Here is a 60,854-nt window from a genome sequence, read left to right as displayed (position 1 = left end):
AGAGCAATAAGACATCAAAAGGAGATCAAGGGGATCCAAATGGGAAAGGAAGAAGTAAAATTATCCCTATTTGCAGATGATATGATAGTGTATATAAGTGACCCCCAAAATTCCACCAGAGAACTCCTACAGCTGATAAACACCTTCAGCAAACTGGCAGGATACAAAATAAACTCAAAAAAGTCAGTAGCTTTCCTATATACAAATGACAAACAGGCAGAGGAAGAAATTAGAAAAATTACTCCCTTCACGATAGCCACAAGCAATATAAAATATCTAGGAATAACCCTAACCAAGCAAGTGAAGGATTTATTTGAAAAAAACTTTAAACCTCTGAAGAAAGAGATTGAAAATGACATCAGAAGATGGCGGGATCTACCTTGTTCGTGGATCGGAAGAATCAACATAGTAAAAATGGCCATCTTACCAAAAGCAATTTACAGATTCAATGCAATCCCTATCAGAATACCTACAAAATACTTTGAAGATATTGAAAGAACAATTCTCAACTTCATATGGAGAAACAAAAAGCCCAGAATAGCAAAAACAATCCTATACAATAAAAGATCCTCTGGAGGAATCTCCATACCTGATCTCAAGTTGTACTATAGAGCAATAGTAATTAAAACAGCATGGTACTGGCACAGCAATAGGTTAGTGGCTCAATGGAATCGAACTGAAGACCCAGAGATGAATCCACACACATTTGCTCACTTGATTTTCGACAAAGAAGCCAAATCCATTCAATGGAAAAGCAACAGCATCTTCAACAAATGGTGCTGGTCTAACTGGATGTCTACATGTAGAAAAATGCAATTAGACCCCTATATGTCACCATGCACAAAACTCAAGTCCAAGTGGATTAAAGACCTCAACCTAAAACCACAGACATTAACCCAGTTAGAGGAAAAAGTGGGGAAGAGTCTGGAACTCATAGGCACAGGAGACAACTTCCTGAACAGAACACCAACAGCCCAGGCCTTAACATCAACAATTAATAAATGGGACCTCATGAGGCTGAGAAGCTTCTGTAAGGCAGGTGACACTGTCAAGAGAACAAAGCGACAGCCTACAGACTGGGAAAAGATCTTCACCAACTCTTCATCTGACAAAGGTCTAATATCCAAAATATATAAAGAACTCAAGAAATTAAACACCACCAAACCAAATAACCCAATAGAGAAATGGGGCTTGGAACTAAACAGAGAATTCTCAACAGAGGAATATCAAATGGCTGAGAAACACTTAAAGAAATGCTCGACCTCCTTAGTCATCAGAGAAATGCAAATCAAAACGACACTGAGATTCCATCTTACACCCATCAGAATGGCTAAGATCAATAACTCAACTGACACCTCATGCTGGCGAGGGTGTGGAGAAAGAGGAACACTCCTGCATTGCTGGTGGGAATGCAAACTAGTGCAACCACTTTGGAAATCTATCTGGTGCTATCTCAGAAAAACGGGAATAGGGCTTCCTCAAGACCCAGCTATTCCACTCCTTGGAATATACCCAGGGGATGCACTACCACACAACAGGGACATATGCTCACCCATGTTCATAGCTGCCTTATTCATAATAGCCAGAACTTGGAAACAACCTACGTGTCCCTCAATAGAAGAATGGATAAAGAAACTGTGGTACATTTACACTATGGAATACTACTTAGCTATTAAAAACAAGGAATTTCCAAAATTTGTGGACAAATGGATTGAACTAGAAATTGTCATAATGAGTGAGTTCACACAGAAGCAAAAAGAGCTAAATGGTATATACTCACTTATATCGAGACACTAGTCCAAGGTGTACCTCCCCATGAAAAACTGTACCTACCAGGATAGTGGGTAAGAGGGGAGGACATCCTATTGAGACTTTAGGTGTGAGAAGCCTGGGAGAAAGAGGAAATAGAAGGATCCAGCGGGTCCTGGAAAACTACAGGTGAGTCTGGGCCCTGGAGTCCTCCGCAAACTATGGCACCAGCCAAGGAAAAAATAGGCAGTAAACCTCGAACCCCTACCCAGACTAGCCAATGGACATTCTCCACTGTTGAGTGGAGAAGGAGATCTAACTTTCACACAAACTCTGGTGCCCCATATTTGAACATGTCCCTTGGATGGAGATGCCTGGTGGCACTCAGAGGAAAGATAATAGGTCACCAAGGAGAGACTTGATACCCTATGAGCATATACAGGGGGAGGAGGTCCCCCTCAGACACAGACATAGGGGAGGGGAGTAGGGGGGAAATGGGAGGAAGGGAGGAATGGGAGGATACATGGGATGGGCTAACAACTGAGATGTAATATGAATAAATTAATTAAAAAAAATAAAAATTAAAAAAAAAAAGGAAAAAAAGTTCCAAATTCCAGCAGCTTCCTCCGTGCAACTGCCCTGACCATTTGTCTCTCCTCACCTATTGAGTAAGGAGACTTTCTCTGCCTCCCGGAGCCTGCTTCACTCTCCAGGGCCCCACCATGTGGGCAACTCTCTAGTTACTAACACACTTGCTCCTCTCTGTCTATCGGAATCCTCCGTTTGCTTTCCTCCTCCTCAGGGGCTGCCTGCTAAGCTCCAGAAGCTTCCTTGCTCCTTTCAAGCCTCTGTCATCGTCTTTCCTGTCTTCAGCTCTGTGCTGGGAGTCCCACAGCCTCCCCATGGCCTCCTGGGCTTGTTCGTCTCTCAGCTCCCACTTGGAGCTTATAGAAACTGCCTCCAGCAGAGTTCTTTTCCCACCCGCCCTCCCTTCCTCCACAGACTCAGGCTTTATTAAAGCTGCGCTCTGTTACCACAAACAGCTTGGCCTCAGAACAGTGCGAATGGCCAAAATTGGCATGCTTGATTTTCAATGATGGCAACGTCTGTCTCTGCACACACACACACACACACACACAAAAATGATCTAAAAGAAATTTTCTATTTTATAATTAAGGAGACATGGCACTCCAGATGGAAGATTGGGGTCACTGGTGAACTTTACTATAGCGTTTACTATAGCTTCCCACCAGACACAATTGAAACACAGAGAGTACACAGCGCACATGCCCAACCTTTAGGTACAGACTCAGTAGAAGAAGTGGTCCAAAGCTCCTCAAAGGCCCTTACACCCGAACATCAGCTCTTTTAGATGATGTTGATCCCATCTCTCGGTCACACCATCTCTTGTTTCAGACCTTAACCTCTGCACATCCGCTACTAAATAATGCTCTATCTCACCTCTCTGAAGACTGTTGGCTATGTGTGTCCCTCCAGGTGGATCTCCAAAATACACAAGGAAGAGCTCAGTGCCTGTGGCCTGTGGATCACTGACAGACAGTCCAGCATGGAACTGGGTACTACCCTTCTTAAGCCTATTTCTCTTCCTTTTCTTAATCCTACCAACCACACCCTGCCTCATAAGCTTCTTGTCTAGATTTTTTTTTTCAACAATAGATCCAAAAGATTTCTAACCAGACTTTCTAACCAGTTGCTATTTCAGGATTACCAGGCCTCAGCTACAGAGCCAGATGCCTGCAGCTCTTAATTATACCCCGACAGCAGTGATCAAACTGCTGTATTCTCTATAAAGTGGCCCCTTTCCAACCCCCGTTTCTTAACCCCCGAACGTTTATTAACAATAAACAGAAAGGGGTAACGTAGTCCCTGGAGGCGGGCCACAGGCATGGCCACTGCCTCTGCTAGGCGAGGGACTGCGGGAGGAGCTGTGACAGCTGCTGGGCAGCCTTTGCCTCTTCCCTGTGAGGCGCCACCGCGGGAGCTGTCACAGTCGTGGCTCCTTTACCGAACCGCGTTGGCAGTTTTCAGTCTTTCTGCTCCACACTGCTGTCTCCTGCTGTCAATCTTCATAATGAGGTGAGCAGTGGCGAGTGATGTTAGCCTGATTGTTACACTAGCTTGGACTTTCCTCCGCCCGGCGAATCAGCCTATTCCCTTCGCGGCCTCGCTCATATTCACAGGACCCCGCCAAGTTCTTCGCTACAGTGCAACAGGAAGGGCCTCTAGTCCAGTTCCTAATGCGGCCCTTAGTCCCCTCCTCGGGCTTGGACTATTTCTTTTGACGTCCTCTCCTGACCTCTCACAAGCCTCACTTCTGACTTCCATATCACGGCCTAGGGCTTCTTTAGCTTGTGGCTCCAGAATTTTCCCTCCACTCCTCCTTACAAACCAGTTCTAAAGTCCTAAAGCCAGCTGGAGGGGCGGGCCAGTGGTTAGGAACATAGCCAACAGCTCTTCCAAAGGACCTGAGTTTGATTCCCAGCACCCACAGAGTAGCTCACAGCTGTCTGCAGCTCCAGCTGCAGTAGATACAACGCCCTCTTCTGGTCTCTTTCGGCACCAGGTATACACACAGTACACAGATACACAGGCAGGTAAAACATACACATACATAAAATAAAAACAGCTAAATTTAAAAAAAAAGTGATTGGGCTGTATAAGTTGACCAGGCCGGCCTTGAACTTGTGACATTCTTGCTTCATTCTCCCAGATAGCTGGGATTGGAACAGTAATCTTATTTGTTGCTCTTTTTCTGAGGAAAAAAAAAGGTATTTCTAATTTCTATACAGCTTTTCTATTTTTCAATAGTTGACTTTAAACTATAAATTTCTAATCACCACATTGCTTGCACCAAACTTTTGACATGTAAGGACAACATTCAGCGATCGCTCTTTTTTCCTTACAAAGTGCGGAAGTCAGCGCCTGTGATAGCTTCACACACATGTGTTACTGCAACACATGAGACACATAACTGGAACGAAGAAGCCTCAAGAAATGTAGCAAAATTCATAAGAAGATTAGAAATGAGATGGAGATGGAATTTTGAAATGAAGAGAAAACTGGAAACATGATGTAAGAGCAAGCAAACAATAGAAATAAATGAAAGAAGTAAAAAAATAAAAATAAAAAGGGATTAGAAAAATGGCAAATATTAACAATATCAGACATTCTGGTTAATGTACTGGATTTTAGAAGAGAGGGAAAAATATTTAAGCACTTAAAACAAAGATCTCATGCTTCTAAGGGAGATAAAATTAGATTATTATCAGATTTATTTTTGGGCAGCAGTACTTTTTGCTATAAAAGAATAGAAGCCCTTCGCTATCCCTGGCTATGCTGGGAATCAGTGCTCACCACACGCATCCCTTTTTGGTCAACTCTTCCATGTATGGGGTTTGTCCTGTGCTCATTTCCTTACAGTGGACCCTTGACTGGCTGAGTTTCTCACGGTTTACTAATTGCTCTTTGTAATTCAGTCACCGTGTTCTGTGCCCTTTGTGTTTCCTGGCAACCAGCAGCTGGTCCAGAGGTCCAGACTGGATTAGAACAGCACTCAGTCCCTTTGACAAGATTCTGGGCTGTGTTTGATCTTGGCGCACATTGATTTCTGGTTCTCTTTTGAGATGATATGAAGCACTGGTGTTTAACTTCTACAGTTCTTTATGAGTCTCAAAACAGGAGGCTAAGTTTCTGATATCCCTGGTCCTGGGGTTCTCTAGAAACTCCCATGGATGGAGGACCGGAGTCGTCAGAGCATCCCTCAACAACACAGAGGCCGTCTGAGGAGCCACACCCTCTCAGTCCTGGAAGCCAGAAGGCTCTGGATGAACAGCCCAGCCCTAGTGTGGCCTGAAGGCAGGAGCACCCCTGCTCCTGGTGGGTCTCGGCACCGTGAGTCTCACAGGAAGGAGACTTGTCTTTGGTCTGCTGAAGTCTCCTCACACTGGTTCTGATTTTTGTCGCCATAGCTGTGCAGTTTTTCAGAACACCTTCATTGTCTGGCATTGCAACACTTTCCTGTTCATTTCCCATCTCATGGCTGGAGTCTCCAAGAAGTACCTCCCTCCTTATAAATGACAGTTGAACTATACCTATAAACTTATATACAGACTTACAGACAGCCATGGAGTTGCTCATTCAAGCTAAGGAAAAAAGTGGGGGAACTACATGTACATATTTTTAAATGGTCTTATTGTTTTTAATTTTTGGTGCATATTTATCACTACTGTGTGCATGCATTGATGTGTGTGTATGAGCATGGGTGTGCTCACTCCATGGCGCACATGTGATTGTCAGAGAGCAACTTTTGGGAGTCAGCTGTTACCTTATTTTGAGGCAGGGTTTCTCCTGTTTCTTTTCCACTGTGTACTCCGTGTAGCTGGCCTGTAAATTCTGGGGATTTTCCTGCCTTTACTCCTATCTCACTGTGGTGTTCTGTGATTCCTGATGTATGCCATTCTATCTAGCATTTTACATTAATTCTGTGGATCAAGCAGAGGTCACCAGGCTTGAGCAACAGCCACTTTTACCCACTGAGGCATCTCACCAACCATCACAGATGATTCTGACTCTTTCCATTTTAATTTGCTGGTAGGATTTTTATTAACTTGCTTGGTGACATCTAAATTCCCTTGCTCCCATGTGGAGAACTGGGACTTTAGTCTTCAACTAGAAATACACGCGAGACCGGGCGTGATAATGCATGCTAGTACTCGGGAGGCAGAGGCAGGAGGATCTCTGTGAGTTTGAGGCCAGCCCAGTCTACAAAGTGAGTCCAAGACAGCCAAGGCTACACAGAGAAATGCTGTCTCAAACAAACAAACAAACAAACAAACACAAAGAAAAACCAAAACAAAAAATAGAAAGAAAAAAAAAGAATAAATAAATAAATGCATGCAAGAAAGCTGTGGAGAAACCCCAATGGTACAATGAGTCAGGATCGTAGCAACTCATGAAGAACAAACAAGCTGTTATTAAAATGGGGCTCAGGGGGTCATCTAGGGGGCTAGCAACATTCTTTATAACTTGGGTGCTATGTTCCATGTAATAATCCATTAAGTCTATTGTTGTTTTTGATGTTTTTCTCTTTTTTTATATTAACATAAAAAAGGCATATGGAAATTCAATAAACAGATGCATAAGTTGTGATATATAATGTACTTATTATTTCTAGGGGTGTTCCCCACCACTGAGATTTGGGAGGGCACTATCATTGCTCTGGCAGAGGGCCTGCATTGCGTTTCCAGCTCCCATATGGCCACACACAACCTCCTTTCACTCCAGTCCCAGGGGATTTTATGGCCTCTTCTGACCTCCACGGGTACCATGCACATACACACATGCAAGCACTCATACATTCACACCAAGTTAAACGTTTAAAAACTCTCCTTAAAAAGTTTTTGAAACAGCAATGACGTCATCTGAACGTGGAGACATTTATACAGACTGAAGAGGGGAAAATTTATAACACTATATCAGGTAAAAGTAATAAACAACAGACGTCTCTGGGGTGTCCCAGATCCCAGGGAGAAGCTTTTCAGTCTTTCATTACTCAGTATAGGGTTGGCTGGGCAGCTTCTGTCTGTAACTTGGAGACGTTCCCATTGTTCTGAGTTTTAAAAACTTGGTTTGTCATGAATTAGTGTTCAATGTAGTTAAACATTTTAGTACACTGCTAAAGTTTGTAGATTTTCTTCTTCAGCCTGTGTGTGGTGGCTTATACTGAATAATCTTCAAATTTTCAACCAGCCTTGGGTATTTGGAGTAAATTGGCTGGTTTTTTTTTGTTTGTTAGTTTGTTGGGTGTGGAGACTCATTTGCATTCCTGGGCTGCTGGCTTGTTCAGTACCTAGTCCAAGTCCAAGGAACTTGCCACTATGTCGACCCTTGGGTCCAAGACTCCTGTTGCTTTAGATTCCCCTTTCTGTCTGTTAGGGACCCCCCTTCCTAATGACTGGTAACATCTACCATATAAAAAATTCATAAAGGCTTAGGGTTCCCTCTGACCATGATAACTGAAATATAGTCATCCATTAAAACAGGCAACCTCAATTTTATATTTACTTCATTTATGGATTTTGGATAACCAAGGGACATCATTCAAATGCGCAAGCTAGATGTTAAAGTGATCTCTGTTTCCTTTTGATGATACATTCTGTTCTTTAAAGATTCATAAGGAAGCTGAGTCTTTTCAGTGTGTGCTTCAAATGCTTAAAGGTATGAAATGGGCTTAGGATTTGGGGTTTTGGTTTCTGACAAATAGGGTAATGACTGACATCATGGCTGGGTAATATACAGCTGGTAGTGTTCCAAGAATTATGTAGCCTCCAGACAATAGGGAACTGAGTCAGTCTGTGAGCTGGTGTGCAAGCAGTGTACAAAGAAAATTACCAGCACGAAAAGTAAAAGAGTAAATGTTCTGATCCCTGTGTGATTTTATATTCTGAGAAGTGATTGCTTCCTCCACAGTGGGTATTATACATGCCTCGGTGCATTGTGGGAGCATATCCTCCTATTCAGGATGGGTAATGAAAGCACGGAATCCGGAAAGATACTATTATAGTGTGGGCTAAACGGCTTTATGGTATAGCCTTGAAATGAAACAAACGGAGCCTGGAGATATCTGACTAAGTGTGAGAACGCTGGAGAGCATTGTCATAGTCGGTCATAAGATGCAAAGACAGAATGCCCAGGGAGCGGAGCAAAACAGATGGATGCTCGAGGGTGTTTTCTGCACATTGCTTCTTAAAATGACAAAAGCCTGAGTCATAAACACCCTCCTGAAACTTCTCATCCTCCAGGAGGGTGCGTGAGGATGTTTAAAGTGGCGTAGATAGCAAGGGCTGGAGCCGGGTCATAGGAGAGATCACCCAAGCTATTTCACTTTACCTCAGAGGACTCTTCTGCTATTTAACTTTTTTAACTTTTTTTTTTTTTTGCATTAGACGTTATAAAGATTTCTCGAGAACTGGAATAAAAATGCCAATTTGTGTCCTGAGCAGTCCTAAATTGATGGTGAGATGGAAGCCTGTGGTCATAACTAGCGACTTGGGGCAGAAGGTCTCCAAAGGGAGTGGAAAGTGAGCTGCTGAGCCAATGAGAGAAATTGCCTGGCTCTGCTTGAACTGAGACTATTAACCCAGGGTCTAAAGCCTTATAGACAAGATTTCTAAAGCCCAGCTCACAGCGGAGTTCTTCATGACAAAGCCACTTGCTGCTCACTGCAGTATCTGCGCTGATCAAGAGATAGAGTGGCTGTGCCCAGAAGTCTCACTAGTGGGATTTCTGAAGGTTACACCCAGAGAACCCTTGTCCCAGCAGAAGACTGTTCATAGAAAGACATGCTAAAATAAAAATGTGCCTGAAACCTTGATATAATATAAACATTGGGTGTTCAGAGATGCTCCATCATTTTTCCGAGATGAGGGCCTGTGTGGGTTTGCTCATGTGCTCCGAGGTGTCCACATCTGCCTGTTGTATGCTGGTAATGTTGGGCAGTGATAGAAACCTTGGGAATTGAGGTTTAGCCAGGCATTGGAGGCACATGTCTTTAATCCCAGCACTCAGGTGGCAGACGGTTAGATCTCTGCGAGTTCAAAGCCAGCCTGGTCTACATAGTAAGTTCCTGGCCAGCCAGGGCTATGTAGAGAGCCTGTGTCTCAAAACAAAACAAAACAACAATCAGAAAACGAACAACAGTAATAAAAGGAATGGAGGCTTGGTGATCATTAGAGGTGTTATTTTCGGAAGGGTTCAGTTAGCCCCTGTGGAGTTGTGAGAATCAGGCAGAACTGGGTTGTCCTTGCCATCTGAACTATTCCCCCCTCCCCCATGCATCCACAGTTGCCATGACATTCACCATGAGGTTCTTGCCAGAGCCAAACTGATGCCAGCACCACGCCTGTGGACCTGTGACTAGATCAAGTGCTTTTCTTTCTAAGTCCCAGCTTTAAGTATCTTGTGGTGGCAGCTGTGATCATGAGTGTTGACTGTCAACTTGATTGGATTAAGAAATGTTTAGTAGCATCTTGTTCCTGCCCCTGATATTATCGGGTCGGGGTCACAGGGACCCTGAGACAGCTGTCTGGACCTTCGCGGATGATGCTGTCCCGGGTGGTACTTTCTGCCACCACCGCAGCAGCCCTGTGCCTGAGGAACGCGGCCGTCCTGGGACCAGGGGTACTACAGGCGACAAGGGTCTCTCACACAGGACAGCCACGTCTTGCCCTTGTACCGCCTCTTCCTGAATATGGAGGAAAAGCACGTCTTGGGCTGATTCCTGAGGAATTTTTCCAGTTCCTTTACCCTAAAACTGGTGTAACAGGACCCTACGTGCTTGGGACTGGGCTTTGCTTGTATTTTTTATCCAAAGAAATCTATGTGATCACCCCAGAGACGTTCTCGACCATATCAGTAGTAGGGCTGATGGTCTATGTGATTAAGAAGCATGGCGCCTCCATTGGAGAATTTATCGATAAACTTAGTGAGCAAAAAAATGGCTCAACTAGAAGAAGTAAAAGCAGTTGGACCATCAAACAGATCCAGGATGCAGCTGACACGGAGAGAGCACGGCACGCACTGGTTCAGAAGCACCACCGCCTCTTCGACGTTCAGAGGAAGAACATTGCCCTGAGGCCACAACACACCCCAAACCATGGCACATAGTGAAGGCAGTTCTGAGAGGCAAACAATAAGCCCCTACATAAAGACATCGGAAAGATCTCATACTAGAATCTTAACAGCACAACTGAAAGCTCTAGAACAAAAAGAAAACATCACACCCAAAAAGAACAGATGGCAAGAAATAACCAGACTCAGGGCTGACACCAATAAAATAGAAACAACCACAGCAATAAATAAATAAATAAATAAATAAATAAATAAATAAATAAATACACAGTAAAACAAAGAGTTGGTTCTTTGAGAAAATTAATAAAATTGACAAACCCTTATCCAAATTAACTAAAAGATAGAGAGAGAAGATCCAAATTCACAAAGTTAGAGATGAAAATGAGGATAACAGACACAGAAGAAAACCTAGTGGTGCACTTTAGAAGCATGTATTCCACTAAATTGGAAAACCTAGAATAACAATAATAATAACGACAATAACAACAACAACAACTACTACTACTACTACGATTATTTTCAAGACACATGCTGCCTACCAAAGTTAAGTCAAGATCAGATAAGCAATTTAAACAAACCTACCTATAACTCCTACTAAAATACAAGCAGTTATTAAAAGTCTCCCATCACCCTAAAAGAAATCCTAGGGCAGGATGGTTTTTAACACATAATTCTATCATACTTTCAATAAAAGTTAATACCAATATGTCTCAGATTATTCCACAAAATAGAAACAGAAGAAACATTGTCCGTTCACTTTCTGAGGCCATAATCACCTGATACTTCAACCAAATAAAGATACAACAATAAAAGAAAATTACAGATCAATTTCCCTTATTAACATAGATGTAAAAATTCTCTACAAAATACTTGCAAACACAACTCAAGAACACTTAGAAAATAATCACCACCACGTTCAAGTAGGCTTCATCCCAGAAATTTAGGGATGGTTCAATATATGTTAATTGATAAATGTAATCTACCATATAAGCAAACTGAAAGAAAAAAAAACCTCACAGGATCATATCATTAGATATAGAAAAGGCAAAATCCATCACTTGTTCATAATAAAAGTCCTGGGGAAATTGGAAATAAATGCGGCATGTGTCAACAGCAAGCCCATAGACAACATCAATTTAAGTGGAGAGAAACTCACAACAATCCCACCAAATCTGGAACAAGACAAGCTGCTGTGGTGGTTTGAATAAGAATGACCCCATAATAAGAAAGAATGACCCCAGACCCCTGTGTCTGGATGTTTAGCCCATAGGGAGTGGCACTATTAGGAAGTGTGGCCTTGCTGGAATCCGTGTGGCCTTGTTGGAGGAAGTGCATCACTGTGGAGGCGGGCCTTGAGGTCTCCTGTGCCCAAGGGATGCTCACTGTGGCTCCAGTCTCCTGCTGCTGCCTGAAGATCGAGATACAGAATTCTCAGCTCCTTTTCTAGTACTGTGTCTGCCTGTGTCCCTCCATGCCTCCTCCCATGATAATGGACTAAACCTCTGAGACTGTAAGCCAGCCTCAATCAAATGTTTTCCTTTACAGGAGTGGTCATTGTGTCTCTTCAGAGCAATAGAAATCCTAACTAAGACAGCTGCCGACTCTCTTAAAATCTAGTCAATATAGTACTTAAGTCCTAGCCAGAGCAATAAGACAACTGAAGGCAACAGAGCATCTTTATTTGCAGATGATGTGATAGTACAGTTAAGTGACCCTAAACATTCCCCTGGGAAACTCCCATAGCTGATAACAATTTCAGCAAAGTACCTGGATGCAAAATTAACTCACAAAATCAGTAGCTTCCTATATACAAATGACAAAGGTATTGAGAAAGAAATCAGGAAACAACATCCTTCACAATAGCTTCAAAAAATATAAAATGTCTTGAGTTAACTCTAACCAAGCAAGTGAAATATTTGTATGATAATAACCTTAAGACATTGAAGAAATAAACCAAAGAAGATATCAGAAGATGGAAAGATCTCTCATGTTCATGGACCAGTAGTATTAATATAGTAAACATGGCCAGCCCACCAAAAACAACCTACAGATTCAATGCAATCCTCACCAAAATTGCAACACGATTCTCCACAGGATTACAAGAAAGGACACTTTTCAGCTTCATATGGAAACAAAACAAAACGAAAACTCCTGACAACTAAAATACTCAGAATCATAAAAGGCCTGCTGCAGGGGTCCCCATACATGACCTCAAATTGTACTATAGCACCATAGTACTAAAGACCACATAGCATTGGCACAAAACAGACACATTGATCAAGGGAATTGAAGAGCAAGATATAAGTTCACATACCTATGGATGGACACCTGATTTTTTTAAATAAAGAAGCCAGAAATACACACTGGAAAGAAGACAGTATCTTCAGTGGTGCTGGTCAAACTGGACGTCCAAAATGATCCATGTCTATCACCCTGCACAAAACTTAACTCCAAATGGATCAGGGACCTCAATGTAAAACCAGATACACTGAACCTGGTAGAAGAGAATTGGGGTACAGCCTTGAACTCACTGGCACAGGAAATGACTTTCTGAACAGAACACCATTAGCACAGGAGCTAAGATCAATAATTAATAAATGAGACCTCATGAAACTGAGAAGCTTCTTTATGGCAAAGAACACTGTCATCCAGACAAAGTGGCAGCCTACAGAATGGGGAAATATTTTTACTAACTCCGTATCTGATAAAGGGCTAATATCTAAAATATATAAAGAACTCAGAAAAACTTAGATATCAAGAAAACACATAGCCCATTTTAAAAATGGGGTACAGATCTAGACAGAGAATTCTGAAACGAGGAAATTCAAATGGCTGAGAAGCACTTAAAGAAATGTTCACCATCCTTAGTCATCAGGGAAATGCAAATCAAAACTACTTTGAGATTCCGTTCTATCAGTCAGGATGGCCACGACCAATAAGACAAATGTCAGCTCATGCTGCCAAGAATGTGGAATAAGGGGAACACTCATTCATTGCTGGTGGGAGTTCAGACTTGCACAACCACTGTGGAAGTCAAGGTGGTGGTTCCTCAGGAAGATGGGAAGTGGTCTACTTCAAAATCGAGCTATATCACTCTTAGGCATAATACCCAAAATAAGCCTCATATACCCAAGGATGTCCTACCACAAGGACACTTGCTCAACCATGTTCGTTGTTGCTCTACTCATAATAGCTGAAAATTAAAAACCTAGATGCCTGACAACAAATGAATGAATAAAAAACAGTACATCAAATACAGTGGAATATTACCCTTTTGTTTAAAACAATGAAATCATGAAATGTACAGGTGAATGGATGGAAAAAACAATCATTCTGAATGATGGAACTCAGACAAATATGGTATGTGTTTTATCATATGTGGGGGTTAGCTGTAAGATAAGCAAGCTACAGTGCACAGGCCTGCAGAGGTTATGTATGGAGAAAGGGGCTGGGTGGGAGGGACAGGTCTCCTGAGGAAGGGGAAATAGGTAAATAGTTATGAATGGTTGAGGCAGGGGACTGGAACAAGAGGGTCAAACAAGGAGGGGGGAAGAGAAGAGGAGGGTGAGGGAGGGCATATGGGGTGGGGGAGGGACAGCTAAAATGAAGGGCCACTTGAGGGATACAGTAGAAACTTACTAAATTATACATCAGATAACGGGAGACAGAGCCTTGACTGGAGAGCTCTTGTCGCCTAATGAAGCTACAGTACTAGAGGTGAGTCACATCCAGTTGAGTTGTTGGCCAACGTGGTCCCCAAGGAAATACCCGGACAATCCAGGATGTTGCCAAGGCTATGAGGTTGCTCTCTACAAATGGACTTCAAAGATCTATTGCTGAAAACCATACCCACGGACAGCAAGTTACCAAGAAGAGACTTGATACCCTATGATCATATAGAGGGGGAGGTAATCCCCCTCAGGAACAGTCATAGGGGAGGGGAAAAAGGGGAAATTGGGAGGGAGGGAAGAATGGGAGGATACAAGGGATGGGATAACCATTGAGATGTAACAAGAATAAATTAATAAAGGAGAAAAAAATGTAAAAAAAAAAAAGAAAATGTTTTATCCTTTATAATTAATGAAATTATTGAATTATTTATCTGTATGTTTATCACTTGAGTTTACTTTTGCTTACCACCATATGTTACACACATTCCCCTCTACTTTTCCTGCCTTATTTGGGTTAATCTTATTGCTTCCAATGAGCCATTTTAATTCTTCAAATAAATTTTATTCATACTAATTTATATTGCTTCTCATGATTACTGTGAAATTTTAAAACTAGGTTCTTTGACTCCTGTCCCTGTATTCTTAGGGTTCATATTCTATGTGTGAAATAAAATATTAGGGCCATTAAAAAAAAACCATACCCACACAACTCATTGAACACAGAGAAGTCTAGTTGGTGCCTACCTAGAGCGTTCACTCATACTAGCTGATGAAGTGAAACTGACTCTGTGTGCAACCAAAAGGAAAATGTAAACACCACCCCAGCCACAAAGCCTTCAATTTATAGTGGTGTCCTGCCCACAGGGCATGCTAGTGCAATGGTGGCGCAAAGCTTGCAGGAGCAACCAAGAAACATCTGGTTTAATTTAAGGCCCACTCCGTGAGTTGGAACCCACGTGCGATGCGTCATGGATGACTAAGAACCTGAGACTAGATAGCCCGAGGACCTCCAGAAAAACTAAATAAACAATTCTACAAAATGAATGTAGCAATAAAGTGGTGACGTTCTGCTATACTCATAGGTCAGTGCCTTGTTCAGCCTTCATCAGAGAACCTTCTCTGTGCTTGGTTTGTCCTTTTGTGATTCACCTGTTTTATTATCTTATTTTATTCTGCTATTATCTCTTAGAAGCCTGTTTGTTTTCTAACAAGAGACAGGAGGGACCGGAAGGAGTGGAAGGAGAATAAACTGTAACCAAAATGAATTGTATGAAAAAAGAAAAATCTATTTTCAATGAAAGACAAAAACAGATACCAAGAGAAGAAACACACATTGAGACCTTCCAAAGTTGTTAATATAATTTTTTAAGTGAGTAAACACAGTGACCTGCTTGTTTTGAGGAGACTTGGGCAGAAATTAGCCTGTGTGGTCCAGACTTGTCAGGCTTCCAGGGGGATGGCCTGACTTTTTACCATCTCAGCATGCAAATTTCCAAGGGTAAAGTTTCAGCTGAACACTACCTAGACAAGATAGGGCATTTAGCCCACATAATTTCCATTTTTAGGGCCAAAAACATGAGCCCTAAGCCCTAATGGTTTTCTTATTTACTTACATGATACCACTAAATATCCATATATTAAAAATATTTGAAATATTTCAGCCTCTTTCCAATGTTCCATGCAGCCTGATGGTTAGTGTATGTACGAACATTAAACAAGTGTGGATAAGCAATAAATAAAAATCACTTTCACTTAGGTCTTAATTTGAGTTCCTTTCGTTTCCATATCATGAGATGGGATGAAATAAGAAGAGAAAGCATCCTCTAGTCAACAGGGGACCAGGAGATCAGAAAGGGGGGAAATGGCACCCGGCTTGAGAAAGTGGCTGAAGGCAAAGCAGGAGCTCTTCATAATATGGAAATTATTTGGGGGCAGTAGGACAGGAGGTTGTTACTAACCACGATTACTATTCTGTTGATTGTGGTTACAGATATAAAGCAGTATGGACATATGATGGCTTATTTGTGTTTTGAAATATGACCGCCCTTTTAACATCTCAATAAGTATGAAATAACCTGGGGGAAAATCCCAGAATAACAGCAGATGGAGAGGTTGGAAGAAGGTACAGGCGGCACCATCAGAAGTGGGAGGGGAAGAGAGAGCATTCAGGTGGGCGGAGACAGTGTCAGCCAATGGGAGAAGCTGGCTGCTTCTTCCACCCAGTGGTTTTGTGGTATTTACTGTCAGATTCTGAAAGAAATCTTTCTAAGAATGCCTGCTTGGGCCAGGTTGTGGTGGCGCATGCCTTTAATCCCAGCACTCGGAGGCAGAGTCAGGTGTATCACTGTGAGTTCGAGGCCAGCCTGTTCTACAAAGCACGTCCAGGACAGCCAAGGCTACACAGAGAAACCCTGTCTCAAAAAACCAAGAAACAAAATGCCTGCTCTTCAGATAGACAGGAATCTGCCACCCTGAAACACGTGCCTGAGGAGAGTACCAAATTAAGCCTCCTTTGCATAGAGAGTATTTTGAGCTAATTATTCTTGGAAACAGCAATGACAACGGGTGCTCTTAAAACAGAAGTTTCTTTGTGTAAGAGAAATTCACATTTATAAAAGAAATATCCGTGTGTAAGACGGTCTCGGGTCTGCAGCCAGGAGAAAGGATGAGTGAAACACAGTAACCAGAAACTCCCACCAACCCACACAGCACAGTACTTACTCGTTACATTTCTTGGGCTGCTCCGGTTCACTGAGCCCTCGCCATGACCCGCCTTCGTGGAATCTAAACTGCTTTGCTTGAGATTTAGTCACTTTCCCTGGTACCTACCTTGAACACAAGAGGTGCAGGTATTAGCGCGTCTGTGGTGCTGTTACAAAATGCTCAGGACGGCACAAGTAGTAAAGAAAGGACATGCATTGCATGCAGTTATGGAAGCCAGCATGCTGGCTGGTGAGGCCTCCTCTCTGCATCCAAGATGGCGCCTTTGCTCTTCTGGAGGAGAGGAGCACCGTGTCTTTACACGGATGAGGGGGTAAGAGGGTTCCCCATCAACCACGCGTCCTTTAGTAAAGATGCTAATCCCACTTGTGAGGACTCACACTCACAATGTAGTCATCACCCAAATCCGCCCTCTAATATTTTTGTCCCATGAATCTCGTTTCAACAGGAACCAAGCTGCTCCTATATGAATTTGTGAAGCGACACCATCATTAAAATCTTAATGCCGTGTCTCGGAACTTAAACCTGCTTTTCTTTCATTAATTTATCTTTCTTCATAGGGGTTTGTCCCAACTCGGAAAAAGTATCTTTCCTTTCACCGTCTTAATTTACTTTGCACCAAAGGTAATTTAGGAAGTTACCCTAGGAAACTCAGCAAGCTTTATTTTGAACACAGGAACTTACTGATTGACAAGGTAAATAGTTACATCCTGCAGATTAAAGTTCAATTCACTGAAGGCCTGCTGAGTTTTACTATTATAGACGTTTGTAAAGGGAATCTATTTTGTCGTGAGAATGAGAACGCATGTTTAGCTTGGCTCTCTGATGATTCCAGTGCTTGCTACTCAACATGACACTGTCATGTGTTTACAAAAGGTCCATCTTAGCCCGGCGGTGGTGGCGCTCGCCTTTAATCCCAGCACTCGGGAGGCAGAGGCAGGCGGATCGCTGTGAGTTCAAGGCCAGCCTGGTCTACAAAGTTAGTCCAGGACAGGCAAGGCTACACAGAGAAACCTTGTCTCAAAAAACCAAAAGAAAGAAAGAAAAAAAAGAAAAGGTCCATCTTACCAATGATTAGTTTGCCATTAGTTAACCCTTTCGTGGCATCAAATCTTTTAGGATGAACACTACTTCATTTTTTCACTCCTTCTTTCATGCTCTCTAGCAGAGCCTGGTGATTTTCTTTTTCAGCGTCCTGCATGCTCATTCCTCCACTTAAGCCTTCTTCTGTTACTGATTTTGAAGCTATTTGTTGGGGCTGGAGAGATCCTCATTGGTTAAGGGCACTTGCTGCTGCTCTTCAGAGGATTTGAGTTCAAGTCCCACTCTTCGCATCAGATGGCTCTCAATTACCTGTAACTCCAGCTCCAGGAGATCCAGTGCCCCCCCCCTGGGCCCTTCAGGTACTGCACTCAAGTACACACACACACACACACACACACACACACACACACACACACACACTTAAAAATAGTGAAACAAACCTTTAAATAATAAATCTATGTATTTCATTTTAAAATTTAGTTATATTCCTAAGAAAATTACACCTGAAAATGGCTTTCTTTAAATCCGACCATTTCAATAAGCTTTCAGTAATTTACCAATTTATTTATTTTTCTTGTAAACAGCCATAATTTGAAAGCAATGTGAGAGTTTCCAACTTTGACTCCTTGAATTTACTCTTTTATTGATTGCTCTAGAAAATCCCTTTGTGTGTGCATTCTTCTGCTTGAATTACCACCATAAAATACCACAGGCAGGGCCTTCAATGGCAGAAGTCAACCTTCTCACAGCTGTGCATGATGGGTTTCTGGTAGGCCACTCTCCTTGGCTTGTGGCCAGAAGCTCTCCTTTGCCACAGTCTCTCCTAGCCTTCTCTCTGCGTGCTTGAGAGGCAAGACGAGATCTCTCTTGTAACTTCACTCAACCTCCTATAAAAAGCCCTAGCTCTTCATGCAGTGACACTGGGGTATTGACCTTCAACACAATATACCTCGTGGAGGGCACAACACAGTTCATAGCAGTGCATCAAGGAACAGAACAAGTATAGAGTCTTTCCTTATAGCTTTATACTTTTGAATTAACATTACAAGTGATACTTTGCATCTCGGCTTGAACATCTGAGAACTAGTGTGGATCAGATATGCATATGCAAATGTGCAAAAATAACTGATACTGAACACAGACAAAATGTAAGTTTGTTTTGAATTATTCATTGCAGTGGTTTATTTGAAAAAAAAAGTGTACCTTTTAGACACAGATTAGGTGTCCAATGAGCTCCTGCTGATGGACAACAAAGCTGCCACAAGTGTTTGCTATCATGTGCTTATAGACTGTCTCAAGTGCTTGCAAGTGGCTTACACTTAAAAAGTACTTATTCATATTTGCCTTTCATCCAGAAAAAACTTTCCATTAGGCAATGAGTATATTTTAATATAAGTAGCATAGTATATATTTGGTGTGTAATGGCCATGAATTACTCTTTTTTGTGGAGGGGGGTTGGTTCCTGGCTGCCCTGGACATGCCTTGTAGACCAGGCTGGCCTCAAACCCACAGCAATCCACCTGCCTCTGCTTCCCTGAGTGCTGGGAGGCATGCACCACCATGCCTGGCTATGAGTTATCCTTGAACTCTAATTTTACACACTAATAAATATCTCTTACTTCTTGCTGAATAATTGTAAGAGAAAAACATTATGATGAAAGTGACTACATAGTCCCCATTCTGCTATGAATGAAAACTCTTGGAAAACACACCATTTAAGACATAATTCCTTCTGAGCAACTCTCACTCCAAATTATTCTTTTGAAAAATAACATTTGTGTTAATTTTTAAGAATTTTTTTACAATGTATTTGGATCATAGTGACACTCAACTTCTTGTAACTCCATCCACATCTGCCCTGTATTAGTCAGAGTTCTCTAGAGGAACAGAACTTACAGAGTTGATTCTACCTATCATCTGTCTGTCTGTCTGTCTGTCTATTGTCTGTCTGTCTATCTATCTATCATCTGTCTATCATCTGTGTATCATATATATGATATATATATATATACACCTATCAATCATATAGCCTCCCCTGCCTCTCCCTCTTGTGTGATTTATCAGCAAGCCTGTGGTCCAGCTTTGTCCAATAATGGCCACCTTCAAATGGAAAGGCCAAGAATCAAGCAGTGTTCAGTCCATGAAGCTGGGTGTCTCAGCGCATCTTCTGTTCATGATTTAATGGGGGTCTTCACACATCACATGATATAGTTAAGAAAAAAGTCCTTCTTGGGTATGCCCACCCATTTGGGATGTGGTTAATTCTAGGTGTATCCAAGTTGACAACCAAGAGTAGCCATCACACATCTCTACCTCCTTACCAGCCCAACTTTGTGTTTGGTTTCTTTTTAAATAACCCACAGACTCCAATTTGTGCTTTCTACACACTTGGCTGTGGAACCATGCCCTGGAGTTTGATTACCCTTAAAGAGAACTGATTCCCTCCCCTCCAGAAGCCACCACCTCTGTAGCCCCCCACTCGGGGTGGGGTTGTGAGCTGGAATGCTGACTGGATTCATCTTGTGCAGCCCTTATTCAGGTCACTACAGCAGCTGTGAGCTGTGACTGCAGCAGTCCTGTCATGCCCAGATGGCGCTCTCCCAGTGTGCTCCCCCCACCTTCCCCTCTGGCTCTTACAGTCTCTCCCCCATTTCTCTATGGTTCCTAAGCCTTGGAGTGAGGTTCCCCATCTGTGCCTGAGCACTCCACAGGCCCTTACTCCCTGTATTTTGACCAGTCACGAGTCTCTGCAGTAACGGCTAACCACTGTATGTGTATATATATATATATATATATATATATATATATATATATATATATATATATATATGAACTTCTCACAAAGTCTGAGGGCTGCACTGATCAGAATTGTTCTTAAAAAGTTCACCTATTTAAAATAAAGTCGGGTAAATTAAGTCAGTTCTTAAAACAAATTTTATAATCAAGAAAATACATCAAAGGAAAACAAATATTAACATGTTTGAGGTACATTGTAAGAATTCATTGATATCTTGTAACCTCTAAAAGGGTAAAATTAAATAAATATATATGTGTCTATACATATATTGAAAAAAAATCCTAAAAAATTTTATTTCCAGATGTGATAACACAACCTTTGGGCAAGAAAGGAAGATTTCCTTCTTTTTTTTTTCTATCTCTTATAATCCCCGAAGGATTCATTTTAGAAAAAGTAATTTATCCATCTAAATTCATTGTCTATTGACCCACAGACAGGCTAAACTATCCTTCGGGTCAATTCCCAGCTTCTGTCCTCAGCAGCTGAGTGGCCTCTGGTGAGTTCCTTAATTATTCCTGGCTCTGGTTTCCCCATTCATAAAATTAGAGAACTACCAGCATACTATGGTCTTCTCTGTTAATCATGAGCTACCCTACTTTAGATCATGATAACAGGTCCCAGCGTTATCAGCACATAAAACCAATTAATTTTCATTATTTTAAGTAATCAGGTTAGAGTGTTTTTTATTTTTTAAAAAATTTATTCTTGCCTTTTATGTATGAGTGTACTGTCTTCATGCACACCAGAAGAGGCAATCAGATTCCATTGCAGATGGTTGTGAGCCACCATGTGGTTGCTGGGAAGTAAACTCAGGGCCTCTAGAAGAGCAGTCAAGTGCTCTTAACCACTGAGCCATCTCTCCAACCCCTATAATGAATCTTTTCAAAATCTTAAAGAGGCAAATTTCCAATCATGGTTATTTATGTATTTATGTACTTTTATGTAGTTTTGAGACAAGGTCTCACTGTAGCTCTGGCTGGTCTGGAACTCACAAGAGATCCACCTGTCTCTTGCCTCCCAAGTGCTGATACTAAAGAGGTGCTCCATCACGCCTGCCTGTGTCTGTACACAGTGATATTTTGGTTGATGAATAACTTTTTGAAAAATAATTTCTTTTATTTTGTAAGTTCATAATATAATCCCACCACTTCCCCTTTCTCTTTCCTCCCCTCAGACTTTCCCCTTTGGCCCTCCACGCCCTCTTTTAAATTCATGGTCGCTTTTTTCATTAAATGTGTGTGTGTGTGTGTGTGTGTGTGTGTGTGTGTGTGTGTGTAAATATTTATATATACATATTTAAACACATAAAGAAAACCTCCTCAGTCCATATGTTGTTTGTATGTATGTTTTCAGGGCTGACATTGGATAACCGACTGTCATATTCTTCCTTGGGAAGGCTCCTCCCCCCCCCCCCCCCCCCCCCGCCTCAGTTGCCCTCCTGAGTTGCCGATGGTCTTGGTGCAGGCCTGAGGACTCCGAGAGCTTCGCCCAGACACAACAGCCTGCCTGTTGCTATCAACCATCCTTGTTCAGCTCATGTGTAGGCAGTCATGTTCATGAATTGGCTTTTTTCTATCCAAGAGCTTCCTATGGGTCAGACATGGGATAGAAAGGTGAAATAATGAAATCTTCTCATTGAACTTTGTCCTCCTGCATTGTTGCATGCAGGACTTGCTCTTAGATGCGCCAAAGACTACAGCACAGCCTATGTTACTATGAGGAAATAAACAGTTTCTCAGAAACTGAGACTTCACCATGCAGGAGTTTTATGGGTTTATGTCCAGCTCTATGATTTAGAAAGAAAGGAGAACAGGCCTTTCCTGAGTCAGAAGATTTTCTCAAACCATTACAGAATAACAATTATGAGTCTCCACTTCTTATTTTTATTGCTGGCTTGAAAAAGATGACTCTACAATGCTTACACCAGGCAGATATTATTCTACAAATAAGGGCCCAGCATGACATTTATGAGAAAGCCAGAGGGTCCTCCTGCGCAAAGCTGATTGGTGCTCAGCCAATAGGCTTTGGATTCTGCCAATAAAGGCTCCTACTGGCCAGGCTGGACAGATGCAGAGGGTCATTGTGGCCACGGGCCTCTGGGGACAAGCTTGCCACCTCTCTGAACAGCACACAGCTGTGGTCTACAAAGAGAAGCCAGCCCTTGAAGATGAAACATCTGCTTCCTCAGTGGCGTCCAATCCTGGTCGTGTACTGCTTCTCTGCGCTGCAGACTCCCTCCGCAGGTAAGGGGCTGTCACCACACCCACCTGACCTGAGCTCTATGGAAGACTGAGGTACATCTTTACCCCTCAGGGTAGTTCTCAAGGGAGCTGAGCTTCCTTCCTTCACCTACCCTCACATCTACTCTCTTGTTTTCAGGCGTGGCACTTCCGTCTAACCAAGTGATGGTCACGGGAAGATGCCACAGCCTTTGATCCAGAGACACTGGGATTAAACACCTCTTGCCCCGAGGGTGTCTTGATGTGGTGGTGAAAAGGAAGAGTCTTCTTGGTCTCCATGCGAGCTGAGGGAAGAGTCTGCTAAGTCTGTTTCAAAGATATCAGAAATGAGAGCTTGAGAAAGAAAACAGAGTTTACAGCCCTGCAGACTGAACGCTGACGGGCAGCTTTAGAGACCAAAGAGCAACTATGCAGACAAAAGAAATTACATCAGGGGTGGGAATAGGTCGGGTCTCGGAGAGCTCAGGGGAGCCTGAAGGCTGCCTTCTGCCGGCCCCGGGTACTGCCCGTGGTGCTGTCTGTGTCCTGTGTCTCTCTGATTTCTGAGGAGCAGTTTGTAGGGAGCCGGATGTGGTGGGGAGGGTCTCCAGCCCTCAACCACATCAGATCACCACGTCTCCAGGCAATTTGCCATTAAAGCACAGGAAAGTAGGCCATGGATGAGAAGCCATGACTGGAAACAAGGACCATTGCACAAATTTGAACTTTTTTTTTTATTAGTATTTTGGTTTTAGAGGCTTAGAGAACATGGAAAATAAAGTGTGTTTGTTTTCTCCTAAAGAGTAATGCAACACTTGGGCTCCGTGAGAAACCGAATCAGCTTAGCTTCTCCAGAAGGCTAGACCTCCTCTGTGGTCTCCTAGCCAGCCTTCTGGCTTCTGTTTGGTTACTTTGTCTGACCTTCAATGCACTGCCAGGCCAGGACAAGCAGCGGCTGTCCCTATGACCTCCCATAGAATCTTGTTCATAGTTTGTCTTTGAAAATTTGGTTTTTAATTGTCTGCATTTCCCTGCTTTTCCTAGTTGATTTGTTTTCTAAGGGTAGGGTCCTCTGCTCTTCATCTTTGTATTAACACAGATCTCTCAATAAGGCCTTGTGGGATTGATTTGCAGCCCTTTGCTCTATCAAACGATCGTAATTATCATTACATTAGGCTGTGACATGATCACATCTGACTTCAGGCATTCTTGTTGGGGGTCTGTGGGGGATTTGAAGGATTGGATGAAGATGTCTTGCTAGTCACAGGTCTCAAAAATAATAGAAGGGCCTTAACATACACATTCTATTTTCAGTCCTTCTAGAGAAAACTGTGGGCACCTTTAATTCTACATTACCTTCTACCATGTCAAGTCAGGCTATTAGTCTTCATGGCTTGAACACTATCGTTTAATGATGCCAGAATATTGTCTTAGCTTTATTGAAGAGAACAAATAACCCACAATGTATATATATATACATATATATATGTGCACACATGTATGTGTATGTGTGTTTGTATGTGTGTATGTATGTATGTACATTTATTGTTGTTAGAATAGACTGCTATTGAGCCATAGAGCCCCTGTTCCATATTTTAAGATATACAAGTTCGGGACATTATAAGTATTTATTTAATCTTACGTTGTTAGTGCTGACCTACCTCATGGATTCTTTCAACTACATAAACCTCTGAGTATTACATCATATGTAAATGAGAAGATTGTTCGTTGAAGTCAGAAAGGGGCTGGAAGGATCCAACTACATGCTAGCAGCAGCTCTTTGCAGAACTCTACACTGGAGGGGTTGATGATGGAACAGAGACAGGTGTCTGTGTGTCTTAAAAGTTGTGATAAGATGCACATCCTCTGCTGGCATTTCTTTCTGATATCTGATCCATACAAATTTCACCAAAACTCCCATTAAATCAAGCACACTCAGTTTTAAAATAAGCTTGTTACACAGCTTGGGTTTGATAGTCCCAGGTAGAGGTAGCTTATTTTTCCATTCCTCTCGGCAACGCCTTCTGCTACTTTCTCTGTTAACCACCCTCCTCCTGACCCCCTACTCTGCCCCACCTCTCCCCTCCCCTCTCCCCTCCCCTCTCCTTTCCCCCTCCCCTCCCCACTCCTCTCCCCCCCCCCCCCCCACTGCATTTGCTCAGCTCTGCACTAGATTCTATTACTACCACTGATTGTTTTTTATGGCAAAGGCGCAGAAGCAAACGCTGCGGCGTCTTTCTGGAAGTGACGTTTCGATTATCTTCTGTTGTAGGGCTTGCTCAACCTCTAGTTGGTCCTCCTGATGGCTTGGATACTGTGGAGCCTGAGGTATGCTATTATGTAGCACTGCGAGATTTGCATTTAGCCCTGGCTTTGAAATATCATGTGGTTAACATTCTCTTAAAACTATTTTAAGATCAGATATTTGGCTGCAGCAGAAACTCACTGCGACCGCAGCATGTGAGACATCCTGTGAAGTGATTTGAAATTTGCTGCATTGTGTGAGGAGATAATTCAGGGTTCATAAATGGAACAATTTTAGAGTTTTAAACATGCTGTAAGAGAATTCTACTGGCTAAAGAATTTACTCTTGTATTAGATTTATTTTCCTCATTTTGTCTTTTAGCAACTGGTATACTTTCTGAACCAGTGGGGAACACTTTCTATCCAACCAAAGGTAAAACAATATTCATATGCTAGTGCCCTGTAGTTAGATCAATATATATGTTTACATCATAACTTATATTTAATAAATGACTCTTTTGCTGTTTACTAGAGAATGTTGTGTGTATAAAAATACCATTTTAGGAAAATCAAGTTTCCCCATTTGATATAAATTGCTACAAAATATTAGTACTTCATAAATATTCTTAAGATTATATTATCTATACATATATTATATATTATAACTTGATGCACTATGGTATAACAGTTCTACAACACAGTATATCATATGTAAAGGACCATGCCTAACAGTAACTATAGTAACCACAATAAAAGTAACTTAGTGGGTACAAAGTCAATGTTGGCTAATTGAAAATTCAAAAGAGTGGCCTTGGGATAGTTCACAGCTCTCAACACTGCCTGTCAGTTCTCACCTTGGGTAATATTTCTCCTCCACGCACTTCCCCAACCCTCAGCATCACATGGTCCAGCCACATCCAACATCTCACCATTTCTCAAACATACCAGACCCTTTAAATCTTATACCGCCTTTTAAAAAAAAGATTTATTTATTTATCATATATACACAGTGTTTTGCCTGCATGTACACCAGAAGAGGGCACTAGATCTCATTATAGATGGTTGTGAGCCATCATGTGGTTGCTGGGAATTGAACTCAGGACCTAAGAGCAGACAGTACTCTTAACCTCTGAGCAATCTCTCCAGCCCCTATACAGCCTTTTCTTTAGCCAAGAATATCTCTGCCTTCCCCAGAGCCTGTAGTTAATGGTCTAGGCTCTCAATCTAAGCTGTTCAACCCGGGCCATGTCTCAGTCACTCTGTGTCTTAGTTAGTGTGTCTGTCACGTGTGTGATTGCTGTGACAGCTCCAGTTACCCCGAGGGATGAATTCCATAACACCTACGCTTTCAACAGCACCCACAGTGTGGTGAATGATGGCCACTAACTGCCTCTCGCTGCAGCTACTTCTCATTCAAAATCCAAGTGTTGCCTTCTCTCTCAAACTGCATATGTTTGGGTATGATTATTATAATCATCTTTGTAGCTCTAGTAGCTGGACCGAGCCTCAGGGTGAGAACTCACAGTTCCTCTTTGCCACTGCCTCCCCCACCCTGCTCCACAGCGGCTTCCTTGCTTTTCCTATGAACCCTGTGGTGTCCCTCAGGTAAGCAGGGAGAGTGGACGTGCACGCAGCTGGCCCACGGCAAGGACCAAGTTGCAATAAATTTCCTTTTGCCATTTTCATTTCCCCAACACCTCCCACACCCATTATTTCTGGTTACAGAAGAACAAGTAGTTGCTCAATGAACAAAAATGACAACACTTTCGAATTATGAATAGAGAGGTAGTGGCTCTTCCAGGCATCATGTCCCCCCCCCCCCCCGGCTGTCCTGTGTTGGGATGAGTTGCTGCAGTTCCAATTGTACGCCTGTTCTGCTTTCCATAGGCCATGCCTGTGTCTGCAGGACACATCTGGGTTCCATGGGAAGTGGTTGCATTCTACAGCCACTGTCATCTGTAGGCAATCAAGCAAACTCTGCTTTCCTGGTTACCAATGATATCAGAAGGACTTGAAGCAGGAAAGAGCTAGCAGGTTCGGTGGGCAGAGACATATTTATTCATTAATTCAGACAAGATGCTTGGGAACACAGCACTGCCAAGTACTGGGGATGGGGTGATGCTCTCCAAAAATCAACCTGCCCTCAGGTGTGTGCGCCATACTTAGGGAAGTGAATGAAATGCTCGCAGTATAGGAATTACTATTGGGGAAATGAATGAAATATTACGTGAGTAAAATTTTACACATATGCTTCTATATAAAATGGGCACACGTGAAATGTGAAGAAGTCTGAGTAGCATCTGGAAAAGAGTTGAATAAACTATTAATTTTTATGAAACATAGGAATGATTCTCCTCGTGAAGACTGAAAAGTTAAGTAGAGATAAATTATAAAAGGCAACTCTATCTTAAAAGCCTGTGCCAGCTGCAGCCTTAACTTGACTGTTTTATATTTAAGTCCAGTTGGCCTGTTGTGTCAAAACTTCATCCTGCTCCAGTGAAACTCCGTGTAACTTTCTTCTCAATTCTCTTTCCAGGAAAACCAGAATGTGTTCAAAAGGGTGAGCACCTGGCTGTGCCTAACATGCCCTCGGCACCGAGTTTGGAGCAGGCGACCCCTGGTGCTAAACGCCCTTTTCCTCTTCTCTGTTTAGTTTCTGTTTCACTACTCCAGGACTCGGAAGCCAACACACCCTGCTAACTCTGAGGTCGGTATGCTATGAGCTGCAAAAATGACCCTCTTCCCAATACCTTCTAGGTCTCCTGAATCTGTATACATGCACAGCCAAGTGTTCATTAGGCAGAACCCCCCTCGGCACATGTGTTCCCTACCTCCCTGCTCAGGGCGGCAAGAATTGTTTCTTTTTCCTCGTGGATGAGAGTGACGGTAACGGACAGAGCTCAGATGTTGGAGGGTAAACCGCAGAAGGGGGAGATTAAGTAAGAAACGTGTGCTTGCTATCATGCACTTGAACAGGAGACCAAGTAGGGCCTCGGGAGAACTGCGGCCCATTTCCATCACTTCTGGCTGCTTTTCATCTTTATATTTTGAAAGGCACTGAGTGATGCATTTGGTGCTGCCTCCCACAGTGATCCCCCATCTTCCAGTCAGGGTGCAGATGCACAGTGGGAGCAACAGCAAAGGCCTGAGACCTTGCGATTTCAGCTCTGGGGCTCAAATCCTTGCACACGCTAGATAAGCACTCTGTCACCGAGCTACCTCCCTACCCGACCTCCTTTTTTGACACAAGTTCTCACTGTGTCATCCAGGCTGGCCTTCCTCCTACTTCTGCCACTAAGATTTCAGGTGGGTGCTATCATACCCAACTAACTTACTTAAAGCTCTGAGCAAACCACAGGAGCAAGCTTGTGAGGGTGGATTTACATAGGGTGGCATTCGAGAAACACCCGGAGGAGCTTAAAATGTAGATTTTGGTTCAGATGCACTGCCGTAGCACCTGAAATTCTACCATGGGAGAGCCACTTATTTTATATACGTATGGCTTCCCCAGTCTTCAGAAGGATTCTTAAAATTGTTAAATACTCAGAAAGAATATGTTTCCCCCAAGAGTCATCGATGTGCTGGGCGTGGTGGGGCACACCTGTAATCCCATCGCTCAAGGAGACAGAGGCAGGTGGATCGTTGTGAGTTCGAGGACAGACTGGTCTACAAAGTGAGTCCAGGACAGTTCAAGGCTACACAGAGAAACTGTCTCGAAAACAACAACAGCAACAACAAAATCAGTAAAACAAAAAAGTTGCCGATGTTCTGGGTCTGGGATGGCATTAGATAAAGATAGGCCAGCTACCACAGCGCATAAAAGATCAAGGGAAGAGGAGAGAGGCCGTGGTGAGCAAAGCACCGGAGAAAAGGACAGACACCCTTGCCTGAGAGTGTGCAGACAGATGCAGCCACGGAGTGCAGGTTGGGGTCTGATACTTGCCTCTCTGGCACCTCCTCCCCAGAACAGGATAGCACCTAGAGAAAGGAGGGGCCCAGGGCAGGGGGTGCTTTGAGCGTTGGACAGAGTGCTCAGTGTAAACACCAGTAAGCAACTGACGGGTCCTGAGGGGAGATTTCTAAGTGGTGTGGTGGAATTGAAGCCTGTGTCAAGGCAAGCAAGTTCTTTATTGAAAACACAAACACCTCCAGCTTAGGCTCCAGAATTGAATTTACTCTGAAAATTAAACCCATTTGTAAGAGAGGCGAGTCAAAGGGCATGTGTGTAGGCCTGGGGCTCTCCGTATTGCCGTGGTCAACAGCTTACAGCTCCTGTCTGAGACCCTCAGGCTCACAGTGCTGCTCTGTTGCTCTGTTGCAGTTTGCTCCGGTTCACCCCTTGATGCGCCTGGCTGCCAAGCTCGCCAGCAGAAGGATGAAAACATGGCTGCCATCTCCGCATATGGTGCGTGCTTCCGTCCTCCGCCCACGGTTCCATCATGCGGCTCGGTCTGGTTCTCTCCTTGAACCGCAGCCTCCAGCATTCTGGGGAGAGCTGTGGGCAGACACACTCTCCCTTAACCTTGACTTTCCAGTCTGCAATCCCAGGGTCAAAGGAGGGACCCTTAGCCCAGTGCCATCCCATTCCTCTGGTCCTTTATTTAGTTCATCCTAAGTTTTGTTTTGTTTTGTGTTACCTTTCAATTTTGTTCCTCTGTCCCATCATGAAATCTGCCTTGGTGACATCTCTGCTTTCTATGGCCTAACCTGCCTGTTTCCCCTTAAGTTCAGTAAGTGCAATCTCAGCAATAATAGCTGATCCTTTTCAAGCTATTATTTAATCAATTACTAAAGTTTTGTTGCACAACAGCAAAATAATAATAATAATAATAATAATAATAATAATAATAATAATAATAATAATAATAATACCTGGTGATCTTGAGCCCAGGTACTGTGGCCAACATATCCTGTTTTGTTCAGAACCCTTTCCTAAGACTGCTGGAAGTTGCTCAGCCACTAAAACTCTACCTGGGCTCCCTGCTGCCCACACACAGGTCTGCAGGTCCGCCCTAACTCCATTCTTAAGCCAAGTTATAACCAAAAGCAGACGAAGATGCTAAAATCGCTTGACATTGAAAATTTGCTTCATCCAGAAGTAGGTTTCAAAGTTGCAGTTATTCAGGGTTGTAAGCAGATTAAATATATTTGGATCCCAAACTGCACCCCAGACTGAGTGACAATCCTCCCGCTGAGGACTTGTAAGGGGCCCCACTCTCAACGATTCTCCCCAGCTGCTTTTCTGCATCTGTCTTCTGATGAAGTGGGGCAGCCGTGAGGTTCCTGGTGAATTAATGTATACTTCGTTCCTTTCCAGGACTCCAGGAAGGCGACTGTGGACTTTCTTAAGAAGGCATGTGGACCCTGTGAGAATGCCTATTTCTAGAATGCTCTAGAAGGAAGGGCAGGGAAGTGCCTGGAACCTGCAGCCCTTCCAGCCCCATTTGAATAGAACAGATCTTTCCAGAAAACCCTAAATATCTTCTCTCAGCATTAAAGTTGGGTGTTTCCTGGGTTTCCTCTGAGGTAGAAGGTGATTGTGGAAAGACGGCTAATGTGTCACATGATTGCCACTTCAGTCTAGTCTCACAGCTGAGTCACTTGAGCCATTTATCATGAGGGACCTGACCCCTCCTCTTCTACAAAATTAGAGAGAGGAAAAATACTTCGACCCCATAAACCAATGACTCTCAGACTGGAGCATGCATTAGGATATGGTTAAAATTGGAATAGTTGGGCTCCATCCTGACGTTTAATAGGTCAGACTGAGGTGGACTCTTGAGAAGTTTCATTGATAACAAGTTCTCCAGATAGCTTTATGGTGCTGGTCTGAGACCATCCTTTTTGAAACCTTCTCCGTGGATGTTTTGAGGGACCTTTGGCTTAGAATGTGACTACATTACAGTTTGTGGTTTTGTGTTGCAGGATGCCATGAGCACCATGGGGCCGCCATTTTTCCTTTTCAGGGTATAGCAGATTTCCTTGTTTCTGTTTCTGCGGGTGTTCACTGTTGTCACCTCGGTACCAGATGGGCTGCTCCTCCTCCACTTGCGGTGTGGCTCAGTCAACGATTTCTTACAAACTTGCAAGGGAAACAGAGCAACAAGACATGGGCTGAGCACGTCCATATTCTAGGAGCTTGGAGGACAAAGGGGAGGGACTTCTGTTGATGGACAGATACTGGGCAAACCAGAGTCCACAACGCCAAGCATTGCATTCCAGGATAGATGACCTAAAACCACACCGGCAGGAGGAGTTCAGGTGCCATGTCCCTTCCCGAGAGACAGAGCCGTCCTTGTCCTGGTCTTGGGATTTTCACTTTCTCTCTATTCACTAACTGCACACAATGCCTTAGCTTCTCAAAGTTTGCATCCAAAACATGAGTGAACCCAACTAAGGCCATGACCATGCCAGGCTGTATCCTGTGGATCACTGGTGCTCGAATCCTGCAAAAACTAAGACAAGATTAGAAGATGCAGCACTCAGCCTTCCCTGCCCACAGCACACCGGGCTCATCCCGGGCCCTGGGAAATGTCATGGAAAATGCCAACTATCTCTTTTGTTTCCCTAACATCCTTAACCGTGGGAGTTCTTATTATGTCTCCCCAGTTTGCACCTTTTCCATTTTCCTGACTGATTAATGTGTTGTTTTCTGGAAAGAATCTGAGAGGTGCGGTAGGTCACTGCTGTCTCCAGGCTGAGAAGTCTGGAGAGTAGATCCTCTCACCATGAGCTAAGTCTGATGGTGGAGGTCGGGTGGGGGATGGGGTCATGTTCCTGGATACAGTGAGCACCTAGGTTATTATGCAAACACATGCAGGAGAACTTGCCTTGTATGTCTCCATGGATGAGAGTGGGAGCTCAGCTAGAAAAACTCGTGTTCAGTAGATAACAACGGCCCAAGCACTCGTGTCAACGTTTGTAAGATTTTTCTCCCTCAACTTTGTTTTCTTCCAGCCAAGGAATGGAAGATACACCAACGACAGAGTCCAGTAAACAGCAGGATTTGCTTCATTGCAGCTTTTTCATTCTATGCAAGTATTTGTAGTCCGTCTTGGAGGTTTAGGGGCAGAAGGTGGGGATGCTTCAAAGAGAGGACCATGGCCCTCCACGGCACCGCAGACCCTCAATCCAATCTGGAGAAGCAAGTTGCTCCAATAATGTAAATCCTTTGCCCTCATACCTGGTCTTGAGAGTATGTTCTTTCTTGGTAGAGTTGTGACAGAATGAAGCCTCATGTGGCCTGAGTTGGCCTTCTATTACCCCCCATTTGACCCCTACCATGAGGAAAACACTGCCCTGGTATATTGAGGTGGTACCCTCACAGAGGCCTTTAGACAAGAATGTCCACACAGTAGTGGCAACTCTAGCTTGCTCTGTGTTTCCTGAAGGTCTGGTCCCAGGAAGGTGTAAGCATTGTCCATTGACAACATAAGAGTCCTAGCAGTACAAAGCACCTGAGGAAGCTGCCATCATCCTAGCAGATGGGATTATCCAGCCAAAAAAACAAAACAAAAAACAACGAAAAAAAACAAAAAAACAAAAAGGAATAAGATGTTCCTCAAGGCCAAAAGATTGATATAAATCCAATAACCTAATTAGGCACCAAAAACAAATATTGTAAGTACCAATTCAGGGAAAACAATGTAGGCCTTTGTGACACGTCACATCACTGTGAAACATAAAATATGTGCATAATAACTTGCATTTGGCCCTTGTCTTGGTCCTGAGGGTGACTGAGCTTACACTGACCACATCTTTTGTTTTGCAGAAGCCACTGGCAAAGGAGAGTGCATGTCTTTGGAGGAAATGTCAAGTCACTTAATGTGCATATTTAAGGACACTTCTGTTGTTTCCTGCTCTCCAAAATACTTAGTTGTATAAAAAAAAAAAATAAAGCTCCACTGATGTAGCACCTTTGTTTTTGTTGGGAGGGAATAAAGCACGATACATGAATAGAGTCCTGAGAAATGGCTGGTTTGGGTGTGGAGCAAGCTGACTTGTAGCTGACTGAGCACATGGGTTCCAGAGAAGCTAAGATCCTGGTCCTAACTCTATCTGCTTTCTTTTTTTTAATTTTTATTTTATTAATTTATTCTTATTACATCTCAATGGTTAGCCCATCCCTTGTATCCTCCCATTCCTCCTCCCTCCCATTTTCCCCTTACTCCCCTCCCCTATGACTGTGACTGAGGGGGACCTCCTCCCCCTGTATATGCTCATAAGGTATCAAGTCTCTTCTTGGTAACGTGCTATCCTTCCTCTGAGTGCCACCAGGTCTCCCCATTCAGGGGCCGTGGTCAAAGGTGAGGCACCAGAGTACGTGTGAAAGTCAGACCCCACTCTCCACTCAACTGTGGAGAATGTTCTGTCCATTGGCTAGATCTGGGTAGGAGTTTGAGGTTTACGGCCTGTATTGTCCTTGGCTGGAGCCATAGTTTGAGCGGGACTCTTGGGCCCAAATCTGCCTCTATCTGCTTTCTAATTGGGTGACTTTGATGTGTTAGTCAGATTTCCATTTCTGTCAGAAATACCTGATGTACATCACTTTAAAGCAGGGATGATTTCTTTGGGGTCAGAGTTTGCCTCCACATGGCCTGCTTAGAATCCGGCTTTGGCTCTGTGGCCTCATCATGGTGAAACCATGTGACAGAAAGGATTATTCACCTATCTGATGGCAGATAGAAATCAAGAAGAGGGAAGGATGGGGTCTCAATATCTCCTTACAGAGCAGGGCTCCCCACTAGGCTCCACCTCTTATTGGTCCATTATTTTCTCGTAGCAACACAGACTGGCGACCAAGCCTTGGACAGGACTCTTCAGATGGCGGACATTCCAGAGCTAAACTGGAGCACTTGGGTAGCTCACTTCTGTTCCCGTGACTCAGTTTCCTGTTTGGTGAAGTAGGGTTTGAAAAAAATGACGACATCCTCTTGAGATTGCTTGTGTAAGAACCTGAGGGATGGTCCACAGAAGGGTGTGGAATCATGGCATTACCCATGTGCTGGCTCTAATTTCACTTGGAAGATCCTTCACTGCACAGCACATATGAGGCATGTGTCCCATACCCAGCCATTCCCTATGGCTGACATCAGGAAGTTAAGGAAGGACTCCAGACTGCTCGGGAGCCATGAGACCTAGGCCTCTACTCCTCAGGGCCCCCTCTCTCTGTGAACACTCCACAAAGCACAGCAGAGGGTGGTGCAGGCGTGTATGCAGCTCCTGCTCCTGCGGCACTGACCACCTTCTTTCTGTTTTCCAGAGGACTTCCTTTGAAACATCTTAGGTAGAATTAAGATTTTACCCTTAGCATTTGTAGGACTTTGTCCCCAGTCTGAAACAGAATATTTGGAGACCCCACTAGACTTCAGTACATAAGACGGCATGTAGGACGAGATGAGCAGACCAACCTCCGCCAGGTGTCCACCAGTGCAGGGACAGAGCCATGTTTATGAGGTGGGCCAGGTCCTCTTGCCAAGCCCTCTCTGCGGATGTGGAGTAAAATGGACTTTGCCTTCACACCCCATCTTTTGTCCACAGCAGTCCAGCAAGGATAGGCCAGTGATCCTCAAAACAGTCTTGAAACTAGACCCAACCAGCAGCTTCTGTGTTCCAGAACTACTTCTGTCCAAGGAGAGACCTTTGACCTGTTCCTTGAGGAAAGATCCCTTATGATGTCACTCTATGCAAGTGTCCCTTCCAGTTACTTTGAGTGCGAAGCCCAGTTGACTTCTCTACATGGAGACTGTCTGTCTGCTTAGCACTGACAACTGTCACACACAACTCATTGTGTGGGGAGACTACAGCCCTCCTCAAAACCAGGGGGGTGTGGCCAAGTAAAGATGATGCACAGAATTCTGAGATCCTTGGGGCAGGTCCTAGAACCCTGCTCTCTCTTAGGCTGCTAGAGAAGAGTCCGGAAAGGCCAGGGGACCAGTCAAGGCCACATGGTGGATGCGAGCACTCAGAAGTGTTTTGTTTAAAAGCTGAATTACTTTGCTCACTCTGGTGTTTCTACCTTCAGTTAGATCCCTGGGACTTTCATAATAAGCCAACAAAACTGGGAGGCCCAAAACAATATTTATTCTTTTGTTTTGTTTTGTTTTATGTGTGTTGGTGTTTTGCTTGCGTGTGTGTATGTGTGTTGCACACATGCCTGGTGCCTGAGAGGTATGAAGAAGCCATGGGCTCTCCTTGGAGTTATAGGTGGCTCCTAGCTGCCATGTGGGTATTAGGGACCAAACCTGGATCCCCTGAAAGAGCAGTAAGCACTCTTAACTACTGACGCATCTGACCGGCAGCTAGTTCTGTTCTATGATGAGAGCAGGTACTTAGAAGCTGCTTTGCTGGAGGCACTGGCTCCTCGCTTGGACCCACAAGGTAACAGGGCGCCCTTGCTTTTGTTCTCCATCTATCTCTTTTGTCTCTGCACACAGATAGGATGGTTACTCGTCGAAGCCTGCAGCGGTGGCAAATGTAATAGATGCCCCAGACCTGGGAAGCAAAGGCAGGAAGATGGGGATTCAGCCATCCTCGGTAATTAGTGGGTTCAAAGACAGGCTGGGCTACCTGAGATCCTATCTCAAAAACAAAAAAAAAACTCAGGAGGCAGAAGCAGGTAGATCTCTGAGAATTTGAGGCCAGCCTGGACTAAATAGCAAATTTTAGGACGGGCAGAGCTACGTAATAGAGAGAGGCCCTGTCTCAAGAAACAAAGCAAACAGAACAACAAAAATGAAGAAAACAAACAAACATTATTTAAGAATGTCTGTCTGAGTCGGGCATGGTGGTACACACCTGTAAACCCAGCACTTGGGGAGGCAGAGGCAGGAGGATCTCTCTGAGTTCAAAGCCAGCCTGGTCTACAAAGTAAAACCTTGTCTCAAAAAACCCAAAATCAAAACAAAAGTCATGGGCAAATGAATTGAACTAGAAATTGTCATAATGAGTGAGCTAACCCAGAAGCAGAGAGACTCAAATGGTATATACTCACTTATAACTGGACACTAGCCCAAGGGGCATGTCCCATGAAAGTTTTCACTTACCAGGAAAGTGGGATAGAGGTGAGGACATCCTATTGGGACTCTGGGTGAGAGAAATATAGGAGATAGGGAAATAGAAGGATCCAGAGGGTCCTAGAAACCTAAAAGAAGGACACTATGATGGGCAGATCTGGGCCCAGGGGTTCTACTCGCTCTATGGCACCAACCAAGGACAATACGTGCAGTCAGCATCAAACCCCTACCCAGATCTAGTCAAGAGACAGAACATTCTCCAAAGTTAAGTGGAGACTGAGGACTGACTTTCACACGAACTCTGGTGCCCCATATTTGGCCATGTCCCCTTGATGGGGAGGCCCAATGGCACTTGGAGGAAGGACAGCAGACTATCAAGAAGAGATTTGATACCCTAGCATCATATTCAGGGGGAGGAGGTCCCCATCAGTCACAGTCATAGGGAAGGGGAATGGGGTGAGAGCAGGAGGGAGGGAGGAATGGGAAGATGCACGGATGGGATAGCAACTGAGATGTAATATGAATGATTTTATTTTTCAATAAAAAAACAAAAGAAAGAAAAAAGAGTCAGTCTGAAAACTAGTGCTGACTGACACCTGACCTATCCCATCTCCCCTTCAAAGCTCAAGGCTGAAAACACAAAGAAAATTGCATCAGCTACAATGTCCTATTTCAGGATCCCCAGAAGGTAGCCAAGGTTACCAGCTATCTTAGTTACCTTTCTAGTGCTGAGACCAAACACCACAAGCAAGGAAACTTATAAAAGAAAGCACTTAACTAAGCTCACAGTTGCAGAGGGTTAGAGTCTGTGACCACATTGCCAGGGAGGATGGTAGCAGGCAGGTGGACGTGGTGCTGGACCAGTAGCTGAGCGCTCACATCTTGATCCAAAAGCATGAGGCAGAGAGAGCTAACTGGGAATTAATTATGAGAGCTTCTGGAACCGCAAAGCCCACCCCCAGTGACACACCTCTTTCGACAAGAGCACACCTCCTAATCCTTCCTAAACAGTTCAACCAGCTTGGGACCACGCACTGAATCATCTGAGCCCATGGGGACCAGTCTCATTCAAACAATCACATCAGTCATTATCCCAACTCTGCAAGTCACCTTTGGCTCCAGAAATGACAGCCTTTCATGATGGTGTCATCTCTATGGCATCATCCAAGCAGGAGTAATCATCTCATGAGCGTCAGCTTGGCCCCTCAAGCAACAGTGACTTCTTCCAGCCACCTTGCAGATCCAGAACTGAGAGGGACACTCTTTAATTGCGTGACTCTTGTCCTCTGCTCAAATTATCCTTTTGTTTAAGCCCAACTCTCTTACCAGTGTCCTAAGGATGAACTTAGGGTCATTGAGTGCTTTTATCTGTTTCTGTGGGTTAATTGCAGTTGGCAGGGTCTAGAGTCAGTGGGCGATGGGCATCTGGGCATGTCTGTGTAGGATTATCTTGATTATGCTAAATAGCGTGGAAAGCCACACCCACTGTGAGAGGCACCCTTGCCTGGGTAGGCCATCATGGCTGTAAGAGAAGCAAGCTGAGCTCTAGGATGTACGTACTAATGTTCTGTTCTCATAGTTGGCTCTCACGACCGAGGATATGATGTAACTGACCAGCTGTGTCACGCTCCTGGGGGCCTTGGTACAAGTGTTTACAGCAAAAGTGTAAGACCTGGCCCTGGAGTCAGAAGGTAGGTTTGAAGTAGCTTGAAATTTTGTTCAGGTAACTTAGCCTCCCTCTGTGCTGTCCTGAGCTTAATCTCACCTTTGGAATGGGACTAGCAATAGCACACACACTTATTTAGTGCCTGCTTTATGTAACTTAAGTGAGGTAATGTATACACACAATACACATAATAATGAGTGATATTAGCTACAGGTAAACTTCTGTGATTATATGTATCTGTACTGCCCGATGTGAATAGGAATAGAATTTTTATTTATTTTTTATTATTTTTATGTGTATGGATGTTTTGTTTGCATGTGTATCTGTGCATCATGTGAGTACATTGCTCACAGAAGCCAGGAAAGGAGGATCAGATCTCCCAGAACTGGAGTTACCGGTGGTTTTGTGCCACTATGTGGGTGTTAGGAATCAAATCAGGGTCCTCTAGAAGAGTAGCCAGTGCTCTTAACCATTGAGTCACCTCTCCAGTCCCAACAGAGAGATTAACACAAGAAAAACGGGAAAGTGGGACTATGCGGGGAAAGTTCCAATAAAGGGAATGGCATGGGTGTGTCTTCATACCTTTTTATGGCATTGCCTTCTCCACCCCCACCCAGACAATGTGGTCGTTCCTCTGTCTGTCTGTCTGTCTGTCTGTCTGTCTGTCTGTCTGTCTGTCTCTCTCTCTCTCTCTCTCTCTCTCTCTCTCTCACACACACACACACACACACACACACACACACACACACAGAGTAACAGAACAAGTTGACCTGTGTCCAAATTCCACCTTTACACATTACTACTTGTGTTGTGTTGAAAAACACATCATTTCCTGCTTCCGATTTCTTACCATTTCTATGCGTCCACTAGTAGAGTCTACCTGATTGTATTTTTCTGATAGTGAAATGCTTTGTAATTTATGTGTGCATGATGTGTGTGTGCACATGTTTTTTATGTGTGCGCATGTGTGTACGCATGTGTGTGTGCACGCACGTGTGAGTGCACATGTGCATATGAAGACAGTGGTTAATCTTGAGCATTGTTCCTCAAGATGCTGCCTACTTTGGCTTTTGAGAGGGATCCTCTCACAGTCCTGGGACTTGGCAATTCAGCCAAGCCAGGTGGCCAGCAGGCCCTAGGGACTCTCCTGTCTTTACCTTCTCTATTTTACAAGCATGTGTCACCAAACTCAGCTCCTTGTACTTGCACAGCAGGTACTTTACTTCTCAGCGCTCGATGCAGTGATTCTTTCTTTCTTTCTTTCTTTCGATTTATTTATTTATTATGTGTACAATATTCTGCCTGCAAATACACCTGCAGGCCAGAAGAGGGCACCACATCTCATTATAGATGGTTGTGAGCCACCATGTGGTTGCTGGGAGTTGAACTCAGGACCTTTGGAAGAGCAGCCAGTGCTCCTTAACCTCTGAGCCATCTCTCCAGCACCCGATGCAGTGACTTTTACCAAGAATGTGAACATTGCCGACACCTCACATGTACTCAGGGCTTGTTAGTTTCTTTGCTGCTGTTACAGCTTGAGTTGGCTAGCTCAAGGCGGGTCTGAGGGCGTGCTGATGGGGCCCCGTGACTGGACTTTAGTAATCAGCCTTTAGGCACACTGGAGTTTTCTCTCTTGTGGGCATTTTAATATAGCTGTTAAGATCCACGCCAGGGCTTAGCTCTGTCATCAGGTATTACCTATGAGACTTCTGCAAAACTTCCCTAACTTCTCTGAGCCTCGCTTTCTCGTGTGTGAGCCTCAGGAGACCGGAACCGTCACAGGGGTGCTGCTATGATGATAAAACACGAGAATAAGGAGGAAGCTGCCACCCAAGCTGCTGCTCCGCCACAGAAATCCTACTAAGAGATTCCATATCTGGAAGCCTGCAACAGTTCTGTTTTCTAGGTATACCCTCTTCCGGGCACCATTTAAGCGTACTTTATTAAACCCTGAGATTCTGGAAGTAACATGTTAGAGTCATGCTAATTTCTGCAACACACAAATCATGGACTGTCATGGAATTAACAGAATTGTCAGCTCTTACCCCATGGCAACTGCTCTGGCACCTTCTGCCTTACAAGTTCTTCCCAGGATACCTTAAAACTCCTCCATGTTCCCACTGACAGGAAACGGCCAAAGGAAGGTGAGAGGGAGAGCTGTAGGGGTCAGGTCATTTCCTGTGATAAGAACTCAAGCACGAGGCCAACCCAGCTGCAAAGGAGCCTAGAAATGGCAGCTGGCTGGCTGTGTGGCCTGGAGGAAGCCATCGAGGGCTTTGTGAGCAGCAGGCTGATCTCTGGAATGCTGGGACTATTATCCCTGGGAGGATGAGAGAACACATATAGAAGTTAAGCCCTTTCCTGACATCTTTCACTATACGGCTGAGATAAAAATTCAAATCCAGTTCCCAATAGTCCAATGACTTTAGTTCTCACAGCTGAGACGGTTAGTCAGGGACGTAGTACTGTCCCGGGGCTGAGTACAGCAGTGGCATAAGCTGAGGGCACAGTGTTGACTTTGCCATCATTGTATCCCATGACTCATTGTGTGTATAGAATATATCCTGGGTGAGCACGAGGCAGGAGGTGGCTATGCCTCATAGTTCTGGGGTTATGTCTGAAGTGGGACTTGAGGTGGGTATAAAAATGGGGACAGTTGAGCTACTTTTTCACATTCTTTTCCTACTCAACATCCCAAGGACTCTGTCTTCCTTAGTCTTTACAGATGTATTTACGTTGAGTAAGATGTAAGAAGCATATATGTGGTAAAACAAACTCCTCTGGAGAGTTGAAATCTCTTATTTATGGACAATTCTATTCTTTTTCAACTCTGTGATCTCTTCGCCAGCTCTTGGCATTTCCTCTTAATATCAAACCCATCCGTTTGCTTCAAGAGATGAAGTCACGATCAATAGAGTCCTTGAAGGAGGACACAGTGGGGCTTCGTGATGCTGTTAGTATTTGTTTTCTGAAAGCTAGTACAAGGGAACGAAAGGAAACGATCTAAGAGCAACGTCTAGGAGAAAAGTGACTTCTGGTGCCTGACAGCCACAGGATCTTTTGGGTGTTGGGTAGTGCTGTCATAGACACGAGGCTATAGAGCTGGAAGGGGAAATGGCCATGGGATGCTTTGCCCTCTGTAACCTTGACCTCAGACAGGTGACAAAGAATGAGGCGTGCTTGGTGGGAGGGAGATCACAAGAGAGTGATTTTATGTTTCATTGACACTCGAGCAGTAGGCAGAATCGTAAACACGTGGCTTTTGTGAAAATCAGAGCGTAAGGTCCCCACTCACCTAGAACGCAGGGATATTTTGACAATGAGATTCGTGTTACATCGGTTGACTCAACACCGTTGTGGTGTACAGAGCACGCAGGCTTGTCTCTGTAGCTCACCAGGTGAGTGTGGATGGTGCAGGTCAGTGGGGTGACTCTATTCTTTGCTCTACTCATTGCTCTACACTGCCCTGGGCTGTCAAATCTGATTGACAATTGTTTTCTCTGCCTTGGTGACTTGCATGCCTTACACTCATGCCTTGGAAATGACACATATCACCTCCCTAGTTTAGAGAAAAATGGTAACCAGATTGGCAAATGGTAAATTACTAAATAGGGAAGGGTAAAATCTTGTCTACATATGAGTGTCCAATAGCCTCACACTTATAAGAGGAAGAAGGAAGCGGGAGGTCAGTCATCTGATTTCCTAGACTGCAGTTTGGGAGGCGGGAAGGATTCTTTCAGTTCCAGATAGTGATGCTGTGATATGAGACGGCCAGAGAAGGATGTGGATAGTACAAATGCCCGTCGGTAGTTTGACAGATGAGCTATCAGAAAGAGCCCAAATCCCTTCCCACTGTACCCAAGAAGAATGTGATGGCTGTCCACCAAACCTGAGGCATGGAGAAGAGACTCCATCCCCTCAGCCAGACACTCAGAAGAGCAAGGCAAGAGGGGCTGAGGGCAAGAGTCCACTGTCCAGTGACTGCAAGAATGGCTGGAAAATCGGAGCCATCTTGTGAAAAGTCAGAATGAAGGATCTGTGCCTATTGAAGAGATTCTGGGTGAGAGAGGGCAGCCGACTGAACAGCCTCCAATGCCAGATCTCCCTGTGACTGTTTTCTCAAAGAAAAGGAAGGGTTGACGACATCCTCAATGAACTGTTTTGAAGTGATTTAGGATCTTCAATGTATGAGTGACTTGTTTAGGATTGAGCTGCTTTGTCCTTCTCCACTGTGATACGGGGGACTGGATTACACAGCTGGGCTGCAGGTTAAAAAGGGGGAGATTTGCCTTTCCTCTGGTGGCAGCCATCAGGTGAGCCAAGATGGGTGCATACAAATACATCCAGGAGCTATGGGGGAAGAAGCAGTCTGACGTGATGCGCTTCCTCCTGAGGGTCCGCTGCTGGCAGTACCGACAGCTCTCCGCACTGCATGGGGCTCCCCGCCCCACGGCCTGATAAGGCACGAAGGCTGGGATACAAGGCTACGCAAGGTTATGTCCACTGTGGTGGCCGCAAAGGCCCAGTTCCTAAGGGTGCAACTTACGGCAAGCCTGTCCACCATGGTGTTAGCCAGCTAAAATTTGCAAGAAGCCTTCAGTCTGTTGCCGAGGAGGGAGCTGGACGCCATTATGGGGCTCTGAGCGTCCTGAATTCTTACTGGGTTGGTGAAGATTGCATATATAAATTTTTTTACATTATCCTCATTGATCCATTCCATAAAGCTATCAGAAGAAATCCTGACACCCAGTGGATCACCAAGCCAGTCCACAAACACAGAAAGATGCGTGGGCTGACATCTGCTGGCCGCAAGAGCAGAGGCCTTGGAAAGGGCCACAAGTTCCACCACACTGTTGGTGGCTCTCGCCATGCAGCCTGGAGAAGACGCGATACTCTCCAGCTCCCCCGTTACCGCTAATACACACAACCTTTGTAAAATTCATGCCCAATAAACAATTTAGGACAGTCAAAAAAAAAAAAGGAAGATGAGGAGGAGGAGGAGGAGGAGGAAGAGGAGGAGGAGGAAGAGGAGGAGGAGGAAGAGGAGGAGGAGGGAGGTTCTCCAGGGAGATCTAGACAAGGTCGGTTTTTCTTCTAGTAGCTTTTACCCTCCTGCCTCTATTGCTATTTCTTTTAATTCCTGGTTTGTCTTCTAACTCGCGGATAGTAGCCGGACAGAGATCCCCCCTGTGTAAGCCAGTGCTATGCATATGTCTTTTAATACACGCTCAACACACAGTATGTGGTCAACTTAATTTAAATTCTTGACATTGGATTTCTGTAAGGCCCTATGGTTGCTGCCAAACAGAATGGCTTGAGATGGCACTTAAGAAGAGGCTGGAACCTAATGAGGCTGCCATCCTGAGCCAGAGCAGCCAGAAGGCCCCAGGGTGGGCAGAGTCACCTTTTGCCTCTGCCTGAGTGAACCTAGGGGTTTTAGGCAAGGCCTGCTCTACCAAGACTTGGCATATCAGCAACCCGCTTACCCAGATAAATCATGCCAGAGTGTTCAGACTGACAACCTAGCTTAGTGCTGTAGCTGTTGTGACTCCTCAAAACAGACCAACTCCGTAGACAGTGGACCTGCTCACACCTTATGTCCATGATACCACACATCTAACTAGCAGCTCTAGCCTCCACTGAAGAAGAGATGCCACCATTTTTCCCATTCTTAGTCTCACTGTTCTGTTCTCTCACAATGTCACTTATTCTTTGGCTTCCTGGTCCTTTAAAATCCCCTCTCACCCACTTTCTCGTCTCCAAACACTCCATATCACTTCCCCTTCCCTGAGAAGGGGTGGCGAGCTGGGAGGCTGCTGGGTGTCTAGGGTACCAGGTATTTTAGGATGCCTTGCAGAGAAGCCGTCACCTCATGCCTTTCCAGTTGCCACCCAGCCATCCCTGGAGCATCACATTCCTTGGAAGCTCCTTTCTCCTGCTAAGCTGCTCTATACCTCATCATCTCCATCATCTACACATACCCTGGCTGACCTCAGTCCATCCTTGGAAAGTGTGGCGATGCATCCAGGCTTGCGGTGCCATCTAGACTGACCCCAGTGTGCCCGAGGACGTCTGTCTCGATCCTCAGCCTTGGAGCTCTTGGTCTAATTGACAGAGCCCTCTATCACTTTATTTCAGCTGCCCACAGCTTTCTCCCCAGAGCCATGTGAGCATTTGTGAGAGTATCCAGTAGCTCTACGTACTGAGTACTGAGGATAGCATTGGTCTTACCCGGGGCTCTGGACAAATGTTTGGGTGGATGATCGAATGAATGAACTCAGGGGGAAAAAACGAGGGCTTAGTCTATGTTTGTGGTCTAAAGGCACACGGGGGACCAATGGTCTGCAAAACCTGACTAGTTTAATAATTTGGACAAACTGCATTGACCAAGTAACAAAGCTCCGAGCTCTTATCTTGCTGAGTTTTATAGGTTTGGAAGGTGCTGGAAACCCAGTGCCATTCATAACTTTAGAGATGGTCATTTGATTCAACGCAGACTTGCTGTGCTTGACTTGTGGCTGACACTATTGAGTCGCTGGGCCTTATAAGAAAATAATGAACTGGGAAGCCAGAGAAAGGGTCTGAATTGCGATTTAATAAGACTCAAGCATGGGCTGGTTGATTTGTAGAAAAGAGGTCAGAATTACCTTCATGTCTAAAAGTTTGAGGTTAGGTGTCATTTTTCACAGATGACTGCTTCAAGAATAATAATAGCCTCTGGGTTCCTTTTGTGTAGCTAAAAAAAAATTCAAATGTACTACAAGGAAACAAAGCCATTACCCTACCCCAGGCCTCCAAATACAGGCCCAAGGGATCATTTCCTGCCTGTTAAGGTGTAAAGGACAAAGAGCAGCCGCCATGTGTGAGCCTACAGTCTGACAGACGTCACTTATGGACTGGCTGAAACGAGGGCAGGGCTTCAAAAGGAGCTGTCAAGCGTTGCTCCACATGAGTGAGGTTTTAAAGCCTGGATGCCCCTCAAGATTCTGGGGTGTGAATCTGAACCACCTTCCAGATATTGCTTCTGAGAGATTATGTGAATGGGGTCCTGTCCTGGGCTGTGATGGTACATTTTCCAAACGTGCCACCGTCTCAGGAGATGTATTTTCTGTGGATTTTGAAGCTGAGTCTATCCGAGTCTGTTTCCCTGGCTAGAACAAGAAGGCCTTCTCAATTCAAGGTGATTTTCACACTTTCGGTCTGCATACATTTAAGTTGATTCACTTAACCGTGTTTAATACATCTTAATATCTCAGTTTCACTCACTCTAAAGCCACGCCTTTACACCTCCCATCACCCTGTGCTTGTGAGGCACACGGGGCACCAATGGTCTGCAAAACCTGACTAGGCCACACAGAGAGAAACCTCAGGACAGCTCGTTAAAGCAATCACAAACATGTTAAATTCAGCTGGGGTGACTTATCTGTAGGAAAAACAAAATTCATGTGTACATGAGCATGAGCAAGTGTGCCTCAGGACCAATGTTAGCACACTGTTCTCTCCGGGGTAGCCCTAGTGTTCACTGAAAGAAAGCGTTCACTTGGTTTGATCCTTGCCTCTCATTCGTTTAGAAGTAAACCAATGGCTACCACTTAGCATCTGAGCACAGTTGGATCCTCCTTGTGACTGATGAAAACAATCCTCCTGTCCCAGTGGCTCTCAGACTTTAATGTGACTCTGGAGCACTTCCTGAAAATCAGCTGGCTGCCTCATTGCAGACAGGAGTCAGTAGGCCTGGTATGGGGGACTGCACAAGTCCCTGGCTATGTTCATGATGCTAAATCATGCTAAACAAACTTCAATGCTGGCTGTTAAACACAGGCCTTGTGTTGGACAGGCACTCTATTTATATCTCTAGCTCTTATTGGTTTTTAAAGTTACTGTTCTAATAGTGTGTATGTGTCTGTGTGTCTAGTATATGTGTGCATGTCTGGTATGTGTGTATGTGTGGGATGCCTGTGTGTATCTGGTATGTATATGTGTATCAGGTGTGTGTGTGTGTCTGTGTGTGTGTGTCTGTGTGTCTAATATATGTGTGTGTGTGGTATGTGTGTGTGTGTGTGTGTGTGTGTCTGGTATGTGTGTATTTGTGTGTGTCTGTCGAGTGTGTGTATGTGTGGTATGTCTGTGTGTATCTGGTATATATGTGTGTATCAGGTGTGTGTGTGTGTGTGTGTGTGTGTGTGTGTGTGTGTGTGTGTGTGTTTTGCATGTGATACAGATGCCACCACACAGGCCAGAGGAAAGTGAAAGGAACAGAGGCCGCATGTGGCAGCTGATGCTCAGACATCACAGCACTGATACAGATATCTGACATGGACCAAGATGATGGCTCAGCCTGGACACACGGTAGGGGCGGGCTGTGGAGTGGGTAGGGAGGTAGAGGAAGACTATGAATCAGTGAAAACTTTTAGCTGACTCCAATTTCTGGGAGAACAGTGGTAGAATAACTATCCCTGGGGGGAAATGTCACTTTTTGTGAGATCTTTGAGGTCATAGACCTGAGTCTTTGCCAGCATGTATGTATCTCTGTGTGTAGATGTGTGTGCCTATTTCCATGCAGCCTGTGTGGCAGACAGTGTGTGTGCCTGTGCCAGCCTGTATTTGGCCCTTGTGATAGTGTGTGCCTTGGTGCCTGCCTAGTAACCCATAAATATGTCTTATCTGATCTCAATGGCTCATATTCTCTTCAACTGCATGACCTCCTGAGACCCTCTTCTGTCCTCGACCTCAGAGGTCAGACCTCACAGAGTGTGCCTGGTGGCTTTCTATCTCACTTCCCGTTACTCCTTTGAGGCAGGGTCTCTCCTTGAAGCTGGAGTTCACGCCTTCGTTTGTATTTTCTGTCCTAGCATCAGTGAGCCCCAGTGACCCTCTGTCTCTGCCACCATCCCTTTCCAGGTACATGTGAGATCATGCCAAACCTGTTATACAGGTATTGGGATCAAAACTCAGGATCTTACGGTACTGCGGGCAAGTGCTCTTACCTGTTGAGCCATCTGTGCAGCTCCAACCTTTGTTTTCTTAAGACAGCTTCACTAGGTCACTCAAAGTGGCCCCAAACTCAAGAAATGGAGGAGTGCTAATTCAACAAAATTCAATTCAATGGGAGCAGAGTAAATCCATGGTAGTCAATGTTGTGTGCTTGTGTCCCCTGTTTTACAGTTGGCTCACGGAAGAACTCTTTCAGTGACATTGGCAATCAAGAAGTAGCTCGCCTCTGGCCCAGGTGTCTGGGGTAGAAGAGCTGTTTGAGTTTTGACAGACAGTCAGCTCTTCCCGCCTGTATTTTCGTGCTGCAGTGGCACTCATTCCCTCACTCTCAGATCCCACAAAGCAAGGGGTTCCTCACAGAGCAGTCGGTGAAGGATGGAGCCATCACAGAGTGATGGAAGTTGCTGCAGGAGCACAGGGGATGACTGGCAGGGAACCATTCTCTTCAGCTTCCCAGACCTGGGGACTGTGCTGGGTATGCCTGTCAGCCAGTGGCTTCCAATGGCTCCTGCCGCCCATGCCTCAGAAAGTCCACCATGGAGCAGCAACAGCATCAACTCCAGTCCTCAGCATCTTCTCCCCAGCACCAACACATCTCTTGCCTCAGAGAGGGGACCCAGAAGAGACATGCTAGCTGTTCCTCGGCTTTCTCCTTAGCCCCAGAGTGACAGCCTCCATAGCCCAAATGGCGGTCAGAGAGAGAGCCTTGCCTTTCCCAAGGGGCCTGGATTCATTTCCAATGATGGAGCAATTTGTGATCTGAGGCATCGGCAAAAACAGTGGAACAGCCTGACACTAATGGAAACACTCAACAGAAGCTCAGTGGGGAGAATAAAGGAAACATTCCATTAGCCACAGCCACCCCCCAGGGGCCACAAAGACTAAGCATGCTCCCAAGGCTCACTGGCAGCAGAGGAATGGCATCAGACCTGCACACTGGAAAACCAGAATTCAATGGAGTAGTCAGGGAAAATCACTGAACAGAGAAGCAACAACTGCAGGACATCAGGATCTGGATTTGCTGTAACAGCTCAAACAGTTACAAGAAAGTGTGATTACACACACACACACACACACACACACACACACACACACACACACACGTGCACAGCAAATAGGCAACAGAAACTACCTTTGTGGGAACTGAGATGATGGACCGGGCAGTTATATGCAGTGGAACTGGAGAGATGCCTTGGTAAGCTTGAGCACTTGTTGCACAAGCATGGAGATCTGAGGTCAAATTCCCAGACCTCACGTAAAAGTCTGGGCATGGCTGTACACCTGCAAGCCCAGCACATGGGAGTGGCCAGAAATAGGGGGATCCCAAGGCTTTCCAGCCACTGACCTAGCTCCAGGTTGCGCGGGACAGCCTGCCTCACGGAGACATGTGGTGGAGATTAAGGGGGTAGAATAGTTGACTCTGGACTCTGTGCAGAAATAAGCATACGTGTTCCCAGTATGCACACATGCATGTGTGCACAGTGACAGTTAAAATCAAGAGAATATCAAAGAAAGCATGCTTGAAGATTAAAGGGAAGTAAGATGCAACACCTTATTAAAAAAAGGATATCATTTGTCCACAAATTTCAGGAATTCCTTGTTTTTAATAGCTGAGTAGTATTCCATAGTGTATATGTACCACAGTTTCTTTATCCATTCTTCTACTGATGGACACTTAGGCTGTTTCCATGTTCTGGCTATTATGAATAAGGCTGCTATGAACATGGTTGAGCAAATTTTCTTGTTGTGTGCTGGAGCATCTTCTGGGTATATTCCAAGGAGTGGAATAGCTGGGTCTTGAGGAAGCCCTATTCCCATTTTTCTGAGATAGCACCAGATAGATTTCCAAAGTGGTTGTACTAGTTTGCACTCCCACCAGCAATGAAGGAGTGTTCCTCTCTCCCCACATCCTCGCCAGCATGTGGTGTTGCTTGAATTTTTGATCTTAGCCATTCTGATGGGTGTAAGATGGAATCTCAGAGTTGTTTTGATTTGCATTTCCCTGATGATTAAGGAGGTTGAGCATTTCTTTAAGTGTTTCTCAGCCATTTGATATTCCTCTGTTGAGAATTCTCTGTTTAGTTCCAAGCCCCATTTCTCAATTGGGTTATTTGGTTTGGCGGTGTTTAATTTCTTGAGTTCTTTATATATTTTGGATATTAGACCTTTGTCAGATGTAGGGTTGGTGAAGATCTTTTCCCAGTTTGTAGGCTGTCGCTTTGTTCTCTTGACAGTGTCTCCTGCCTTACAGAAGCTTCTCAGCCTCATGAGGTCCCATTTATTAATTATTATAATGAGTGAGTTAAGCCAGAAGCAGAAAGACTCAAATGGTATATACTCACTTATATCTGCACATTAGCCCGAGGGGCATGTCCCACGAAAGCCTTCACTTACCAGGAAACTGAGACAGAGGGGAGGACATTCTAGTGGGACTCTAGATGAGAGAAGCATGGGAGAATGGCAAAGTAGAAGAATCCAGAGGGTCCTAGAAGCCTACAAGTAGAACATTATGATAGGCAGATTTGGGCCCAGGGGTCCCTCTCAAACTAAGGCACCAGCCAAGGACAATACAGGCGGTAAACCTTAAACCCCTACCCAGATCTAGACAATGGACAGAACACTCTCCACAGTAGAGTGGAGAGTGGGATATTACTTTCCCACATACTCTGGTGCCTCAACTTTGACCATGTCCCCTGGAGGGGGAGACCTGATGGTGCTCAGAGGAAGGACAGCAGGTTACCAAGAAGAGACTTGATACCCTATGAACATATACAGGGGGAGGTAATCCTCCTCAGGAACGGTCATAGGGAAGGGGAATAAGGGGGAAATGGGAGGGAGGGAAGAATGGGAGGATACAAGGGATGGGATAACCATTGAGATGTAACAAGAATAAATTAATAAAGTAAAAAAAATTTTTAAAAAAGGATATCAATTAGAAGGTATTATTTTATTAAATAACAAAGTGCAATGCCATGATTGAAAGATATTCATGAAATGAGAAACTAGAGTTGGGCCCACAGTGCGCTAAGGTGACAGAAGAATCAATATGCACAGTGACTGGCAGAAATTTAAGGAGGGGGAAACATGGTGAAAAATTGACAGAGGCTCGGAGAAAGTTGAGGCACCATTACACACATTGGTGTACAGAAAATGAGCCCTCCCATAGAGGAGAAATTTAAAAAAAAATGTGCACAGAAACAATGCCACAAAATCCCCAAACTTGATAATATTGATCTAATACAGAAGAAGCTCCGTGAACTACAAAGAAAACAAGGAGCCCATCCTCAGTCAGTAAGTTGATTTATTAAATGTCGGATAAGAAAACCTTAGGCTCAGGAAGAAAAACTGAATCATGTGGTGTAGTAAATCCTGAAACTGTCATCCATTTATTCTTTCCAGCAACAACAGAGGCAAGAACACGGGGAGGGAGGGGCGGGGAGGGGGGAAGGATGCAGTCAAAATGATGGAGAGACACTGTGAGTCAATAATCGCATCCCAAAAGGACACCTTCTACACCAGAGGAGAAGCAGGCAGGACATATAGGATTTTGAGGGCAGGGAGCATCTCTAAAATACTACAGTGGTGTGAAGATGTCATCACACATTCATCAGAGCCAGCGCATGCGCTGTACCGACATGGAATGCAAACATAAAAGTGAACTTTGGATAATAATGATCTGAGAGTGAATTCACCAACTGTGAAAACTGTAGCACCCTGACGGAGGATATAGCCATGTGGCAGGCTGTGTGTCCATCACGATAAAGGGTTGGCAGGAAATCTCCTGTGTGTTTTTCTCTTTACTTTTCTGTGAACACAGTGGTTCCCGTAAAAATCAGTTTTTGAAAATGTAAAAACAAAACAAAACGAAAAACAACCCTAAAACGTGAGAGAAAGGAAATTAGTCCAGGTGCTGTAGAAACGAATATGGAGGCTCCAGCATGCAAATTGAAAATTACCGATATTCGGTATGCTAGGGATACCAGCTGCATGCCCATGTTTGTTGCGGTGTGGAGAGTTGGGGTAATACAGGCAATCCTTTGTCTCCTGGATAGCCATGTACTGCCCACCTCTGCGTTTGATCTAACATCCTTGCAGCTATTAGGTAAGTCCTGTTGGAGCATTCTAGCAGACACTTTCACCAAACCCCAAACTAAGAGTGCTATGATATTTGAACCCCATGGCAGAGGTTTCCCGGCTTTTCTATAACTTGTTGTTTCCATCAGCGTTCTTTGTAAATGTGCCTTGTTAGAATTTGTGTCTGGGTTGACCTACCATCCCACCATCCTAGACCAAGGTCACTTGTATTTTTCTCCAGGATAATCTAGCTCTTATCCCATTTCAGGTAAGTGCTGTATTTATGCAGCAAGAGATTTTTTTGTGTATATTTCTTTTTTAATTTTTTAAAAAAGATTTTGTTATTATTTTAAATTACATATATATATATATCTATGTTGTTAAGGTGTGGCAGGTGTGTGTGTGTGTGTGTGTGTGTGTGTGTGTGTGTGTGTGTGTGTATGTGCATGTGTGTATGTGTATGTGATGGTGTTTGTGCATGTAAGTGCAGTCCCAGTAGAGGCCAAAGGAGGGCATTGGATGCCTTGGTGTTCACATTACAGGTAGTTGTGAACCACCTGATGTAAATTTTGGGAACAAAATCCACGTCCTCTGCAAGAGTGCTACATGCTCATAACTGCTGATCCATCTCTCCAGCCCTTGTTCTGTTTTGTGAGGCGAGATCTCACGTGGACCAGGTTAACCTCAGACTTAATATGTAGTGGAGACTGGCTTTGATCCTCCTGCTTCTACCTCAGCTTCTAGGATTACAGGTGTGGGCCACCAAGCCCAGCCTCTTTAATTATTTTCTTCCACTCTGTCGCATGGTTTTTGGTCAGAAGAATGTGGTCCGAATTACACCTCTTGCTCTGGGTTGAGACCATGACCTTGAGAATTACCAGGAAGACTACAGGTTACTGTCTTGAAGAACAGTACAAAGGACAAATACAGACTGCTGTCCCTTTCTTAACAGTGACTCAAACGAGACTGACAACCACCAGGGCTGGAAAGTGCTTCTCAGAATATCACCTGTTTCAGAGTGTGGTGGTTTGAGCAAAATGGCCCCCATAGGTTCATATGTTTGAATGCATAGTCACTGGGAGGTAACGCTATTTGAAAGGATTAGAAGGGTTAGGAGGTGTGGCCTTGTGAAGAAGTGTGCCCCTGGAGATGGGCTTTAAGGTCTGGGAAGTCCAAACCAGGCCCAGTGGGTCTTTCTTCTTCCTGATACCTATGGATCTGAATGGAGAACCCTTGGCTCCTTCTCTAGCTCCATGACTACCTATGTGCTATGCTGATAAACAGACTAAACTTCTGAAACTATAGGTTATGCCCCATTAAAGCTTTTGTTTATAAAATTTATAAAATTTGCCATGTTCCTGGTGTCTCTTCACAACACTAGAAACCTTAACTAAGACACAGAGGCTTTAGGAAAAAATAGTAGATCACCCACTGAAACATGTAGCTTGGGCCAATGGTCACTCGGTCCACTCTCACCTCTGCAGAGTGTCTCGTGTTCTGTAATAAATTTTGCCTGTCTTCTACACTGCACTCCATATTTCTTGTCTGAATCCATTTGCTGGATAGCACAGGGACCAGGGAGCCAAGGGAAGGTGAGCGTGAGGCTGCAGTTAATATCCTCCCCAGCACATACGCATGCATACATTTTTATTGTTTGCATATAAAGCATATGTGGTTTCATCTACGCCCAGTGGCCTCCTTTTCACATTCATGCCACATGTGACCTTCTATGCTCTCTCCCTCCATGCCTCTTGCTCCCCTCTTGTGGTACCCCATCCAGCTCCGCCATTGGTGCGCACTCTCACGCCCCCTTATTTGCATACATACACACATTGAGGGTTAGGATCTACACGGGAGGCACGCTGTGTTGTTTTCTGAAACTAGGTCGTCGTACTTAACTGAATACTTCCACATTCCATCCATTTCCCTTCAAATTTCATAGCTTTGTTTTTCCTTATAGCTGAGTAAGACTCCGTTGTGTATATAAGCCCCGTTTGTGTTATCCGTTCATGTGCGAATGGATACCCAGGTTAGTTCCACTCTCTTGCTATAGTGACTAACGCAGCAGTAGACATGAACGGGAAGAGATCTCGCACAGAACATCTGGAGCACTGCCCTCAACTGTCCCTATCGCTGACTAGTTGACACTGAAGGTGAGCAATCACAGGACACAGCTGAGCCCGGAATAAAAGACTGGCATTTCTCTTAGATCATAGGCTTGCCCCTTGAAGACTGGCTACTCTGAGACATCTGATATGACAGCCCAAAGAAATCAAGCCATGCCCCTCTGGGGACCACTGGGACAGGTGATCAGAAACCATGCTACCACAAGAGCCTCTTCTACTTGAAGCTGCAAGAGCAAATTACGGTCCAAGCAAGAACCTGGCTCTATTCATGGAGTCACATATTTGGCTCAGATCTGTCATGTTAACCTTGTCAAAGAACCAACTCTGACTCACCACTCTGCACACGGTCCTTTTGCTTTCTCGTTCATTAACCTCTGCAATAACCTTTATTATTTCTTGCCATCTCCTGAATAGGGGTTGGCTTCTTGTTTTTCTAGAGCTCAAAGTTTCATCGTTGAGTTGTTCCTTTAAGAAATGTCTCCTTTTTAATCTGAGCACTTTTCCCTACAGCATCTTAGGGCTGCCTTCACTGCACCAGGAGAAGCTGGTGGCTTTTATTATTGTCTTCACTTGTTTCTAAGAATTTATTCATTTCCTCACTGATTTCTTCAGTTACCCACTGTTCATTCAAATTGTATTTCTCAGTCCCTGAGTAATTGTGTGATTTCTGAAGATCCTCTTATTTCTTGTTTTGTTCTCTTGAAGTCTGATAGGATACAAGAGATTATCTCAATTTCTTTTTATTTGCTCAGACTTGCTTCATGGCCTAAGATGAGGTTAAATTGGGCAGGGTTCCATGTATCACTATGTCCGTGTATCATGTGGATTCTAGGTTTCTTAGATGAGCTGCTCTGTGGCAATCTATTAAATCCACTTGGCTTGTGTCACAATTTATTTCTGAAGTATCTTTGTTGAGTTTTAGCTTGGAAGGGCCTATCTAGTTATGAGAATGAATATTCAAGTTTCCCATTATTTCTGTGTCAAGACTGATGTGACCTTTTACACATCTTAGTGTTGAAGAAATAAGAAACTCTGATATTGGGTACACAAATATTTACAATTGTCATATCTTCTTGATGAATTGTAGCAAGCCTTTTTAAAAGCTCTTCTTGCTAGTTTTAATTTGAAATCTACATTATCAGACAGATAGATGTGTGTCACTTCCTAATGGCTTTTGGTTACTTAGTAAGTTGAATTCTACACTTGGACACTCAGTCTCGGGTTGTCTTTGTTCACTAACTGTGTTTCTTAGAAAAAAAAAATCCACGTTTGGCTTTTAATTCAGTCAGCCTCTGTTTTCTTGTTGCTTAGTTAAGACTATTTGCATTTGAAGTTATTATTGAATAGGATTTTGTTTGCTGATGTATTTTTCTTTTGTCAGTGTTGGGGTTTTCCTGGTTTGCTGTTTGGGGCATGATTGATTGTTCCTCAGCTCCTCTCTGTTATATTTTGTGTATTTGTTGAATGGATGCATCTTTCCCTTTCCACTGTGTGTCTGTTCTTTTCTTCGAATGCTCCCAAAGAACCCTTCACCGGGAATTCCTGCAGTATTTGCAGAGAGCATAGTGGTGGACTTCACTTGTTTAATGGTGCTCGTGGTTTTTCCTGCTGTAGAAGACTCATTTGCACTGTACTTGTGCCCCTGTTATGTCTGAGAGATAACAGCATTAGGGCACTCATGATAGCCCTATCTTAAGAGCAATAGACATTAATATTTAAATAGTGAAATCAGGGGCCAGAAAGATGGCCCACTGGTTAGGAGCACATACTGTTTTTCTAGAGGAGTCAAGCTCAATTTCTAGGGACCATTTGGGTATCTCACAAGCACCTAAAACTCCAGCTCAGGGCAGTCAACACCCCCTGGCTTCTGTGGTTTCTTCACTCACCTACACTCATGTACCTATACCTACAGACCCCACCACACACACATCACTCCACACATATTATTAAAAAGATTAAGATAAATTTTTAAGTAGTGAAATCAAGAGGTAATGAGAAAGGGGGCTGCAGTATAGAAAGGAAGGTGCAGGGCTGGAGGTCTGAGAGGTAGTGGTGGCACTATCTTAGATGTGGACACATAAAGGAAGATGTTTGTAGGTTTAAAAAAGTGAGGGACTGGTCATAGAGATAAATTAGGGTGAGAGAGAGAGGTTAAGCTACAGTAGGTTAATGGTTAATCTACAAAACTATTAGTGGGTTCGAGGCAAAAACTGAGTAGGGGATTGGGAGATGGCTCAGTGGATGATGAGTGTGCTATGAGAGTGACACTGCCATTTTGAACTCCAGCCCCCAATAAAAAGCTGGAGGGTCTGTGGCCTACTTGTCATCCCAGCTGCCAGGATAAAGAGGCAAGGTGTCTCCAGGGCAAACTGGCTGTCTAGACCAGTGAAATTGGTGAGCTTGGGGTTAATGAGAGATCATGGCTTAGTAAACAAAATGGAGACTAATCCATGAAGATGCCTGGAATATATGTGAACACACACACACACACACACACACACACACACACACACACACACACACACCTTATGCATGCATATACGTGCCAAAAAGTCAGTCAAAGAGGTTTAATTATTAGATATTGGGATAAGGGTGGGGGGCATATGGGCAAAAACATGAACATCACAAAACAAATCACAAAAGCAGAGAATGAAAACATATAAACAACATTCAAATCAACCAACCAACCAACCAACCAACCAACACAACCCAATAAAGGGTGATCGGTTTGGTTTGGTTTTCAGTTGAGGAAGTGGGGATTCCCAAGTTCACACTTGTCTAAAGTTTAGCCATGGCCGCTGTTGATTTGTGGGTGAGGTGGCTGAGGTGACCATGGTTTGGCAAGGTGGATGGGGCTGAAGCTTGGCGAGGGTGCTAATCGCACTAGGCAATGTGCCATCAGGACTCAAGCCTTGGTGTATGTGTGCTGATCAACACGTACATACATGTTGAAAAAAAAAACATGCTGGTCTAGTCACTCTACCCTTGCTGTGATAAAATGTGCTGACCAAAAGCAGTTTAAGGGAAGAAGCTGTTTATTTGGTTTACAATTCTAGACCACGGCCCATCATTTTGGGGAAGTCAAGGCAGGACCTAGTTGAGAGCAGAGAGAAGTGAATGCATCCATGCTGCCTGCTTGCATGCTCATCTAGTTTTCCTTGTCCTTTACAGTTCAGGCCATGGTGCTGCTCCCTGGGGGCTGGGTCAGCTTGCATTAGTTAACAATCAAGACAGTACTCTGCTGACATGCTCTCAGGCTCACCTGATCTAACTGCCTCAGCTGAAACTCTTCCCATGTAATACTAGGCAGTGGCAAGTTGACATTTCAGACTAACCATTACAAGCATGAAAGTGGAGCTGCGTTCCCCAGCACCCACATTTCCTCTCTGGGCTTCCGCTGTTGAGGATCCCCAATGGACCTTGCAGATTTCTCGGGGTGGGGGGGCAAGTCCAATGTGTAGCCTCACAGTTATAGCAAAACACAGACATGTTCCACCATGGTGTGACTTCAGGTGTGTCATTTGACATTCTGGGCCTTTGGCCCTTCAAAAGCCAAGGAGGGATGCCATCATCCAGTTTTTATAGCCTAACTGCAATGTGTGATATAGTTGTAAAATATGGAGAGTAAGATTTGCCAAGAGCCCGTGCCTACACGAGGGCAGCATGTTTTTCAGAATTGCATCCCTACAGACTTAATGTATATAATGGCCTTTGAAATGGCCCCTACACCCAGTTTTGAGCTTTTCTCTTACCTATGTTCTTCTGTCTTTGCCAGTAGACAGGCTACTTTGTGTTAACTCCAAGAAGGTTTTCATGCAGATTTTCTGTACCCTAGTTCAAGCATGATTTATCACCGTCTCACTTGATTCAGAAAACAGAACGATCTCAGGCCCGTGGGCTGACATGAAGACAAGGAGTGCATTTGCACAGTCCCTCAGCAACTTGCCCAAGCTGTCTCCCTCAGGGCAGGTGTGAGCTGCTTCTAAAGCCATGCCATTCCACAGGAGAGGAGCTTTATTTCCTTGGAGAGGAGTCAGAGGGGGCTCAACCATGTCCCCTTTAATGTGCCCTTCTGATTCTAGTGCATGTATCCCAGAGACGCCTCAGGCGTGTGACCTCTCCATATAAAACTCTTAGCGGGATGCCAGCCTCCAGGATATTGTCTCAGAGATGAATAATAAATACATCAGCACCATTCCCAGGCTTGCTGGGGACCAAACTTCCCTTGGACTAAAGCTTAGGCCTTAAAATACGGATGCCCCTGTATATTAATATCATACATATGATTTTGTAAGGGGGATTTTATTTGTGTTGGGCTATGAGCATAAGAATGTAGAGAACCAGTGAGAAGTGTCACCGTGAGGGGACCAGAGGCTCCAAAAGAGTAGAGCTTCTGCTTCTGGTCATCTTTGTGAGGCTTGAATGGCAGCATAGAGGACTCCTGTCCCTCATGTACCCTGTGACCACCGAGTTGGGTCACAGTTAAAGATGCCGAGGGAGCTCTTGCCTTGCTGCCCTTGTTCTTTGGGGTCTGGAAAGGTAGACTTGGAAGTAAAGTGGGGTGGAAAAACAAGAGGCATGTGGTTTGAGTACGTGGTCCCTTGCTGGTGGTCCTGTGTGGGCAGGCTTAGGAAGTGAAGCATCACTAGAGGAAGTGCATCATGGGGCCGCTGGGGTGAGGGTATGAGGAAGTGCATCATGGGTGGGGCTGGGGTGAGGGTTTGAGCTTTCAAAGCCACACACCATTCCAAGGTAGCGCTCAGCTTCCTGCATGTGGTTTGAGATGTAAGCCCTCAGCCCTCGGCCCTCAGCCCTTAGCTCCCAGTTTCCATTTCTAGCTGCCCTCCATGTCTAGAGACCCAAACTTTCTAGAACCGTAAACCCAAAATAAACTCTTGCTTCTACAAATTCCCTTGGTCCTGGTACTTTGTCACAGCAATAGAAGCCCCAAGACAAGATTTTAGGATAGTTTTTAAAAATTGCAAGTTTTGTTATATACTGTATATTTGATCACAATATAATTTTTAAAATTTATTTATTTATTACATATACAGGGTTCTGCCTACATGTATGCCTCCACACCAGAAGAGGGCACCAGATCTCATTATAGATGGTTGTGAGTCACCACGTGTTGCTGGGAATTGAACTCAGGACCTTAGGAAGAGCAAGCAGCACTCTTAACTGTTGAGCCATTTCTCCAGTCCACAATATAATTTTTTAAACAGAGAAATAGAAGAAGAATGAAAAAATGAAAAAATAACACAGACAATTGTGGCAATAGAATACTATGAAAATATCTTTTACATTCTAAGATACTGGAGCTTTTGCTGGACCTCACATCCAGAGTTGATAAGACCTTGGGGTCACTTAAGACTTAAAGCTGTTTTTCCACTGTGTACTCAACCTTTTTGCTTAACTTGCCCTTAAGAAAAAAAATCTAACAATCCACTTACTTACTTTAGATTTTCCATGTAATCTACTTTTACTTTACAATTTACACTAATCCACAGCTGTAATCTTAAATTATGTGCCCTGTCATGGCCCTGACAGAGTAAAGTACGTGTATCATTTACTGAGAGCAGCAAAACTTAAGAGCCCTCTTACAGAAGGAATGTCCATCATAAATGATGAATGTGACATCTGGCATTGCTTGATAATCAACAAGATTTGTAATATTGTTTGTGTTTTGGGTGAGTTGAGGTCATTGGGACTCTTGTAAAGGACATTTGTGATTTAGTCCCTTGTAAAACTCCGTGAGAGATTTCTGTAAGCTATGCTCTCTGTGCTGTTGAACAGTTCAGCAGAGCAGAGCCCTTTGTCAGGCACAGACACAAGGGCAGGGACAGAGTCACAGGACAGCCTTTGTCCAGGCACAGACTCAGACTCACACAACCAAGAGAGGACGGAGGACACCGGAAGCATGAAGCAGAGAACTCAAACACACGAGCTCGCTCTCCTTCAATGACACCCAGCGGAAGCGCTTCCATTAGTTTCCTTTTTGTTTGTTTGTTTTTTGTTTGTTGTTTGTTTGTTTCTGAGACTGGATCTCTCTATGTAGCCTTGGCTGTCCTGGACTCGCTTTGTAGACCACGCTGGCCTCAAACTCGCATCGATCCACCTGCCTCTGCCTCCCAAGTGCTGGCATTAAACACGTACGCCATTTCCATTTCTTTCCTTAATGCAACCTGACACATTACTGCTGACTCCAAGTTTACTATTGAGGGGCTCAAACGTGGTGGGATTTAGCAATGACTGGAAAGCAATCAAACATAGAGGTTATTTATCCACTTGTACTAATAGCCATGTAAGTCCAAATCATATAGACAACTATTAAAAGGCAGTTGTCATATGGACTAAAAAGCAAGAGCAAACTGTATGTTCTCTATAAGACACCCACTTTCAATATATAGATTCAAGTAGCTAAAAAATAAAGGTACAGAGAGAGGTATACCGGGCTAAAAAACAAGAACAAAACAAAACAAAACAAAAAACCAACCAATGTGTTATGCTAATGACAAACAAAGCAGATGCCACAGGAAGTCAAAGTATCAGTGATAAAAGTGGCACAATGTAATGGTTTCACCATGATAGACATCACCAACGAAGACGCTAACAACGGCATGTCAAAATATGGAAGGTAAAAATTGACAGAGCTGAAGGAAAATGATTTCCTCTTACAGTGGAATATTCTAACATCCATGGTAAATAGGCAGCGCCGGATGCCTAGGGAGCGAGGTGACATGGCACCATCCTTGCTGTGGGACCACAACCATCAGTTTGACCTCTACAACCCCTGTACAAATGCTGGGTGTTCTGATGTGTGGTTTTTTGTACGGAGAAGATTGAGACAAGGGCCTCTCTGGGGCTTGCTGGCCAACCTGCCTAGTCTGCTCAGTAAGTTCCAGGTAAAACTGAGAGGTTTTGTCTCAGCAAAGAAGGCAGGAGCAACCAAGGAAGGCTCCTGATGCTGACCTCTAGCCCTCAGACATGCGCGTGCACACATGCCCACCAAAAAGAAATAAAGAAGCAAAAATTAACACATGAAGTGGGTTTTAAAAGTCTGTAAAGATATAGTTGGATCAAATAATTAATTGCAAACATTTGCATCACACAGCTAAAGTGGTGCTTAGAGATATATTATTCAGCTGCCCATCACTTGACAAAATACCTCAGTGAAACAACTTAAAAGGGTGAAAGAAAGTGTTGGTGTTGGCTCCTGGTTACTACATCATGTTGCTCTGAGCTTGTGGGAGCACAACACGTCATGACAGAAGCACACAGCAGAACAAACAACTCTCCACCTTTCGTGAAGCAAAGGGAGGCATGCTTGAAGTCCCAATGTGCCCTCAAGAGCATGTCTCCCATGACATAACTTCCTCCCACTAGACCCACCTCCTAAGATTCCACCCCCTCCCACAAGCACCAGGGCCTGGGATGAAAGCATTAACGTAAGCCTTTGGGAGATACCGCAGATAAAGAACACCAGAGGAAAACCTAGATCCTTAAATGTAATTACTTTACAATGAGATCTGCCTACAGTCAATAACCCAAATATTTGCCTTAGGATGTGAAGAAAATAAGATCAGTATAAACCTAAAGTGAACAGGAGGAGGAGGAGGAGGAAGTGGAAGAGGAGGAAGACAGGGAGGAGGAAGAGGAAGAAAAGAGTAAAAAAAAATCAGACTAAAAGTCAATGACATTGAAGAAGAAATTAGAAAGAACCAACAAACTCCATAACTAGCACTCTGGGGAGTCTGTTGGTGTTTTCTAACATACTCTAACTACCTAACAATTTATTAAAGTTGTAGTCAAGCTATCCAAGGAAAAAGAGAGAGAAAATATATAGTGCCCATATTAGAGATGAATAGTGTGGGCTGCCATCGTT

At 44.2% G+C, this 60,854-nt stretch overlaps 2 protein-coding genes and 1 pseudogene across 3 annotated transcripts; all 3 read left to right on the top strand.

Moving 5' to 3' along the window:
* Window positions 1–9,799: 9,799 nt before the first annotated feature.
* LOC311581796 (ATP synthase F(0) complex subunit B1, mitochondrial-like) lies at window positions 9,800–10,434 on the top strand (the record flags this gene model as incomplete). The annotated part of the gene is made up of 1 exon (XM_084754334.1): window positions 9,800–10,434. Exon 1 carries the CDS (start codon window positions 9,868–9,870, stop codon window positions 10,432–10,434), a length of 567 nt encoding a protein of 188 aa, XP_084610460.1. The 5' UTR covers window positions 9,800–9,867.
* Window positions 10,435–22,798: 12,364 nt separating this feature from the next.
* NMS (neuromedin S) lies at window positions 22,799–31,067 on the top strand (the record flags this gene model as incomplete). Its single annotated transcript, XM_084754333.1, has 7 exons — window positions 22,799–22,874; window positions 25,123–25,178; window positions 25,477–25,527; window positions 27,631–27,654; window positions 27,748–27,801; window positions 29,416–29,499; window positions 31,020–31,067. 7 exons carry the CDS (start codon window positions 22,799–22,801, stop codon window positions 31,065–31,067), a joined length of 393 nt encoding a protein of 130 aa, XP_084610459.1.
* A 10,999-nt stretch (window positions 31,068–42,066) lies between these two features.
* Window positions 42,067–42,748, top strand: LOC311581659 (large ribosomal subunit protein eL15-like; annotated as a pseudogene). The gene has a single exon. The product of its transcript is annotated as a large ribosomal subunit protein eL15-like (transcript).
* The last annotated feature ends 18,106 nt before the right edge of the window (window positions 42,749–60,854 follow it).

Source organism: Acomys minous, assembly GCF_964271855.1.
Source record: "Acomys minous genome assembly, chromosome: 13".
NCBI lineage: Eukaryota > Metazoa > Chordata > Mammalia > Rodentia > Muridae > Acomys > Acomys minous.
This window is presented reverse-complemented; position numbering and strand designations above follow the sequence as displayed.